At 46.8% G+C, this 69,345-nt stretch overlaps 7 protein-coding genes and 1 pseudogene across 10 annotated transcripts; 2 read left to right on the forward strand and 6 right to left on the reverse strand.

The window, feature by feature from the left end:
* Positions 1-3,904: 3,904 nt before the first annotated feature.
* Positions 3,905-6,147, forward strand: LOC112879736. The gene is made up of 2 exons (XM_025944113.1): positions 3,905-5,188; positions 5,740-6,147. The coding sequence occupies exon 1, from the start codon at positions 3,934-3,936 to the stop codon at positions 5,170-5,172; it is 1,239 nt and encodes a 412-aa protein (XP_025799898.1). The 5' UTR covers positions 3,905-3,933; the 3' UTR covers positions 5,173-5,188; positions 5,740-6,147.
* A 7,112-nt stretch (positions 6,148-13,259) lies between these two features.
* Positions 13,260-16,203, forward strand: LOC112883527 (WAT1-related protein At5g64700-like). Of its 2 annotated transcripts, XM_025948829.1 has the most exons (8): positions 13,261-13,420; positions 13,522-13,763; positions 14,030-14,095; positions 14,322-14,438; positions 14,576-14,807; positions 14,893-15,051; positions 15,266-15,417; positions 15,957-16,203. In XM_025948829.1, the coding sequence occupies exons 1-8, from the start codon at positions 13,364-13,366 to the stop codon at positions 16,033-16,035; spliced, it is 1,104 nt and encodes a 367-aa protein (XP_025804614.1). In that variant the 5' UTR covers positions 13,261-13,363; the 3' UTR covers positions 16,036-16,203. The 2 variants fall into 2 exon arrangements, with proteins under 2 accessions (XP_025804615.1, XP_025804614.1); XM_025948830.1 differs by lacking the exon at positions 15,266-15,417 and having other exon boundaries at positions 13,260-13,420.
* Positions 16,204-16,441: 238 nt separating this feature from the next.
* LOC112883529 lies at positions 16,442-19,399 on the reverse strand. 3 transcript variants are annotated; one of them, XM_025948832.1, is made up of 4 exons: positions 18,973-19,112; positions 17,845-18,900; positions 17,673-17,750; positions 16,442-17,034 (listed from the first exon to the last, which is right to left on the reverse strand). In XM_025948832.1, exons 2-4 carry the CDS (start codon positions 18,292-18,294, stop codon positions 16,957-16,959), a joined length of 606 nt encoding a protein of 201 aa, XP_025804617.1. In that variant the 5' UTR covers positions 18,295-18,900; positions 18,973-19,112; the 3' UTR covers positions 16,442-16,956. The 3 variants fall into 3 exon arrangements, with proteins under 3 accessions (XP_025804617.1, XP_025804619.1, XP_025804618.1); XM_025948834.1 differs by having other exon boundaries at positions 17,673-18,900; positions 18,973-19,399; XM_025948833.1 differs by lacking the exon at positions 18,973-19,112 and having other exon boundaries at positions 17,673-18,948.
* Positions 19,202-20,182, reverse strand: LOC112883528 (annotated as a pseudogene).
* A 6,740-nt stretch (positions 20,183-26,922) lies between these two features.
* Positions 26,923-27,689, reverse strand: LOC112880776 (toll/interleukin-1 receptor-like protein). The gene is made up of 2 exons (XM_025945531.1): positions 27,163-27,689; positions 26,923-27,001 (listed from the first exon to the last, which is right to left on the reverse strand). Exons 1-2 carry the CDS (start codon positions 27,687-27,689, stop codon positions 26,923-26,925), a joined length of 606 nt encoding a protein of 201 aa, XP_025801316.1.
* A 2,866-nt stretch (positions 27,690-30,555) lies between these two features.
* LOC112883006 lies at positions 30,556-32,125 on the reverse strand. The gene is made up of 2 exons (XM_025948218.1): positions 31,974-32,125; positions 30,556-31,855 (listed from the first exon to the last, which is right to left on the reverse strand). The coding sequence occupies exon 2, from the start codon at positions 31,829-31,831 to the stop codon at positions 30,866-30,868; it is 966 nt and encodes a 321-aa protein (XP_025804003.1). The 5' UTR covers positions 31,832-31,855; positions 31,974-32,125; the 3' UTR covers positions 30,556-30,865.
* Positions 32,126-47,756: 15,631 nt separating this feature from the next.
* On the reverse strand, positions 47,757-49,675 carry LOC112880777 (putative F-box protein At1g47765). Its single transcript, XM_025945532.1, has 4 exons — positions 49,602-49,675; positions 49,157-49,466; positions 48,518-48,637; positions 47,757-47,802 (listed from the first exon to the last, which is right to left on the reverse strand). The coding sequence occupies exons 2-4, from the start codon at positions 49,462-49,464 to the stop codon at positions 47,757-47,759; spliced, it is 474 nt and encodes a 157-aa protein (XP_025801317.1). The 5' UTR covers positions 49,465-49,466; positions 49,602-49,675.
* Positions 49,676-50,094: 419 nt separating this feature from the next.
* LOC112880778 lies at positions 50,095-52,486 on the reverse strand. Its single transcript, XM_025945533.1, has 3 exons — positions 51,279-52,486; positions 50,633-50,759; positions 50,095-50,391 (listed from the first exon to the last, which is right to left on the reverse strand). The coding sequence occupies exons 1-3, from the start codon at positions 52,484-52,486 to the stop codon at positions 50,095-50,097; spliced, it is 1,632 nt and encodes a 543-aa protein (XP_025801318.1).
* Positions 52,487-69,345: the final 16,859 nt, after the last annotated feature.

Here is a 69,345-nt window from a genome sequence, read left to right on the forward strand (position 1 = left end):
AATCCGACTCCCTGTATCGTCGTGATAATCCCTGGATCAAGCGCTATCACATACAGAACTCATTTCAGGCATAATATCACAGTCATACTCATTAAGAGGTCAATCACGGGTTTAATTATTACATAAATCCAGAGGATCTGTAGTACGGAATTTATTACAAGCCTCTCGGCTAAATCGAACAAGCAGAAGGCGCATAGCGGTAGCTAGGTCTTCGGCCGTCCTCCATCTTCGGGAACCACCTCCACAGGCGACTTGAGCGTAGCTCGGGCCTCAGTCGTACCAACCGTCGTCGTTGGGGTCAAATTCCGGATCGGATCCTGCATCGTACCAGGCTATCCCCAAGGAATGGGATAGGTTCACGTCACCATCTGTATGCAAGCTTTATTGTGGTCTACTCTACGGATATACAAGAGTTCAAGGAGTAAAGCTGGGGTTTCCCTATGCATGCATTATATATAAGAGTACACATCTCCTTTCATTTCCGACTCGGGCTCTTCCGGCATTCCGGACTCCCGGTCACACACACCTTCCAAAACCACCAAGTCGATGCGAGGACTCCCTCTCCTCGCATCTCAACTGCCCCCTGGCAGGACAATATTCTAGAGGGAGGTAGAAATCGTGAGTAACACTAACTAATAAGAGCAACAGAGGAGTAGGGATGTCCATAACCGAGGACGCGGCTATACGTATAGTTTTCACCCTGCAGGGGTTGTACACCTGGACCCACTCGAATCGACACTAGCCGGAGATCAGCCGACTAGTATACGAAACACCGGTCTACGAAACGGAAATAGGAGCCACGGCACCATCCGGCTTTCCCGGGTCTTGGGCGCATCCTCCCGCGAGAGGTCGCCTCGGGACTGTGAAGCCTCCCATGCGTCTTGGGGAACGTGAGGTTAGCACCTCCTTCCCCTGCACCGATACTCGATCCTCCTACCGGCTTGGTACCGCGCTTGCTAATTCCGGACCGGGCCCACCCTCATAATGGGTAAGTGGTGTGCACGCTTAACAAATTCCCACAAGTCATGGTTACTCTCACCCGGTCCTTATCTGCCGGAGCGGGCGTCTTCGTCAAAAGCGTATCCACCACGGTGGTCCGCAACCGCACCCTTAACGGGTGCCCCAAACACCTCAATCGCGTAACCAAACTGTACCCGCCACAGGTACTCCGTAGGGTGTGCCAAGATACACACCCCAAGCCCTCGATCCACGATCGAGTTAGGTTGCCCACTCCCGGCTAAACTCTAATCACCAACTCCTGAAGAGAACCACTTCACACACGCCAAGACTATCCATCCATATCCCACACATACACATTCAAGGATTTACAAGGCATTTCATATAGTAAACAATTTAAGATAGGTTGACAAGGAGTATGGTTCGTAAAAAGGCCATGCAGGTTTATCTCGATATACATATATACACATACAGCAATAGCATATCTACAAGCAAATGCCTATTAGGGATTCAAATCGTAGATGGGCGTGAACCTGGCGTCTCCTCGAAGTCCTCCTGAGCCTCCGGGTAGTCCTGGTCGTCGGTCAGCTCCTCGCGGACGGGTCCTATTCGTAAATACGAGTAAGAGTAGGGTCCAAAGTGCAAAAGTGCACAAAAGGTTGCAAATAAGATTCAAATCACCACGGTACCTATTCTAACAGGTGGTTCATGATTTTAGAAGAATTATGAAACTGGTTTCATAATTTTCGGAGGTCCGGATAATTTATTATGAATTTTCTAAGGAAAAACCTATTTCTGAAATTAATAAAAGAGTTTCAGAAAAGAAAGCCTGAAAATAGGGACACGTGGCAGCACCAGGGCGTGCCACGTGGCATGCTGACGTCAGCATGACGTCATCAGGGGGGGTCCTGGATGATGACGTCAGCAGTGGGCCCTGCTGACGTCAGCGTTGACTGGTCAACGGTCAACGGTCAAGGGTCAGGTCAACGGTCGTCGGGCCCCACTGGTCAGCCTTACCCCGAGGCTGACAGGTGGGTCCCTCGGGTCAGGCTGCAAACAAAAGAAAAGGTCACGGTTTGATGTTTGGGCTAAAAGGGGTTGGGCCGGCTCGAGGTCCAGTTAAGCTCGGCTAGGCTCGCGGTGCAGCTCGGGGTTCAGCTCGGCCTGCGGCTTAGCAGGCCGGCTCGGGTAGCGGCCGACTGGGCGCGTCATGGGCTGGCTCGGCTTGGCTCCTTCGCGAGCCGGCTCTTCTCCTCCGTGGGTTGGACCTTCTTTCTTCTCCTCCACGCTGGGCTGGGCCTTCTCCTCCTCGCGGCTGGCTGCGTCTGCTCCTCTCCCCCTCTCACTGTCAGCTTGGGCCCAGGCGTCAGCGTCCGCGGGATCCGGTGTGGCGGCCCGGATCTGGTGCAGCAGGTGCGAGTGCGTGTGTGCGTGTGTGTGGCGCCCGAAGGCGCGTGCGGTGTGAGCGCCCGGAGGGTGCTCGGGGAAATGCCCCAGCGGCATGGCCGCGACGCGAACGCGACGTCGCGGTCGCGTCGCGGGGGTGGGCGCGCACGGCGAGGCCGTGGCGCAGGCGTGGCGAGGGTGGATGCGGCTTGGCCTTGCGGCGTGGGTGCGCACGCACGCGCGCGGAGCCTGGCTGCCCAGGGCCGCGGCGTGGCCGTGCCGTGCGCGGGGCACCGGCATCCCGGGCCCGCGGCACGACGCGGCGGCGGTAGGGCGACGGCGGTTGCGGGGTGCAAAGCGGCGCGTCGGGCTCCTGCAAGAACAGACGGCACGGCGACCGGAGGGAAGGGTGGTCCTACGGGTTTCTACCGAGGGTTCATCGGCGGCCCAAGGCTCACGCCGGCAGCACAGGGGAAGGAAAGGGACGGCGGCGGCGATCCTCACCGGTGGGGCTGAAGGGAGAAGGGCTTGGCGCGGTGGCGGGTCGGAGCCGGTGCGTCGAGGCCGTGCAGGAAGATCCGCGGCGTTGGAGAAGACGATCAGGGCGCCGGCTCGGTGAAGCTCCGGGCGGCGGCGACCTGCTCCTCGTGCGGCTCCGGGTGGCGTCGTCCCCCTCCTCGCGCGGCTCCTCTCCTTCTTCCCCTCCTCCTACTCTCTCTCACTCTCAGGTGCGACGGCGGCGGAAGGAAACAAAGGCCCGCGTGGCTAGGGTTTTGGGGTGGCGACCGGCGGGTTCTTATGGGAGGCGGCCCTAGGGTTTGCGGCACGGGCCCGGGCGCTGAGGGCGGCGATGCCCGGCGTCCGTGCCACGGCCACGCGGCGGCCATCGGGCGGCTGCAGCGCGGGTGGGGCTTGGCAGCGCGGGTGGCCGAGGCGGGGGAAAAGAGGAGCGCGCGCGGGCGGTTACGGCGAGCTGTCGCGGAGCGGGGACAAGGCCGCGCGGCTGGCAGGTGACGCAAGGGAGCGGGGCCGCGGCGGGGGAAGGAAGGGAAAAAGAGAGGCAGGCGGTTGGGGACTCCTGTCGCGGAGCGGCGGCGAATGGTGACGCGGGCGAGGTGAGCCGGGAGAGGGCGCGGGCGAGAGGAAGGGGAAAGCTGACGGGTGGGTCCCGCCCGTCAGCTGCCCCGGGAGGAAAGAAGGGGGAGCGTCGCGAGGGTTCGCGAGGATGGGCTGGGCCAGGCGTTGGGCCGGTTCACGCGCGGGGAAAAGAAGGGAAAGAAGGGAGAACAGCTGGGCTCGGGGTTGTTTGGCCGGTGGGCTTGTGGCCCATTAGGGGTGTTAGGGTTTAGTAATTAGATTTGAATTTGAATGCCCCTTTCAAATTCAAATTTCATACAAATGAATCAAACAATTTCGAAAATCCAAATCAAATCAGATGCAACAACCCTTCAAACCAAGAGCATCCACAAAAATTTTTGAAATCCACAATTTTTGTTAAACAAATCCTATTAATACTAACATGGAATGTTACACAAATCTAGGCTGCTTCTCGGAATCTGATCCCAAATCGACTTCCTGTAGGCGCCGCCGATGTCGTCTGCGGTTCCGTCCGCCGTCCCGGCGCCGGAGAGGCGACCCGAAACCACCGCCGTCGACGGCGTCCTGCCCAGTGAACTGCTGATCGAGATCCTGCTGCTGCTCCCGGCCAAGGATGTCTGCCGCGTCCGCGCCGTCTGCCCCTCCTGGCGGTCCCTCACCTACGACCCGCTCTTCGTCGCGGCCTACGCCGCTCGCCACCCGGGCCCGCTCCTCGCCGTGAACAACGGCGGCGCCTGCATAGATCTTGTGGACCTCTCTGGAGATGTCGTCAAACGGCTTCGCACCACCATGGAGGGCTATTATGAACCCAGGGTTCTCTGCACGCGCTTCGAATATGTCTTACTCCAAGGTCAAGACCACATTATCAGCGTGATTGACCCTGTCTCTGGGTCTGTCTCCGCCTTACCTGTTGGCATTGCAGAGGGTCTTGCATGTCCTGGCTCGGGGTACCCTTTCTGGATTGCACTGGGGCAGGTAGCTTCCAAAGGAGAGTACAAGCTTGTTCGCATTGTTGGTGAGGACCTCATGGGTGGTGGATATGGCGATGGTCACTTGTGCGAGGTTTTCACATTTGGAGAAGGGATTGGACACTGGTGGAAGAATGATAATCCAGCAGCTTATCGAGGTGGAATTGGACAGTGGAGGAAGGTAGAGAGTCCACCAGCATATCTCGATCCAAGTTTCACCAATGGAGTGGTTGTTAAAGGAGCTGCCTACTACTTCTTTGATCGATGGCACTTTGAACAACCATACATCGACAGCTATAACATCAAGCCTGGCTGTATACCTTCCTTCAACCTGGAGACTGAGCAGTGGAGTGTCGCTGTCCAAGGGCCAATAAGCCAAATTATTGAGAAATCCAATGGCGTGCTTAATTACAGAGACCTTGGTGGTCGGATAATGTTAGGTGAACATAAAGATTTCTTGGTTACAGTACACTACAATAAGAAGACCTCCACCGTAGACTTGTGGTTTTTGATGGACGCTGAGAATTCTTTATGGTCCAGACAGCACATCATACAAATTGGTAATATTCCAGGTAGTATGCTAGTAGGTGTTCAGCCTGTGTTGGTGTTAGATGATGGACGGATAATCCTATTGGTCCGGACACAGTCAAAAGATTTGTTGCGGATTTACAGTCCAGGAACCAACAATGCCACAGTTCTACAAGTGATGGCAAGCTCTTCATATGTTGGAGTTGGAATATATACAGGAAGTCTGTTGTGTTGATAGTGTGGCTACAAAGGTAACATATTATTTCAAGTCACGGAACATATTGGGGCATTCATGTAGTTACGTGATCCATAAATGTTGATTTATTGCTTACCAGAACATTCACTTTTTTTCAATAATGGGAATAGGCGATGCAGTCATACATGTTCTGTTGAACAGACAAATTATTCCCTGTTATGGTTATGTGCCTTCTACTCTCCTGTTTGTAATAACCTCACCAGAATAACGTGCTTTAAGTTTCCATCCCTGAATATGATCTAATAAAGGCTGATAACATCTGGTAATTTGTTTTGGAAGAAAACAAAGAACTCAACTACTGATGATATGGTTAATCATTTATATTCATTAGTTGCATTAATCATGCAAACTATTGACTATTCAGTGCTGGAATTGTGAAGTTAGCATTTTGGAAAAGAGTTGTGTTTGATTGAAAACCCATGACTGGGAGGATTGTCCTTGTGGCTGTTATGTTTTTTGTGGAAATGGCTGTTAGGAAGAGGTATATTTACCATTTCTGATAGTGGAACTATACACTGCTGTAAGTTAATATTTTATCTGCTGCAGGGAGCAAAGAAACTGCGGAACTTTACAAAGTGCTGTACCGGGTATGGAACTCTATGTGAGGTGCTACCACTATGATCAAGGAAATTACCAGCCCTTATGTTCATCTGATAATTGAAAATTCTTGCTTGCATTATATATACTACTGGTTTAGAAAGATTGTTAGTTTCTCTCTTCAAAATTTGTCGTATGTAGAAAACATCTTATGGTAATGCGACAGTTACGTGAATTGTGAGCTTGACCTAATCCTAGCCTTATGGAGCATGGATGTCAGTAATGAATTGAATCAGGCTTGCTGGAAGTATTGCTATGTAGCTCTTGAACCTGGAATGTATGGCCCGGGTTGAGTTTGTGTAGGAAATATGCCGTGCATGAATATATTGAAATATTGGTTCAGCATTGTTTGCCTTTTCTTTTTATCTCAAGTAGGTGTGGCCTTTCCTTGGCACGAATTATGAGTTTATATGCACTGTATCGGGGGAAGGTGAGAAGGTCAATTGGTTCTGTTGGATTACGGGCAGCTCCAGCTAATTGCTTGTGTAATACACTTGTGTACCGGAAGAGTCCTGAAAGTGTATGACCCAAGAATAAGAACGTGAACTAATCTAGCAAGTATGGAACAGTATGGTTTCGGTGCTTATGCATATTTCTGTTCAGGTCTTCAGATTTAAGCCCTGAGCCTCGTTCTCCGACACGAAGCTCCACAGGCTCCACAGCATGTTAGATACTGAAACCAAGTACATACTTTTTTTTTGTGTTTTTTCATAAATTAGATCATGGAACGTCACACCTATCAGAGCAATTATAATATGCAGCTTCAATTGTTTTTTTTTCTTTTTCTTTCTTTTTTCCTCTTTGCCTCCTAAAGCCGATGTGCTGCAATATTTTAGCTTGTGATGGCATTCAATGTAGTGGTTGTGCATCTTCGAATTCTACATCTTCAACAGGTTAGCCTGGTTTCTTTTGGAGTTTCCATTGTTGCTTGGTTTCCTACTGGTTTCCTTTGGAGTTTAGAGTCCGGGTGCACGGCACCAACGAGATAGTACATTAGTTCTACGGGTCTACTTAAATCGATCAACTCCAGATGCCCCTGCGTCCACAGATCGGAGAGATGGAATCGGTGCTCCAACGGATCCGGAACAGAAGCCAGACGACAACCTCGACGCAGCTGCCGCCGCCATCATCAGCAACGACGGGCGGCTGCCCAGAGACATCCTGCACGAGGTCGTCCTCCGCCTCCCACCCGACGCGCTCTGCCGCGCCCGCCTCGTCTGCCAGTCACGGTGGTCGCTCACCTCCGACCCGTCAAGCGCCGAAGTTGACGTGCCCGAACCGATCATGCCAACGCCAGGCATCATCGCCACGACGTGCGGTGAGGCAGACAGGCCTCGCGACCTGCAGCCGCAGCACATACAGCCTTTTCCCACTTCGAGGAACTTTTGCCAACAGACGGCTCTCACGGTCACGGATCCGCAAGACACCATCCTTCTTGGACCCGATCTCGTCGAGATGCCCGACTGAAATGATGGAGTTGCGCAGCTTCGGGATGTAGTAGACCCCATCCGGAGAAGATGATGGTGCCACAACCCTGGATGGCCACGACCGACCCGTCGCTGAATTTGACCAAGCCGCGCACGGCCCGATCGAGGTGGGAGAAGACGTCGCACCGTCTTGTCATGTGGTTGGTGGCCCCTATGTACAGGTACCACCCTTCCATCAACTCATCGTCTCGGCCCTTGCCGAGGTAGACTTGAGCTCGAGGCTCCACCCTTCCATCAACTCATCGCCCCGGCCCTTGCCGAGGTAGACTTGAGCTCGAGGCTCCTAGATGCAGGTCGTCGTTGTAGCTGCCATCGCAGTCAGGGGAGCAGGCTCGCGGCCAACCCTGTGGTCGCCTGAGTGCTCATCAGCCGCCTTCTTGACCATCTCGACTACTTCTTCGAATTCCTGCATAGAAAACAACTCGGTTTGCGGTTCCTCCGAGTGGTTTTCCACGCAGATGACCGTCTCGATTACTTCTTTGAGTTCCTGCATAGAAAACAACTCGGTTTGCGGCTCCTCCGAGTGGTTTTCCATGCAGACCTGTGCCATGAACAAGCACAGCTCTTCTTCCGCCTGGGCCAGGTGCGCTTGCCCCTTCTTGGGCTGCTTGCATTCACGTGCCCAATGGCCAGCACGGCCACAGTTGGGGCAAGTGTCGTGGTGCGGTGGCCTCCTCACCTTACCGCCGTCGACTTCTTTCTTATTTGGAGCCGGGGGGCGCCGCCGCTGACTTCTTTTGCCTCCGGACCTGGACGGGCCCTCGCCCGACTCACGATCTCGCTGACCCGACGCATTAGCATACAACAGCTTGCCCGAGTCGCAATTTGAGTCGACGCGGTCCATGCGGTCCTCTTGCGCCTTCAGGCGCCTAGTCACCTCTTCCAGCGAGAGGGATGAGATGTCCAGCAGCATCTCGATGGACGTCACCAGATGGTCGAACCGAGGTGGAACCGACCCTAGGAGCTTCTCCACTACTCGCTGCTCCTCTATCTCCTCACCCAGCTCCTCTAGGTTGATGATGAGGTTGGACAGGCGCCGAGCAAAGTCGTCCACCTTTTCGCCGCTGCGACACGTCATGGCTTCGAACTCCCTCCGCAGATGCTGAACCCTGCCTTCTGAACTTTGTCGCTGCCGACGCACATCGTCTTGATGGCATCCCATGCTTCTGCAGCCAACTTCTTTTTGGCCACCAGTGGCACCATTTCTGGTGGCACTGAGAGGATAAGGACCTCTCTGGCCATGCAATCTTCCTGGAAGTCGCAGTCTACTCTATGGCGTCCATGAGGTTACAAGCTCGGTCGACGACGATCCGGGGTCCGGTGAGCATGTTGGAAATCCGTCTCCCACAGAGTGGTTTGTCAGGCACAATCGAGTAGTTTGCCTAAGCTGGGAGGGGATGAACACACACCTTTGAGATTATTTGCACCAGGGCTCCGACTGGATCCCGGTTGCTGCTATAAGATTTGATTTAAATAGATGTCCCATGAGGACAAGGTACAATGATATGGCGCCGGGTATAAGACCAGATGCAAGTTACAAGAGAGCGGACCTTGGTCCATGGACTGCATGTAGGCAGTAATCGTAGTGTGGCCGCAATTTACGACTAGTATGTTTCATCTTAGATGCTGCTTATACACAAGAGTTAATACCCCAGCAAAGCAGCCTCCTCACCGTGGCAGGCGATGACAGGCTTGGGTACACCGCGGACAGTAGAATGCGCTTCCAGTTGACGGAGCTGGGTGGCAGCCTGGCCATGGTCCATAGCAAGTTTGAAGAACGCGTGGTCGATATCTGGTCTATGGTCGACCTAGGCAAGGGTTCTTGGAGCAAACAATACTCCTTGCATTGCGCGACGGATCCGGTGCACTGTCGATTTCTTTACCCGATAGCGGTACTTGGGGATGGGAGGATCGTCGCGTGGATGGATTTTGATCGGGCGATGAGGATATATGATCCAAGAACAAGTTCATGGGCTAGTGCCATGGTCACAGGGGAAAAGTATGTAGCTGTTGGTACGTATGCAGGAAGAAGCCTTTTGTGTTCATGATGATTTGGTTGTGGTGAAGCATTTTGCGATAATACTGTATAACAAAAAAAAGGAGGTTTAAAGTACCATCTGCAAATATCCGATCACATCTTAGACTGTTACTATTTATGATGTATGACAAAAGATTTTTTTGAAGTAGCATCTGTAATGTTAGACTATCATACGGATTTTTATCCCATGGTATCTCGATCATTCTTGCTGTAGTCCCTCTAACATTCACATGAACTAGCCGCTAGCACCAACTGCAACTGGTTGGGCAGCGAGGCCAGACTATACAGTCTGGTTGAATTGCCGACTTATGGATTGACACTTAACTTTGCCGACCGACAGTCATCAGTAACAACAAATATTTACTGACCGACCGTACGACGGCGACTTTTAGTGGTGGGGTAGTGTATGCACAGTACTACTAAGTATTGTTGCCATTTTGAAAATATGCATTACCTGACGCTAATTTCTATTTTCCTGACGGTTTTGAACCAAGCGGGATATTTATTTTCCCAGTAGTGCCTGCACATGCAAAAGAAACAAAATATATCGCTTTCAGCAACGGGCCCAAGTTAATCAATTAATCCAATCATGCCAACACTAGAAGAAAAGGACGGGGAGGCAACACTCTCCTTGCGGCTCCAGTGGGTTAACTTTGCTGGTCAGCAGCAATTATAATGTCCACACATGACCCTACCACCTGCGCTGGCAGAGGCACCAGCAGCATCCTTTTTTTTCTAGTAAACGGCTTGCAACCCGATGAAAAAAATCTGACATGAAACAAACTGATAGAGAGATGTGGATTGGGATTTGGAGAAACAAACAAATTCACAAGTCTGACAGCAAGATGCGATATGAAATTTGGAGAGAAACAATCTTAGAAGAAAGCAGCAGTTTTTGTAGCCAATCCAATCCAATCCAGTCAAACAATCATTTCAAAATCCCAACCAGCCAATCAAAATAGCCCCAATCCCATGAATCTGAATGAGATGATAAACTTCTTATCAGAAACAAGAGTTGGAGAATCACCCTGAACAAAAAATTCCACTGGATGCATGGACCCAAGCTTATTAGTGGAACCGTAAGTGGCTAGGAAGTGATACAGAGTAGTAGCTGCAATAGTGGCAAATCATATAGCCATGACCTCCATTCTTCGCCTTCACAAGTCAAGATTCAAGGAAAGAGGACCTTGCTTTCCAGGAGGATGACGATGAGGAGGCATTGGTAGCTACAGCGGCAGGGCCTGCATTGGCGGCGCTGGCGCCGTCCTCTGCTGGCTCGCTGTCGAAGAAGCGCCCCAGGTCCTCCTCCTCAAACCCTATCGAGGCTGTGCCTGCTCCCTGCTGCGGCAGGCTCATGTTTGCAGGTTCGCTAGTGCCTTCAGAGGGAGAAGGGGGGAGGGGGATCACGGGAAAGATGAGAGAGGACAGTGAGACGGTGACAGGGTGCGATGAAAGTTATATATATTTTAAGTTATTGGATCAATTTAAAATGTTGATAAAATGAACTAGAATAATATTCTACGTAAATAATTTAGAAGGAAAAATAAACTAGAGTGGCATGCTATCGTAATAATTGCATCCTTAGTGACAGGTGTTCGTGTGACCGACTTGCTCTCAAACCAGCTGACTGTCAATCTCCGTTGGACTCCATTAGATTTCTTAGATGAATCTCCACCACTACTTTTCCATCGAACGCCGAGCACATGGGCGGGCACCAGCCCATGCGCGCACAGAATCCAATCTCATTCCCCATTATAAACATTTTTTCAACCTTCCTGTTGGACAAGCACTTGTCCAGGTTCAGAGGAAGTATATAATAAACTTTCAAGACACATTTTCAAAACCTTGTACTGGAATCTCAAGAACTTCTGAAACAGAAGTCTGAAACTTTCCACTATGATCTCCAACTTACTATAAAAGTCAAAATTTAATCTAATATTTTTTTCCTTTGATTGATGCACAAAAAATCCTAAATTTCACATTTACTTGCTCAGATCATCTCTCTCTCTCTATCTCTCTCTGCCATGTTCTGCCCATACAACATACTACAACTACTGTTGTTGCAATTCAGGATATGGATTCCTATTGCACTATTTAAACTAAATAAAAGATGTCACTTTAAGCAGCGGGCTCATGTTATTAATTACAGTAATGCTAAGAATCAGACGTACGATATATGTTCATCAGTTAGAAGCTCGACATATGGTGCAAGAGACAAACACCGATATTGCAATTATTGTTTCTTTACGTTTCGTAGTGGATGTTGTACGAAACATGGTGTCAATGTTGCGGTGGGAATTTTCATCCTCGAACCGGATGTCAAAATTATTTTGTATACATATTTTTTTTGATGTTGCAAGCATTGATTTCTGATGTTGCAACTATTATTTATCAATATTGTGATGGACTGTGCGATGAAAAAATCGGATGTCCGAACGCTAGCAGTGCTCTATTAATTAATCCAATCATGAGAATAGAAGAAACGGATGTTGGGGTGGGGTGGGGTGGGGTGGGGGAGGGGGGATATTAATAGAGAAAGTGGGAGGTTGCACTCTCCTTGGGACACGCTCTGCCAGATTTGAGGGTCGCAACATGTTCCTAATGATGATTGTGGGAGAGTGTTGGTGTAGTAATCGATCCACAATGGATGGACCACGTACAGCTAGAGACTCGTCTCGCGTTACTTTCTCCAGGCGTGGCTTGTCTCGGAGGTGTCTCGCATTACTTTCTCCAGGCGAGGCTTGTCTCGGAGGTGGGAACTAATGCGAGACACGCCACTCAAAGACACATCTCAGATCTCAACATGATCTGAGACGCGCCATCCAAAGGCGCGTCTCGCATTTGTCTCACCATGCGGGCGCGTCTCAGAATAGTAAAGTAAAGTGAGACGCGTTCCTATAGCGCGTCTTGCTTTAGTTAAGCGAGACGCGCTCTATAGGGGCGCGTCTCGCTTTACTCTCCCCCACCCCGTGCAGCGCCGCGCCCGTATTTTTAACGCGTCTCTCTTTCTGTAATCTGAGACGAGCTCCTAGAAGCTCATCTCAGATTGCTTGCTCCTATTTGCTGTTTTGGCGTAGTGCATTGATGTTGTCTTATAAAAAGTTTTATATGCAGTGCCATGTAATCTTAAGATGACTTATACATATAACCTCTACAACCTTTACAGTATCTCGTAGTAACTTTAAAATTCCTAATTTTTTTGCAAAGAACAAAGTAATATTACGAGTTGCATGTCAACAATAATGTACAATTCTGCACAAGTCATCATCTCATAGTTCTATTATATGGATGCTTTGTAAAATGACTCCCTCTTTCTCTCACCTCGATCGCTCCTCTCCACATCATAAAAAAAAAATCTTATATGGCCGCTGACGTGTACAGTGTACCAATATACTTGTCCTTGAACAGTACTTACTCGTAGTTTGAAGAATGACGATGTATGTGTGTACCGAAAATCTGCACGAGCTAGTTGGTGGTGCCTCATTGTCATTGTATAGCGGCCCCCAAAGGAGCCGCCTGGTGGTAGGTAATACGTGGTTTTCTATATGCAGCAATGACTAGTTGAGCTGAATTAGGCGCACATGAACCTAATAATCATTAGCTCTGAAATGGGATTAATTAATTTGCATCTGGAACAACGACGTTTTGATACATACCGAATTTTTCTCAGAGAGACTCGGGCAACATGAATTGCGCCTCACTGTACTTTGGTTCAGATTTTTTAGATAAGGGGAAACCGGTCCAGCTACCACAAATTGGTAAAATTGCAGCCATTACTTTGGTTGGTTCAGATGAGACCAGGTAAGAACATGGCGTAGAGTCAGCTGCATCTCGATATATCACTTAGTCAGGGACCATGTCAAATAAAAAACCGCCAGCAAAATTTTTTTACCGGCGGTCAAATAAGGTTTGTGCTAGCGGTTTTCAAAACTGCCAGCGACCATTTGTGGCGTTCAGCATTGTGCCTGACAGGGCAGGTGCCAGCACAAATCATTTATGGCCTAGTGTATAAAGAGTACTACTCCAGCTGAAGGCTACAGAAACCGTCATGGAATCAGCAGACGAGGAGCAGCCTCTGCTTCTTGACCCCCAGCATCTTCCTCCGGTCTCTCATCTTATCCTCCCACCTGTCTGTTTTATTTTCTTTTATTTGTTGTGTGTGTCTTTCATCGCCCTAAGTTGCCAAGAAATTTTTGGACACTGCAGGCAAGGCCAGCAGCGGCAACAGATGCCAACACACATGAATCTCCCAGCAGCAAGAACGTCGCTAGGCCAGCAGGGGGTTGGAAGGCGCCGATGGCAATGGTGCTGGTGCAGCTCTTCCAGACGGGGTTGGTCCTGCTCTCCAAGGTGGTGATCGGCCACGGCCTGTGCGTCTTCGCGCTCGTCACCTACCGCAGTGCCTTCGGCACCGCGTTCCTCCTCCCCTTCGCGCTCATCTGCGAGAGGTGCTCCTCCTCCCCTTCACCTGCTGCTCGGTTCATCTGCTCATCATCATACATCTGCGTTCCCTAATCCCTAGGGCACTTGTTTCTGTTTAATTGATTCTACTTCTAACTCGTACGTGTGTATGAGAGTTGACAGCAAACTCCTATGGGTAAAAAAAAAAGAAAAAAAAATTGACAAGAGAGAGAGGTGGCTAGCTGTGCATGAGCTTGAAGAAATGAGGAGGGCATATATAACTGCCCTTTGTTCACTAATTGGTTTCGTGTAGGGACAAGTGGAGGGAGATGATGAACTGGCGTGTCTCACGGTGGATTATCTTCAACGGGTTCATCGGGTATGGACCATGAAAAAGCATCTGAGCTGAAAATACTCCTGACAGCTGGTGCTAATAATTTAATTCCATGTAACGACAGCGCTATAAAGAATTCCACAAATTTTTTTGGCATGAATCTCATGAGTTATATGGCTAATATAATACAAATTTAGTAAAACTTTCCAATCACTATACTATTATTATTATTTCTATTCCATGGTCAAATATCAAATGTTGTGATATGCAGGTATGCGGTGCCAATAAACCTATACTACAACGGTCTCCGAGATACCACATCATCCTACGCCATCATATTTCTCAACATGATCCCTCTCATCACCTTCATTCTCTCGCTTGCGTTCAAGTAAGCTTTTTTTCCTTCTATTTTATGTTATTTTGGACAGCAGAGTGCTTCATATATATTCAACTAGCCGCAAAATTTTTCTATTTCCTAACTTCGAAAATATTTATATTAGCATGTGTTTTGTATCACCGAATTAGAATGGAGAGATTGAAATTCGCCACAGTGGCCGGATCACTGAAGATAGTCGGCGTCCTGGCCTCTGTTGGAGGCACAATGGTCATAAACCTTTACAAGGGCAACGAGCTGCATCTATGGAGTTCCCTTCAGTACCACAAGAATGAACAGACAGAGGTTGCAAGCCATCATGTAAGAGGAACAATCTTCTTGGTGGCCAGCAGCTTCGCATATGCTTGCTGGTACCTGATTCAGGTACTCGCACGTGCCCTCTCATGATCGCCTTGTGCAAGTCTGTTGTAGGAGTCTGAAAAAAGTTATGACATTGTTGTTAGCGCAGTCAGAGGTTCACAAAGTATACCCATACAAGTATTGGTCATCCATGGCGACATGCTTGGTAGGAGGGTTTATGACAGCATTCGCTGGAGTAGTAGTGAGAAGAGACTGGGACGCATGGAAGCTTGGATGGAATCTGAAACTACTTACAGTTGTGTACTCGGTAAGTCATCAGATTCTTTCTGCTGGTGGAACTGAAACTAAAAAGTTTTGCCAAATCAAGAAAAGATAAGGTTAGAAATAAGGCTAGGATTCACTACTCTAAATATCTAAATCATGTTATCTCTGCTTTTAATTAAACAATGATATAATGCGTTCATTTTTTTTTCATGACTACCTTATCGTGAAAATAGCAATAAACACCTGTTGTGGCACAGGGGGGTCTTGCAACGGCAGGGAAATATAGCCTGAATTCATGGGTCGTTGGCAAGCAAGGCCCAGCGTATCCTCCAATGTTCAGCCCATTATCAGTCGTCTTCACTGTTGTATTGGGCTCCATCCTTTTAGGAGACAGAATTACAGTAGGAAGGTCAGTTTCTTCTTTGGAAAAATTTCAGTGGAAACCCACTGCATGTCAGATAGTGCTTCACAGGTGTCCTTTATTGCAAAAGTTGAAATGCAAACTCGTTTTTGGAAAAAAGAAACTTATGAAGATGACAACTTTAAACTGCATGTTTCAACCTAGATGTTGGTTTCCACTGCACATTTTGTCGGCTTGCACTGTCTCTACGGTGCTATCTACTCCCTCGGGTCAAAAATCTAGGTTGTTTTGTAGTTTTTGATATGAGTCAAACCTCTCTAACTATAAGTAATAAGTTTATAGAAATTATATAAACATCGACAACACTAAATAAACTAATTTGATGGTGTAGATGTTAGTACATTCTTCGATAAGCTATTACACTTGATCAAAATTATATAAGTCTGACTTAGGATGAAAACTTAAACGACCTAAATTTTGGAAGTAAGAGGTACCTGTTAATCATTGCAAACAAGATATCTTATAATTACTCTTCCTTATATGGCTATTTGCAATTATTGATGGAATTATGTATCTCCAATGAGCAGCCTCCTTGGAACAACAATGGTGATTGCTGGACTATACGTATTTCTTTGGGCTAAATCACAAGATCTGCCTGGGAAATAATAAATCTATTAGGTGGTACGGAATTCTTGAACTACATTAAAAATTGTATTAGTATCATCCTAAATTGGCATGGCTAGATCAAAGGCTTTGCCTACTTTACTGTAAGCGCACTCCGCTGTAAATGGATTTGATGAGTAATATAGTACAAAATCTCTATTTTCCCTCTTAGGTGTTAATAGCCCTGCTGTTTGCTAGTGTACAAGTCCCTAATGTAAATTGGATCATGCTAGAACAACCATAATCTGCAATTTTATAATTTTTTACTCCATTTAGACTTTATGATTTAGACGATGTTATACTGTGATGGCAGCTTTATTCATCGTAATGAAAAAGGTGGAATTCCGAACCTTTTTCCTTTATCTAAAAAAAATATTGCAGCATCTGATAAAAAATCAAAGCCATTATAGTGGAGCAATATAATTATTTCTTGTATATGCGTATGTTGTTAGTTATATGCCAACTTCTTATAATCTGTAATTTTCATGTTCATGACTAGCTCTGGGAAGTAAGATGCCCTTCGTGGGCCGATCCACATCGATCGTCGACTTGCTTTTTTTTCGATCGTGGGCCGGATAGCCGCCGGCCCATGGCGCAGCTTCGATCTGAGCGTGCAGCTCGATCACATAGCTCAAACACCACCATTTCCTCCACCGTCAATGCCGATCTGCCGGCATTCCATACGGTAATCATCCACCCATAGTCTAACAGACAGGCTGTTTTGGGAAGGAGCCCCACCCAACCCTATCAAGGAGAAACTTGAACCTACATTGTCAGCCTACAATTTCGAAGACAGAAACTAATGCACAAACGAACATTTCAGCACTGAATATGTTCACCTCCAAAAGTAATCACAGAAAAAAAAAATCATATCAAGCAGATTCGCAGAAGCGCCTGAAAGGAACAGGTCTCGATGGCTCAACATCAATCCCATATCCAGTACTGTCTTAAAAGGTTGTCGTTCGGTGATAGACCAACTACCCACTCCCCATCCCATACATACTGCAAACAAAGGTTGTGAACCATATCATAGCTATAGAAAAACAAATTCTACATGTATCTTGTATTGTCAGAATAAAAGACAATATCATAGTGCATCATAAGTAACATGGCTGCAATGTGCAATAAATTTAACTTAGTGAGCAACCCATTCATAATGCAGAAAACCTTGAAACTAATGGATGCCTGATCAGTATCCTAAATTGAGCTACATTGTGGTCAAATTAGTTGGGATATATTGTGGTCAAATTAGTTGCCATATGTACATAATCTTTTTATAGTAAATAGCTCTGTAGTTGGTACATTCACTAATAATTATTCTTCTTTTTTAGGAAGAAGAGTAATTTTAATTATTTGAAATACCATTCCAAATGCATGCTTTTGAATAACCACTGCACCAAAGAGTACAGAGTAAATTACTACTAAAACTTGTTACGATTGAAAACACAAATTTATTATATATCAAAAATGGAATAAATAATATGGACCTGAAAAAAGATCCCAAGGATAACATAGCGAATATAATCTACATTTGGTGTTGAAGTAAATTTTCCTAGATGAAAGCATTAATTATGTCTCACTAGATAAATCCACATATGTATGGTTAAACAAACAACCAGCAAGCATCATACAATACTAACCTCATCAGTGCCAACTGACAACATCTCTATGGACTCAGCAGACTTCCTGTGTAAATGCCAATGAATCCCGAATCGAAACTCCCCATGTCCAAGTCCAATACATGAGTGTAAGCACCAGTTTTCAGGTCATATGTGTAAATAACTAAATACCAGTTTCCAGGCGAAAACGTACCAAAGAATCCGGTGTCTGTCCATGCATAAACAATATCCTTTCATCATCCAATACCAGCAATGGATACACACGAGGCCTAGCAACCTGGGAAGGCAAGCTGTACTTTTTGACCCACAGCCCCTTCTCAAAATCTGATAGAAACCATAGGTCCATGAAAGTGTAACGAATATTGTGAACTGTAACCAAGCAGCCACATAAATTAGACAACGATAAATCCGTAACGAAGGTACGCACGGGAGATGGCCCACGGAGAGTCGGCATCCACTCCTCAGTCTCCAGGTTGAAAGAAGCTATGCTGCCACGCTCAAAACTTGAGTGGAGATAGCTGAATTCAGGATATATCAAGAAATGCACCACTCCATCCACGACCACACATTTCATCTCCTCCACAATCGAGGACTTCCTGCACATAGCACCATCTATACAGATAAGGGAGGGAGGCCTAGGCATTTCCCTCCACACTCCATGGTCGCTGCCGTCGGCGCCAATGGTGATCACCTCGCAGACCTTATATTTGGGGCCAAAGGAGCAGCGGGTGATGCGGAGTGCCTTGTACTCTCCAGTGGTGGAGACCCGGCCGAATGCATTCCTCTCCACAAGGCCACAGGGAGAGAACGAACCGCTCGTCCGGCCCGTTCCCCATGTACTCCGAGTGGCAATCTGGCAACGCCAGAGCAGCACCGGTGGCCGGGTTCAGCACCCAGAAAGCCATGCGCCGGTACCTGCACGCGACGCGGACGAGGTCGAGGCGAGTGCCAAGCACGCCGACGCCGTCCTCGGGTCTCGGCATCCGCCTCACGAGCTCGCCGGACAGATCCACGATGTCGACGTTGTGGACATGGTTGTCGTCGCGGTGGGCGAAGGCGAGGAGCGGCTCCCGGTGGCGGGCCCTGTGGGCAGCGATGAAGGCCCGGTCGTAGGTGAGGGACCGCCAGGTGGGGCTGACGGCGCGGAGGCGGCAGAGCTCCTTGGCTGAGAGACGCAGCAGGATCTCGCTCAGCGCATCCAGGAGCAGGTCGCCGGAGTTGGAGGCGGCGGCGCGCAGCTTCGCCATCGCTGCCATCGAGGGTTTGGTGAGCAAGGGCACCAAACTGGAATCCAAAGGGGGGAAGGCGTAAGAGGTTTTACCGGGAGTGGCAGGTGGGGCGCAATTGTCGGAGCAAGCAGGCTCAGACGAAGGTGACTGTCGCCGGCGGATCAGCGGGGCAGGCGAGCTCGGCCGGAGGTGACGGTCGCCGCCGCTGGCGGCCGGAGATCGGCAGAGCGGAGGGTGACCTCGAGCACGACTAGGGCGGCTGTCTGATGGGGAACAAGCAGCGTGGAGAGCACCGAGCCCAGGACGGCCCAACAAAAGGAGTTGCTCAGCCCACGAACTGACGTGTTGCTTTTCTTTTTTATTTTTTATGTCCTATAATTAATTTCACCACCCCCACAGGCACAGTAATTAAGCTGCCAAACTACACACATAAAACATTGCCTTCTCCTCGATAGCAACTTTTTATGAATTACGATCGAGATAACAAACCCAAAACCACGATCAAGATAACAATAATCACTGGAACATTTGATTTTTTTTCATTCCGCTTCTCTTTTTTCACTTGCTGATGCCTTCCTCGGCGTGCCACCGTTCCCGCAGCATGTCCGCGTACGCCTCCACCCAGCCCACCTCCGGCGCCACCGGCCTCACCGCCTCGCTCCCGCCGAACCGCTCCGCCCACGCCGCCAGCCTCGGCGTCCGCGCCGCTTCGATCAGCGCCACGCCGGCCACGGCGCGCAGCGCCTCGAGCCAGCTGAGGAACGACCCGAGCACGATGTCGAGGTACCCGATAGCGTCGCCGCCGAAGAACCGGCGCCCCTCCCCGTCCCCGAGGACGTCGCGCTCCAGCCAGTCCAGAAGCTCGGCCACCGGCGCTGCCGCCGTGGCCCTCCCGTGGATCGTGGCGCCCAGAAGCGCTGCGCGGCGCGGGCGTAGGGGTCGGCGCGGAGCAGGCTGGGCGTGCCCCGGAACGTGTCGTCGAGGTAGTGGAGGATGACGGCGGACTCACAGACGGGCCTGCCGGCGTGGAGGAGGACGGGCACCGCCTTGTGGACCGGGTTGGACGCGAGGAGGAGGGCCCTCTTGGCGGAGAGGTCCTCATGCACGTAGGCGTAGCGCAGTCCCGTGAGGTTGAGCGCGACGCGGACGCGCATCACGAACGGGCTCACCTGGCGGCGCGCGGCGAGGAGGGTCAGCTCGCTGCCGCAGACTTCTTCATCTTCTCCTCCTCCGGCCATCGACGGAGCTTCCTCCCGGTCCCGGCACCGTTGACGACGAGGGGAGCTTTAGAATTGTAGCACACAGCTAGTGCGTCTCCGCATCACAACTCACAAAGCTAACTTTCGGAGTATGTATGTGTGTGTATATATAAAATTATTAGCAAAAGAGCATAGTAGGTGATGCATTATTATTGTTGTCCTTTCACCAAAGAGATAAAAAATGAAATAGAGATTAGTGTATGGGTCAGTGGAGTGCTTGGCCTTAGTGGCAGGGCGTCATTGTCAATGGCAAGTTTCATTTCGTTGTTTTCAATAGTGCTATATTATCTAGAAACAATTTCGTTTAGGTCCCGTTCAGATCTTTAGAATTAAATTCTATTCTAATAATTATAATTTAAATATAAATTAATTAAGCTAATATAGTTGTATGTGTAATATATTTTTATATTATTGTTGGCCAAGAGATACTTATACACCGCACTTCTGTTATAGAAAAGCGAATCGAAGAGTATAACATATAACGTATATTAGAAACATAACATGATAAACTATAGAATCAATTTTCATCTTCTACCCCTATAAATTTAAGCTAAGTTTATATATATACTTGTAAAGTTGTGGATTGCCGTAGTTTAAGACAAATAATCTTAAGTAGATTCTAATTTCTCAAGATGAAGGGATCCAAACGGGGTCTTAATGAACATTTTATTTTGATGTTTCATAGGTATTCGTGGTATTTAATTCATGCATGAAGTGGAACTGTTTAGTTGGACACGGGACTGGATGAAAAAAAACTCTAGCTCTCAATGGATATGTGGAAGAGTTTTAGTGTGTTAGACTGGATGAAAAGAAACTCTAGCTCTCAATGGATATGTGGAAGAGTTTTAGTGTGTTAGAAACTATGTGAACCAGATTTCATCTAGATGAAACTGATTTTATCTCGTAACTTATTTTATCTCTCTCCTCATGATTTATTTGTTACCAACCTCCGTTGTCGAATACTTATCACTTTTGAGCACTTTATTTATTTCAAAATATTTGGCACTTCACGCTTCCCGAAACATGATTTTCTATTTTGTCCTCACAAGAATATTATAGGAATATTCTAGAAATACTAAAAAATACCTTTACAAGGGTATTTTGATCATTTCATGCTTAAAAGGTGAATTGTCTTAGTATTTGTGTCTTGGTCAAAGTTGCCAAGTATTTGGAAACGGAGGGGGGTTTGTCATTAAATTTGCTGACGTGTCGGGCCACCACGCGCGTGCGGGCGAGGCGAGACCAGAAGCACGTGCGGTGCAGTGCGGCCCGACGTGCTCACGCGCCGTCCTGCGCAGAATGGTGAGGGACTGCTGATCTGAGTGCTGGACCGTTCTGGGTTTTGGCCCAGTTCGATCCGCTAGGGTGTATTAGGTGGGCTGATCTGAGTGATGGGTCTCGGCCCAAGTTACTTTAGAATTTAGCTTTAGGTTTTGCTATAATTCAAATCTATTCAGTTTAAATTTGAACCCAGTTAAAAATTCAAACTTCACCTAGAAATTCCAAATAAATTCGGATAAATCCAAATCACTAGTGCACTTATGCTTAAATCCTTTTGACGCATAATTGTTATTACTAGGAAGGAAGATAGGAAGACAAGCATTTAACTTATATTTTTGAAACAATTTCATGGCTTCACTCACAAATAAAAACTTCAAAATTAGGCATTTTGCACAATAAAGCTCCACCAAAATATGGAATGTTACATGAATAGTCACCAATATGAAAGAAGAAAAGACACATCAGCCATACAATCATGCTGAGATTTCAGGCCTGAAGGCAAAAAAAAAAACCTGAAAGAAGCAAAAGCGCATGAGCCAAACATTAAAGCTGAGATTTCAGGCCTGCAAATAAATCAGTCACCTGTATGTACTCCCTTAATTTAACTCCCAAGTTCCAACTGCAACAACCGCAGGAATATTCAGCTACAGAAATCCTGGAGATGCTACGATACTAAGGATGTGTTTGGCAGAGCTCCATCTGATTCTAATTTTCTATGGGAGCTGATTCTATATGAGAAGATATTCTGTAGCTAAAAATAATTCTCTTTGATTATTTAGCATAAATTTTTTAAAATCAGGATGGAGAATCACTTCAATCAGGAGAAGCTACTTTTCAGCTTCTAGTCTCTTAGGACCTGTTAGGTATGGCTCCAACTCTGTCTGAATCAGCTCCACTCCAAAACTCCAGCTGGACCTGGCTCTGGGTGGAGTTAGAGCTAGCTGGATGGGGTATTTGGCATGGAGGGTGCCTCAAGCTCGAGAAAAGAGAATTTTGAGGATGGATTATCCTTTTTGCCCCTAACTCATAGCCCCACATGTCATCCTCTCGATCCGTATCTCCTTCTTCCTCGGGACGCCGGCCGCCACATATGAAATCGAGCGCTCGTAGCCTCGTGCAGCCGAGAAATTTGCAATTTAGCCATTCTCAAAAGTAGACTTCACTATAATACCATCAAATTTTTAGATTTCGCCTAGATGCTATTATGAACAATGCCTTCCCCTACAATGCCTTCTCTCCCTTTTTCTAATTCATTTTATAATTTCACCTTTTTTTTACCACATGAATTGACCGTTATGCTCTCTTCGCACCCACTCTTATCCGCTCGGTCGCACGCACGTCATGACCGACAGCAAGCGCCGCCGCGCTCGCAACCCCACGGTCGGTGGGCCTCGCTGCAGCGCCGCCGCTAGGAGACAATCCCGTCCCCGAGCTCCCGTCCTTCTTCTCTCAAGTCTCCGTCGCTGCCAGCTTCTCCACCTCCGCCGCGGGCACGGGCTGGACGGAGATGGCCGGCACGGCGGCGACAGGACGGATGGCAGCTCCTACCTCGTCGTCCCGTTCAGCTGCTCCTCTCTCCAACCATGCTCTACCTGTTCCGAACCGGGGGCCCAGGTGCTCGAGGTGACCGTCGACCCGGCTGCTTGCGTCGATCCAGCTGCCTCTTTCCTGTTGTTCTCGTGCGGACCCGAGTTGGAGGAGACGAGCCGAGGAGGATGCGGATGAGGACAGGGACAAGAACATCACGAAAGCCTTGACTAGCTGATTTGATATTGGAATCACAAATATCAATATCATCAGTAGCAGTTTCTCTGCACGACTTTATCGTATCTTGCAGCATGTCGCCGCCGCCGCGTCTCCCGGAACTTGGTCCGCCCCGCGTGGCGCTTGGCCGCCGCCGCCGGGGATGGAGGCGCGACGGTGGAGGGAGCTGTGGCCGGCGACGGAGGCGTGACGGCGGAGGGAGCTGTGGCCGGGGAGGAGAGCCACGGGCGCCGGCGGCGCGGGAGGGGGGCTCGGGACGGGAGGCAGTCGTGGGGGGCTGCGGAAGGGAAAAACAAAAAATCGTTTTTTCCGTAATAAGTGCCAATTTACAACTCCTATATTCGAGCTCTTTGAGTTGCAAAAGAGGTGCTCCAAAATTTCAAGTTTATTTGAACTTGAACTCCAGAGTTTTGGAGTTAGGGTGTGTGGCTAAAAAATTATTTGGAGTTGGTAGAGTTCAACTCCAAAATTATACCAAACATACCCTTAGTTCATTTCACAGAATCACTAGAAAATTATTTCTCTCTAAAATAAGAGAAAAATTATTTGATAAAGCTCCCGTTGGATCCGAACTCTGCGAAACGCAGACTAATATAATTAAGCCCCGGCCCTCCGTCTTCCGTACACCCCTTATTAACGAGTGCAGTGACGCACCATGCACGCTGCGCTTGCATTGGAATTCCGTTTGGCTGACCTAGCTTCTTGATCCTGTTGATTGATCTGGGGGTCTCACCTCTGACCAGACACTCGATTGACCAACCCTGCCTTGTTCGGTGATGCATCCTCCCCAATGCACTCATCACTAGAGAGCATGCATTGCAGTAGGACAGTACCACCTGTTGATTGAGGCACTGGGATTGTATTGTATCCGACGAAAAGCGCCACCTGCGATTCCTGTTGCGGCATGGAAGGAAGAGTAGAAACAGCAGACAAAAAGTTAGGTTTGCCGGTTGCAGTTCAACACTTACCGAGAATGCAGGCAAGAATAGCACTATGTATGTTAAGAAAGAAAGGTCGATTTGATTTGATTTGTGCCATTTCACTCTGTCGTCGGACTATTCTTCGCACATCTAGGCTGGGATGTATACATGCGGTAAGAAAACCCGATCCAGGAAGAAAAAAAAGGATGGGGCAAGGATTATCTGACTGAAGCTTGTCTTTGTCAGCTGTAGTACTACTGTATACTAAGCGAAAACGGATGCTCCTGCCTTCGTTAGTTCGCTATGCGTCTTCCCCGGTCCTCATCTTTGCAAGTATTTTCTTTTCTGTGTTTTCGATGAGATCAGATTAGTGCGATCATGCCAGTACAGTTGAAATCTAGCATATATATGATAGTTGACATTAGTTACTCGCGTTAGTAATAGAAACGACTTTGTTTTGCATGCATCATTTGAGAGGGTGGTTGAGAGTATAACGGTACGGTCTTAGTATATAGTCGACGATGGCTAGCTTTTGCGCCTCACAAGTAATGCATTTTCTAGATAGTGAACCATGCATGGTTGCTCACCACAATCCATCACCACCGCCCAATAGAAACTTAAGGGTTCAGCAGTCTTTGGTTGCAATAAACAAATAAAAGAAGTCCTTAGGCTGACCGCAACTTTGAAGGCAAGAAGCAACTATCAATTTCACAACTAATAAGGTCAGAGGATTATATTCCATCAAGATTCCAACCGTGGGTTTTAGTTCCTTCAAGTCTAGAAAAAGTGTGGATGATCTATATATCATTTAGCATTTCTTCCTTTTGAGAGCATCGATCGATCAACAAAATTATACAGGTTGACAGGTATAGATGTTAAAAATTTGGGTAACTTTTAACACCAAGAAATGTTGAGTTTCATTTTGGTCTAGCTTGTGTAAAAAAAACCATGGTGATTCATATGAACCGGGCCTTCAACTGGTATCAAGTTTCTTTCTGCAAAATAATTGTATGGACTTACTAATATGCAAGTAAAAATGCAAAAGAAATATGATTTTGATTTACCGATTAACCAAGTTAACCAAGAAATCATTAAAAAGACTATGGATGCCCAAGATTCCTAGCTACTGATGGTAACATAGATATTGTTGGTCTTTTAGTGCCCCAAATTTCAAAACAAAGATTTGAGCCTCAAGAAGAAAAATTCTAAAAAAATTACCATAACAGACCAAGATCCTAAGATCACAATGTGTTCAATCAAATCTATATTGTGGCCATTCATTAAACGAATAAAATAAAGATTTACAATATCGATTAATTTCCTGAAGTTTGGGACATTGGATCCCATACATGTTGTGCTTTATATACCAGCCATGAAGAAGCATTAATTGCAGATGAAACAACATGATCATGAATACAATTCGGGGCAATCTATTAACTTTTTTGTTGTTTTTCATGGTATGTACACCGGCCCTGTCACCCTGGATCTCAATTATGAATCAATCATGACTGATTTTATTTTCCAACAAAAAAATATGGCACAGGGAGTGGTTTATTGTACAGGTAGAAGCAATATCAAATTAACAGTTTTATTGATGTGGAAAAATAGATCAATTGATCATAAATAGCCGATAAACAAATACATAAACTTTAAAATATCTTGGATCAATTTTAGTAGTGAAGGATTAATGCTGGTAACTAGTCACAACAGCACCACTTATCATATAAATTTAACATCACACACAGACATATGCCACTGATCAGTGCCGTAACAAAAAACAAAGGCATATGCCACTCGCAGCCTCAAAATATATTTAGCCAAAAAACATATTATTAATTAAATCTTCTGTCCAATATAATGAGAATTCGACACATATCAAATGGACTTTGTTGTTAAATTCCAAAAATATCACACACCGTGACTTGAGGGGGGGGGGGGGGGGGGGGAACTGGACTTTCTTAATACTGCTCTCCTGCAGTACGTACAATAATGTTGCATTTAACATGTACATAGATAAGGAGTACATATGTATGATCTTGGTAAGAACATAATTCATTTCATTCGTACACTTGGTATCATCAAATTGATTCATTCAACATCCATATCATGAGATATTGATATTTTGAAAATATATAAATAGCTAATTAACAAATTCAATCCCGCTTCAAAATGAAGACTTATCCACCATTCCGAAGCATATATAATGCATACATGTTTTCCTCTGAATTTGTTTGGGACAAACAAAATAGTGAAACATTCAGCAGTTCCTTTTCTAGTAATTAAACTGATGTCAATGTATTACTTCCTAGAGTTCTGTAAATTAACCTGAGTTGATATTCGAGCGATGTGAGACGGTTCAAATAAATTACACAGCAGTGTACTCTAGCATGAGAAAGATCAGCAATACAAGCAACTCTAAGAAAATAGCTAAGAGTGTACTCACACAACATGAGGTTTAATTTCTCTGAAAGCGGCAGTTGTGTATACAGGCGCACTGTCACGGTGAAGAAGCTAAAGCGTGATCAAATACCACTCTCTCAAACTACCCACATGCTAATTTTGCAGATAATGGGCGAGATAAAATATAGTATTTGAACTCAACACCGTCATGCAACGAGTCACATATTATTATAGACTCACATTGCAATGGCAGATGGTGAAAAATCCATGTCCTCACATACAATATTAGACAAGATCCCAGCTATGTTTTAGTAGCTAATAAATATTAGAGCTAATGGATCCAAACAAAACCTTATTAGCTAGATTTATTCCTATCATCCTTTAATAAAAAAGACGTCAATCCGGGAAACAAAGACGATCATTGCACGCTGGTCTCTGTTTCCTCAATCCTCTTCATCACCGCGTTCGCTGCCGCTGACACCAGCTCGGCCAAATCACTGCAGATCGACAGAAATCGCCATATATAGCACACAATTAGTTATTAGTTTGCTCCAAGCTAGTTGCATCGTTATATTGCATGTGTGCATAATAACAAGTGATGAGTGGATTATTATTAGCTAGGTCAGGCCAGGCCGCCGTCAGGCAGGAAGTAATGTACCCTGTGGCGGGGTCGTAGGTGAGGCCGACGGTGTAGCTGGCCTCGCGGAGCGCGGCCCTGAAGCGCTCGACGTCGCGGGGGGCGAGGGCGCTGGACTCGACGACGGCCGGCGACAGGACCAGCCCGGAGGGCTTGACGCCGTAGAAGATGGGGACGATGACCTTGCGCGCCTCCACCAGCGAGGCGAGCTCGTGGAGGCAGAAGGCCGAGTCGAGGTAGCCCTCGGAGAAGATGGCCACTGCCACCTTGCACTGGCTGATGCCCTCGTCGATGCGCGCCACGAGCCGGTCGCCCGGGCGCAGGGACACGTTGTCCAGGAACGGCCGGACCCGGCCGCCGCTGAGCTGCAGCAGCCGGTCGTACAGCTGCCGCGCCAGCGTGTGCCGGGTGTCCGCCCCGCGGTGGTTGATGAACACGTCGTACGCCCGCCCTGGAGGCTGCGGCGCGTTGAGGCGCACCGCCGCCATGGACATGGACGAGGACGACCTGCCGGCCGTCACGGCCCTGTACAGCAGCCAGGACGCCATTGACGCGGAAGATCGGAGCTCGCTCGTTCCCGGCGGTTTTAGTTTTCCTTTGAGATTTCCGGAATTATTCGGGGGAGCTCAGACGACTCATGAAACTGAACCGACCAACGATCAATCGTCTATTCTCTTATAGCGGCAGACGTGTGGAAGCGCGCGCTCATTCGCGCGAAAATCTCTGCCCATCTGCCCGTCATAGTAAGCTGCTCGACACAAGAAATTTGTTACGCAGCCTGCTGTCCCGGCGCACGTGCTGATAGAAGTCCGGTTGTTCACATTTTTTTCCCAGAAACTTCAAAGTACAGGTGCCTGAAAAAGAAAGGGAAAAGTCTAATTTAGACTCTTGAATTATTAAAAAAAATCTAATTTTCAACCTTCAACTAAAAACCGGACAACAGACACCATCCAACTATCGAAACTGAGCAAATTTGGTCCTTCGGATGGTTTTGATGGTGGCTTTCCATTTTATGAAAATTAAAAATATTCAAATTTAAATTAAAAAATTTATATGTAATTTATTTTAAATTAAAATACGAAATGGATATCAAAAGTTTTCTAAAAATATAATCTATCTATTGGCAATATACTTATCAGTTATTCGGATTCAATTTTTTTATATTCATAGCATTTGGTTGCTTATAGTTATGCCTATTATTTTTAATAAATAAGATTCAAATAGAAAAATAATAGATACATTTTTTTAGAAAATTTTTTGTACTAGTTTCATATTTTTCTGATTTAAAATGAATTAGTTTTGAGTTTTTAGATCTAATTAGATTTTTTTTAATTTTTTTAGAAAATACAAAACCACCTCAGAAACCACCCTAAGAGCCAAATTTACCTGGTTTTGACAGTTGAATGGCCTCTCCGGTTTTATAGTTGAAGGTTGAAAATCGGATTTTTGCGATTGTTGGAGGATGTAAACTAAACTTTTTCCAAAAGGAAATAAATGGTTCAGTAAAGAAGAAGACGTGATGAAGGTTTGTCGGTAGTTCTGTGATTACTGGATGTTGTAGGATGGAATGTAGTTTGTCTGTTCTGGATCAAAATAGAGCATCCTAGTATTTTTGTGATGGATTAAACAGATGAGGAAATAACACATGTACCCCTATTTAATGTCTTGTTTGGTTGTTATTTTGTTGATTTTATAGCCGGTTGGAAATAATTACTTTCCAAAATACCATAGGATGTCTTATATTCGGATACAAATTTTGAACTCTTTAATACCTTATATTTCAGGATGAAGGGAGTACTAATTAATTATTAACTATGCTAGAAATTGCAAGCAGGAGAGGAATATGGGGCTACATAGTAGTACGGGACATTTTCAATTTCAAGAACGGTTCCAGGAAAGCAAAGTTGATGTATATGTACCCTAGCAGCTATCTACGTCTGTTGTAGCAGCAAGAACAGAGCCCAAAAATTTAAACGATATTAAATCTGGCAGGAAGTTCAAAAGGTTGTTTAACGAATTCTCAGAGTCACGAACTTCACTAGGGAGTATCTCCTATAAAAGATGCAGTGGTATAACGATTAACGAGTCATGAACAGGAACAATCATTTTCAGAGAAAAGTGGAATGATTCTGAAGAGTGTACAGAATTGGAGGATACATACTAAGTTCCACTTTGAGAGAGTAAAGTAAAATCCGACCCCAACATGCATCACTACCAATACCAACAAATCCAAATGCATAATAGATCAGAACATTAACACCGACGCTGCTTCCAGTAGAAAAGAAAAAAAAAATACCATCATTGCCAGGCACAAATGGGGAAGCTGCAAATTGTCTTAATGAGAATTGTGTACCGTCTTCCTCCAAGGAAATATCCTAGATGAGAACTCTAATCACACTGCAGAACATGACACACAAATAACCCATAGTTTTTTCAACTTTTTTCTCCAGCAATTGCGAACATGCAGAAGCTAATTAAAGCACAGTGGTAATTTGGCCAGACCAACGTATTGGTAACCACAAATACTGGATTCACCCAGGGTCCTACAACTTCATACCCAGCATTGAATGACAGTTGGACACAACACATACAGCTATAGACATATAGCACTGGTGAAAAGATGCCCCTCACAATTCACAAAGATTCAGAAGCTTTAGAACAGAAAAATACTAAAAGAGACATTAAAGATGCCTAACAATTCACAAATAGAATGCTCGGTGACTTTTGAAGAGGTAAATCAAGCGATGTGATCGAGGACCCCAGCCATCTGAATCAAAGTTACTGCCGGACCAACACACAGTAGAATGTTCTGCCTGCAAGAACAAAGGGCACAAATATCAGATCCTGAACTCAACAAAACCGGAGACCTTATCATACATTTCAGGCTATGACGGAGGACAAACCATGCCAACTAAAATCTTCAATTAAGCAAGAATTATTACTCATTTCTGATCACACTCTTAACACTAATGTTCTGTCAGTGTCATGTCACACTCTTAACACTCATTTGTGGAATGAAGGTAACAGTGTAACAGAGTACCCATCAACTTAATTTTTAATTCAGTCATATAAAGCTCTCAGCTCCAACAGGATAAATGTAGCGGAAGTAAAAAAAAACATTACTCACCTCATTAACTGGGACCATTCGGTAATCTCAATGGATTTCCAGTATACAAATCCATTGCAACATAAGGCCTGGTCACTGCTAAATCTGTGTAAGCAGTGGTCCTTGGATTGTAAATCCTGAGTAATTCCCTAGTTCCAGTGTAAGTAACTATCCTCCCATCATTTAGCACCAACAAGGGATGTACACGAAATCCATCTTCTGGTGCTTTTTGCTCAATTTGTATGGTGTGTTGTCTGACCCATAAGCCTTCCTCAAAGTCCATCAGGAACCAAAATGTCTATATAAACCCAACGCGCGCAATGAACCACACTAAGGGGATGTTTGGTTTGGAGAGGCTTATTATAAGCCCCACCAATAAAGCTCTAATAAGTCTCTTTTTATCCAAACATGAAGGCTTATAGATGAGGCTTATACCCATAAGCCCCTTCAAGGGATGCTTCAAGGGATGCTTACAGGGTTATTTTCTGTAGGCCCCACCAAAACATTTTCTCTTTCCTCCCACTACCCTTGTCTCTCTCACCTTCAGAGGTATTAATGAGGGGTAGAAAGGTCATTACTAACTACAGGAATTTTTTTATAAGCCGTTACAACCAAACATCACTTTAGGCTCGTAATAAACCTCTCCATATGAGGGGCTTGTGGACTTATAATAAGCTCCTCCAATCCAAACCAAACATCCCATGAGCAGCCATTCAGGGAAGCCAGTGAGAGTTGGTTGAAATTGATATGGTTGCTTGGAAGATCAGGAAAGGAACCCTCGAATCTGAACAGGGGCCCTTGAAGAGTTTTCCTCCAGTCTTCTGTCTCGAGGTCAAATGAAGCTATAAACTTTACCTTAACACAGTCGTACCAGTAATCCTCATTGACGAAGAAATAGACAATTCCATTGACGACTGCTGTGCTATTGAGGCGAACATCAATAGGATGTGGAGGGCCTTTGTTTGCCCTCCATCGAGCATCGCTGCTGCCATCAAGGGTGAAGACTTCGAATAGCTGCTCAGAGGAAGAAGGCTTAACAAAGGTATTAACAGAGACATGAAGCACCTTGCCAGTCGAGGCAACCTTGCCGAACGCAACCCCAACCCTGTACTTGTACATGTCTAGCTGGAGCGCCGTGTCCTCATCTGCCAATTCTTCAGGCAAGGCGAATATAGCTCCAGTGGCCGGGTCAAGCAATCGGTAGCTGCTCATCTCTCTCACGATCTGCACGAAATCGAGCTGCGCGGACACCACCCAATCCTTCCTTATCCCGTCGCCCATCGCGCGGATCCGCTTCACCACTCGCCCGGAGAGGTCCATGATTTCGCAGAGGATGTCGCCCTCCGGGTAGCCTGACGACGGGCCGTAGCAGGCAACGACGAGCGGCCCGGGGTGGCATGCGGCGTGCGCGGAGACGAACTGCGGGTCGGAAAGGAGGGCACGCCACGGGCGGCTGACCGCGTGGAGGCGGCAGAGCTCCCTGGCGGCGAGGCGCAGCAGGACCTCGTACACCGCGTCGAGAGTCAAGGGCGGCAGGACGCCGCCCCCTCCGCCCGGCCTGGAGCGGCTGCTCGGCGGAGCCATGCCCGAGGCTCGCGAGTGGTCGATCTGCAGCATCAGAGAAGGATTCTGCACGGATTGGAGGGTGTGGGGAGCGGAATCAAGGAGCGCAACTGCAGCGGCAACGAGGGGTTTGCACGATCGGAGGTGGGTGATGAGAACGTACCAGTGGAGCGCGCGAGTTCCGAACTGGGATCGACCGCCGCCGAGCGATTCCCTCTTCCGCGACGCTTGCTAGGGTATGGCGGCGCCGGAGTCGGGGATCGGCGTGGTGCTGGGGTTTGGCCGTTTGGGGAATGGGGATGACGACGACGCCGCCGCGGGCGAAAGCGGAATTTGCATTGCCTTGAGGCAACGAACTACTGGTCTAGGAGGGGTTCAGATTCTCTAGCGTGCTGAAGCGAAGTCACGCGTGACTTGCGCATCGCCCGATGCCCTCCGTTTGCCATTCAACGTTGATGAAGGTACATCTTTCCTAGCGCGTAGAGCGTCAGTCCAGCTGCTAATTCTGGCTCAAATATGGCCCAGTTCGCGAGAAGGAGAAGGAAACAGAGCTGAACGGATATTTCAGTGCATTAAAACTCTGCTTTTGTACAGAATTGAACAAGGATTTCACTTTAACTAAAATAACCGTAATAAGCTTTACTAATGACTACTAATCCAACGACTCATATAGCTCAAAAAAAATTAATATGACAATGGGAGCTGTAGAATAAATAGACATTTCATTTACAGTTTCATCAGTTCCATGCTCTGAATATCTAATATAATCCCATCCGAAAGGCACTGCTACAATTAGTGAGATTGTACAGTTAGCCGTAGATTTTGCTTGGCTATAGGAGCTCCACCAAAAACCACCAATTAGCAAATTTGTGGCAATGGGAGCTCCACCAAAAATCACCAATTAGCACATTTGTACTAAACGCATCCTCCCAAAAGAACAAAATAACATTACAAAAGAACAAAGATCCTTGCAGATGCCAATAGCTACAGATTTAGGTCCCTAAAGAAGTTCATGAATAGGGATATCATCAATTTCACTAGGACCCCGCATGAGACATAAGAAAGGTTAAAACAGGGCAACAGTAAAACTAGTTTAGATAAGTTGAAATAGAGCAACGCTGAGTTAAAATTACCATAAGTAAATCTCTAAAGTTAGTAAAGGCATTACTGTCCTTGTGAGTATTGTCCATTGGTGTTTGAGTTCCTGCATCACAACCATCGTCTTGATGCTGCATAAAGCGTATAACCATGTTATTTAGAAGACAACAGCGAATAACTTAAATATAATACAAGGGTGTTGCAGCAGCATACATTAGATTTATTTGGCACTTTCTTTTTGAATTTTCTTGTCTTGTCGAGCTAGCTTCTAGGTCGCTTCGAACTTCTTGGTTGGACACATTTTTTCTTTAGGCGAGCAGCACTAAGTAAATCATCGCCTTGTTGAACATTAGGCTGGGCAGTACACGATTCACTCAAAATACTTCTAGATGCACTGATTTTATCCTCTAGTTGCTTACCAAGCCTATCAAGTGTACTATCTATCACTGAACAACATTCCAGAGAGCTTGCAGCTTGATATGCCAAGATCAAAAATTTGTGACACAAATACCTATAGCGAAGCATAGCATCCAATTTTGGATTTTCAATGATGCTCCTTCCTTCGTTGTCATGTAGAGTGCCATATCTTGCTTCCCTTGTCCAACGTTTCAGAATATAATGGTCTGGTAATAACTTAATATTCATCAAGTCAGAACTTTCAAAGCATGGGCACACAATACCCCAGTCCTTGTAAACTGCTCACAATTACATGATGCCCTTTGCTCCAAAGAATTACCATCAACTATGCGCTCTTGTTCAGAACTTAAATCACCATTAGCCCTCACAATTGCAACATCATATGTGTTATTTCCACCCAATGATCTAGCACAAGCAGCCATGCTTCTTTCATATTCGGTTTGGAATGATTCAAATATCGGGGGGGGGGGGTGTAAATTTTGCTTGCTTGCATTAACATAGGTGTGTTCATTCTTATTCTAGGTAGCTTTTTTCTAGCTTCGAATTCTTCATCAAGCTCTTTGTTTATTTTTGTTTGCACAGCCCTTTCAAAATGCTTTAAGAAACTAATGATGTCAAGATCCAACTTCAAATGTGTTTTTAAGTCACTATTAAAACTCTCACTTAGTTGTGTGCTTCTCATTCCCAATGTAAAAATATTCCTCATGTAACATTCAGCCCACTGTTCCTTGAACTTGTAGATGTTATCTAGCCATGATGCCTTTTTCTTGTCCACTTTACTCCTCATGATGTCAAATGCTTCCGCAAAGGCTCCTTTGTCCTCAATGTTATACATGCAAGCACTAAACTCCGAGAGAATGTGAGGCTCTTCTTTTTCTTTATCATCATCATCATTTTTACCATTGCTTAAGTGCTTGACAGCATTCTGCATTATGTGAAAGGTGCATAATCCATGCCAAGCTTCTACAAATACCTCCCGAACAGCCTTTCCCATTGCGGTATCTTGATCAGTAAATATAGTTCTAGGCTGTTTACCATTATGTGCTGACAGAAAAGTCTGAAACAGCCATATGAAAGAAGCACATGTTTCATCAAACAAAAGAGCAGCTCCAAAAATGACGGTTTCTCTAAATTGATTGAACCCAACAAAGACGCCGAAAGGCCTATATTCTTTGTTTGTACCAAAGGTAGTGTCAAAGGTGACAACATCCCCAAAGTGAGCATAATCAATTATCATCTTAGCATCAGCCCAAAATATATTGGTTATTTGTTCCTCACAGTCCAATTGCACAGCATAGTGAAAAGATGGGTTCTCAGATATCTTATCTTGAAAATACTTCAACATGCTTCCTGCTTGTCCATATGTCAACTCTCTTTGGCGCTTGCCCCGCAAATAATTTTTGTGATCACGACAAGTGTAACTAAGATTCATTGCCCCTCCAACTTGCCGACTAGCCAATTCATGTGCAGCTTTTGGTCTAATTCCTGAATCATCGGCGGCCTCAATTTCAAAGGCCTGCACTTCTGAAATCCTCCTTTGTGATAACATTAGATGGAAGGTTTGTGGTAAGAGAAGGACATGATTATGCACAAGAATTAGATCGAACAATTCATAATTTCCTTGTTCTCGATCTAACGTAAGACCCATCCGAACTGGACAACCTGTTCTTGTTTCAGCTCGAGGATTTTTGGTGGCATGGTCTCTCTTGTCTCGTGCTCTACAACCCTCTTTGGCACACATATATCTACATGAAGTTACTTTCCCATCGTATTTGCTCTTATTTGTGTACCTTTTTCTGACCTCAAAGCCTACATGACCTCCATATTCCATCCAAAATATCCAAGCATCATCCAAATTTCTAAATTTCTGGCCAATTTGAGGTACCCAAATAGGATTGACATTCTCCCTATATGGAATCAGATGCATACGTATCACTGCTACCAGACATCTGGATAGAAACAAAACAAAGGAAAACGATTGCAAGTCTAACTTACTTGTTGCCTTCTTCCACCGAATCGTGGTTGGTTGTTGGTTGCAGCACTGCCTCCGGCAAGCTTGAACGCGGTCCCCCTCCATCTCCTCCCGGCAGCGCAGCCATCCAGAGCACGTGAGGTCAGCCACTCTTCCGTAGCTCGCACAGGAGCGGAGGTCGCCCGCAGCAGGAGCAAGCTCCGTGCCGCGTCTACATATGCAGCAGGCACCGGTCGTCCGTGCTTGGCAACAGGGCGGTGCGCGTTTTCCCGTGCTAATTTCTGGAGCAATGGCACTTCCGCGCCAATCTCGTCCAGCGGCGGCAAGCCACAGCGGCTGCTGTCCTTCCCCTTCTCGCGAACTGGGCTATATTTGGGCCAGAATTGGCAGCTGGGCTGACGCTCTACGCACTGGGAAAGATGTACCTTCATCAACCGTTGGATGGCAAATGGTGGTCTGGGCCGCGGGGCCCGGTGGGCATGAATCTCCTCATTCACTCTATCTTTTTTTTCACTGGCCAACCCACACCACAGGTTTTAATTGAATCACTCATGAAAAAGGCACACTCAAATAAAATGAAAAGTAATTAAGGTCACTAATATCTAAAAATAAATAAATAGAAAACAAAAAAGAAAAAGGAAGCACTGTTGAACAAGTCTACTGCGTTATACTTGGTCAAAGAACACCTATTATTTTAGATAAGGGGAATTGGCATTCTTATCCCAACTCTGAACGATAATTATGATTTTACCCACTTTCCGCTACTTTGAGATTTGACCACTATTTTTTTTAAAACGAAGGCTCTGTTTGCCCCTCCTTTTAACTCTGTTAGTGGGATCTAAAATAAACAAATTAAAAAAAGAAAAACCCTTTTATATAATAGTGTGCAAAGATAACAATATCCCTTATCCCTCTCCCCCTCCAGACTACTCTCGTGACCTCCTCTCTCTCCCCGATTCCCCTCACTCCCGTCATCCCGATTCAAGCGACGGCATCAGGCAGCAGCGTCAGGCCCTCGACCAACTAGGTTAGGGGTGCCGACGCGTGCGCGCGACCCTGCTAGGGACCCTCGCAAGCGCGTGAGGGCCCGGCCAGGGAGCGGCGGTGCGCGGGCCTGCCTATGGAGCGGTGGAGGCCGCTGAGGCACGGCAGACGCACGGGGATGGCCTGCTCAGCTACCTTGTCATGGATTTCTCGAACTTTGAGAAAAACCCTAGGTAATTTTCCTTGTTCCTATGACACTGGATGCTAGATTTTCATTCAAATAGATTTGTAGGATGAATTAACTTCGATGTTTAGGGCAATTTAGCTAACTGTGTATTCGCCGCTGTGATTTGTAGGCCAAATCATAGAGAAATAAATCTTGTTGTTAGAGTACGGTCATTCTTCAGTTTGCCTGGTGGGGGGACCAAAGTCATGGATGCAGGGCAAAACATTGCCATCTCAAATTGTTGACATATATGGCTATGGTCTACTACAATTAATTGATTCCATTGCCAAACATTACGTGTGGGGCTTAAAGGAGTACATAACTTTGTGGCGTGAGTTGGACACCGATTCTATTTGAGATAAAATTAGATGAGGATATGCTTGAGTGGTTTGAATTCAATCTTAACAAGGGAATAGTCCAAATCAATACCTAGAGAAATAATTTTGCAGGATCATTACAATTTTCACCAACAAAACGTAGGTGTCACCCTTCTCTTAGGAATAGAGTACATGCCAAGGAGAGAGGTAATAGTGAGTCACAAACCAATGAGACAGCCACAAATGAGAGAGTGACATCCGCCACCATCAAGAAAAAAGAGCCACCAAAGCCAAATGCAAAGATACACATGATGACAAATGTGTAGGAGTTGATGAGGAGGGCATGTATTCTGATATTGATTCCCTTGTGGCACCGAGTGATAGTAGTTATGACAGTGATTTGGCTGCATCATCTGACTCTGATGATGATTGCTCTGATAGAGTTGTGAGAGGCAAGACGAGAGCAATGGACACCATTTATAGGAAGTGGGCTGACTTGCTACCTACCTATCAAGTAGAGCTTTTGAGAGTAGTACCTGGCAGCATTGTTGAGATTAACACCGAAAAAAATGACATTAGTTTTGTATGTTTTAGCAGGTTCTTTGTTGCTCATAAACCATGCATTGATGGATTTTTGCAAGGATGTAGGCCTTATATTGCCATGGATGCCACACACTTGACAGGAAGGTCAATGGGTCAGTAGCTGACACTTGACACTTGTGTTTCAGCAGCTGTTGAAGTAGATGGTCATAATTGGCTATTTACAATTGCTTATGGAGTGACTGAGATCGAGTTAAAGAAAATCTAGACTTGGCTTGTCAATAACTTGAAGAAGGCTATTGGTACTCCTACAGGCTTGGTTATTAGTACAGGTGCAGGAAAAGGAATAGGAAGAAAAGGAATAGAGGGGGCTGTAGATGATGTGTACCTTGGAGTTGCACATAGAAAGTGCATGAGGCACTTGTGGAAGAACATGAAGAAGGATGGGTTTACTAGTGAGCTTTATGGGAAAAATATTTAGGCAGCCGCCAAGAGCTTCACAATTGACAAGTTCAACTACTTTATGAGGAAGATAGAGGAGAAGGATCTAATGCACTTGCCCGGTTGGCTGACAATCATCCATATGTGTGGAGTAGAAGCAAATTCTTTGAAAATTGCAAGGTAGATTACATCATCTGGTGTTGTACTGTTGCTTTTGCTGCACCTATGATGGATCTTATGTAGCTATGCAATGTGTTTTGGACATTTATACATGCAAGTTATACCATGATGCTATCCGTATATTTGTCAAATTTTTTGTTATTCCTCAGTTTTAATCTTGTTGATTTTAGTTGATAAGATTATTCTCAGATATAGCATGATGTTGTTCATACGTTTAATTGCTAAAATGGGGTAAAATCATAAAGTATTTACAAAAGCAGGGGCAAATTCGCAAGGGTAAACTCGTCTTTACCAGCTCATTTCACACCGTTAAGTGTTGTTCACGGAGTAGGGGTAAACTCTTTCTTCGTTTTCAAAAAACAAGGGTAAAATCACAAAGGTTGGAAAAATAAGGGTAAAATCACAATTCATGATTAAAATATGGGTAAGAAGATAATTCCCCTTTAGGCAAAGGACTAGAAAACCAGACGCGTTGGAGCGACCAGCTGGATTGAATTATAAGGAGGCCTTTTGATGTCAGAGCTTGGCAATTGGTTCGGAATTTGAAATCATGTGCTCTAATTTTTTGACATATAGAGTAACTAAATATATGCCTCCGCATGTAGCCATGGATAATGTTGGCAGCTCAATGTGTACTTTTCATATAATCCAATGATAGGGGGGTATTTGGTTTGGAGGGGGTTATTATAAGCCTACAAGCCCCTCACATGGAGGGGCTTAGCCTAAAGTGGTGTTTGGTTGTAACGGTTTATAAAAAACTGCTATAGTAGGTGAGAGAGACAAGGGTAGTGGGAGGATAGAGGGGATGTTTTGGTGGGACCCATAGAAAATAAGCCCCATAAGCATCCCTTGGAGGGGTTTATGGGCTTATGGTGCTTATGAGCATAAGACTCATCTATAAGTCTTCATGTTTGGATTAAAAGAGACTTATTAGAGATTTATTGGTGGAGTTTATAATAAAACTTTCCAAATCAAATACCCCCTTAGTTGCTGCTTGATATACTTTTAGTAATTGGAAAAATCAGCTACTAACAAGTTGAAAAGTCATAGATGATCTAATTTACATAGATACTACCAGCATTGTTTTGATCGATTAACCATGCTCAGAAATAATGTTGGACTGTATCAATATAGTGATAAACAGAAATGCGTAGTTTCTCTCACCGAAATGAAAGAACCTTTGTATTATTGCGAGGCCATAGATACGTAGTTCCGATATGATGGTTCGTATATGACCGTTTGCAACAAGATTAGTATAACATGGTAAGTTACTGACTCGAAAGGCTATGGATTCTTGTTTGCAGAGACATACATGTCGTTGGCAGCAATTATAAGTAGCCTATATAAAAACTAGTACACTGAGTTGGTACATCTTACTTCTGATCAATCTTAAACAAGCATATACACAAGCAATCATCAACTGGGAATAGTGTAGCAACATGATACAGTGTTTGAGGATAAAAAATAATATCGCATAAGTACCGTGATATACCATACGACGCCGGTTAAATTCTGAAATAAATCTAGAAAAATATAAACACTCGTACTAAATTGAGAATTCACTCGTACTAAATTGAGAATTCATCTAGATAGACAGGTTCCACCGTAAGAAACCTGCATATACGGCTAGTTCCAGATGATAGGAGGATACACATAGGTGAGGAAACAGTCGAAGCACGGAGAGTGTATGATCCAACTCAGGGCAGAGCGGTGCATCATGCCAGTTCTTGCCGCCTCCAACATCGACGTTTACGGGCCGGGTCAAACGTGGGCTGGGCTGAGGATAAGCCTGAATCAAAACGGTTCTCAAGACAGTCCAATAACTCTATCGGGGCCGGCCAATTCGGGCTCAAGTCAGAACAGGCTCAGGCTTGAACTGACCCATTTTTCTGGACTTGCAAAACCAGCGCCATGTCCAGCTATAAATGAAAACGCTAAGCAGATATTCAGAGCTGCCAGCGAGAAGTGGCCTTGGAGCGTTCTCCTCCACTCCTCTGTCCCAAGATCAAACGAAGCAACGCGCTTCGACCCGGCGATGTGGTGAGGAGCAAGATCATCCACGAACAAGTACACGATCCAATCGATGACCGCACTGCTCGTCTCGCCGCGCGCCCTGACGGGGTCTGGGGAGGCTGCTTTCCTCTCCAGCGAGCACGGCCGCCGCCGCCGCCGTCGAGCGTCAGGACCTCACACAGCGGCTCCGGGATGTGGCCGGGGTAGTAACCTCGCATGCCCTCGAGCACGCGGAGCACCTTGTGCTCCCCCGTCGCGGCAACCTTCCCGCACACGACGGCGGCTCAGTACTGTCCGATGTCCGTCCCGTGCGCCGCCGCGTGCTCCTCCGCCAGTCCCGCAGGCAAGGTGGAGACGGCTCCGGTAGCCGGGTCGAGCAGCCGGCACCTACTGCCCAGGTCGCTCGAGATGCAGACGAGGCCGCCCTGGGAGGCCAACACTTGATGAGTTCCCTTTTGTTCCGCGTCGCCGGGGACATGGACTTGCTTGACGATGCGGCCGCGGAGGTCCATGATGTAGACTGTAGAGGGGGACGTCCTTGCGGCGACCTGCGGGTGTAGGGTGGCCGGCGACGACGAGCGGCCCGGGGTGGCGGGCTCCGTGGGCGGCGATGAACTGCGGATCGGAGAGGAGGGAGCGCCACGCCCGGCTGACGGCGCGGAGGCGGCAGAGGTCCTTGGCCGGGATGGGGAGCAGGATCTCGTACCGGGCGTCGACGGGGAGGACGCCGGTCACTGCGTCCGGCCTGGAGCACTTGCTCGGAGACGGCTCCATACCCCCGATGAGGACGGCGTCCAGAGCAGGGCTCCAGGCACGAAAGAGTTTTGCGAGATCGGGCGCGGTGGAGTCGTCGGAACGGGGAACGATAAACGCCGCCGCCGCCGCCGCCGCCGCCGCCGGGGGCGAGCGATTTCGTGTTGCTTGTGCGGTAGTGCCACCACTTCGTTTGGCGAGAGGAAATTTAACCTATATGGGCTTAATCCCACCCTATGCACAGAACGGCCAACCAATCATTTAGCCAGATCTTATCGAAGTGTCATTCGAGGTAGTAGCACATTTTGTTTTGATAATCCTAATGAAACTGTAAATGTACCGGGCTCGGCTAGTTACACTCCTGTAGTGGAACCTAACTACCTGAATTCGAGTCTCACACTTAGGGTTCCACACTACGCACAAAATGCCCCCAACCAATTAGGTCATATTGGATCCACTTGCTAAAGTTTAGTTGACTAAATTTAGCAACTTTGGATCCAAACAGATCCAGCTAAAATATTGCTAAATTTTAGTTGGACCCAAAAATAGCTTTAGTCATTAGCTAGCTAAGAGTTGCTAAAACTCGCTAAAAGTGAGCAAAGTCCAAAATATCCTCACATTTTGGGAGTTGGCAGTGATAAATGAAGGGTAGCATGGTTATTTAGAAAGGTTTAGCCCAAGGATCCAAACAATCCCTGCTAAAGTCTAGCAACCTAAGCTTAGCTAATTAAAAAAACTTCAAACCTTAGAAGCTAAATTTTAGTTTGAGGCACTACTACAAAAATAGTTTTTAGGGCGGGTAAAAACCTATTTGTAGGGGCGGGTGCGGTATCCGCTCTTGCTTCTCGCAGCTAAAAATGCTGTTTGTAAGGGCGGATAACGCGCCCGCCCGTGAAAACCAATTTTTAGAGGCTGGTCACCCCCTAAGCTTAGCTACAAATGGATTTCCAGGAACGAGTGAGATGGTGACCCGAACAAAAAATAATCGCCGGCAGCTGGCAGCCACCGCTCCCCCGTGTTGGCAGCCACCGCCGCTCCCCACGCCGGCAGCCGCCGCCGCTCCACTGCGCCGACTCGGGCGTGCCGCCGGTACGGAGAGCATTGTCGCCGCCGCTTGTGCTCTTGCCGCCGGAATCCGCCCATACGCTCGCTCGCCAATGAATCCACCAGTGCGCTCGCCGCCTGATCTACCTGCCCGCACGCTCACCGCCGCCTCCCGTCGCCGGATCGAGCCGCCGCTGCCACATCCGCCTCCCTCTCTCGTGCCGCGCCGCCACTTCTTCCCCGTGTCGCGTGGAGGCCGCTACTCCTCCCCGCACCGGCAGCTCCCCCACACCAACAGCTCCGTGAGCCGCGGAAGCCCCATGTCGGTCATCTCGCACGCTGCTGTCCCCCTTGCGCGCGCAGCCCTCCTAGCGTCGCCGCGGTCCCCCTCATGCCACCATGGCTCTAGGTGGCGGGAGAGGGAAGGGGAGGTGGCGGTGAGGGAGGAGCGGCTCGATTCGTGCCTTCGCAGCCCCACTCAAGCCGCCGTGACTCCATCAGGCGAGAGGGAAGGCCGGTGGGGGAGGGAGAGGAGGGGAAGGGTGATGGGGGAGGGAGAGGAGGAAGAGAAGGGAGGGCTGTGGGGGAGAGAAGGGAGGGGCAACGAGCGAGAGAGGAGGGGATCGAGAGAGGAAGGGAGGGGATCGGAGGGAGAGAAAAGGAAGAAGGCGAGTTATGTAGAGGCCGCGGCGGCACGCGATTGGCGGAGGGCGAGGGGGCGCAGATTGATGACATCGGATTGAGGAGCGAGCGGGGGATGGCTCAATTTTTAGAGGGCGGGTGATGCCACCACCTGACACTAAAAATATTTTTCTATTTTATTCTAAAAATTCATTTACATCGTTACATATAGCAAAACAAATCAAGAAAGTAAAACTTCTACGCTATGGTTATTATGAAAAATAGATACAAAGAAAATATGCTAAGTATATTTCAGCGTATATAAAGATTAAGATTGTGAAAATCTCAAAGTATAATTTGAGTTGTATGAGATATAGTCATAGCTATTAGACAACTTATAATGATTTTTTGGACTATAAGATGACCTTAAATGAAAAAATTATCAACTACAAAATTATAGGTCTCGTCAATCTCTCAATTTTGGTATAAAATTTGACTTCATCCATGTCACACCCTAAAATATTTAATTTTAGGATATGAATGTCTTTCAAAATATGTTCATTAAAATACGTTCATCCATCTTTAGGGTTTTTCGAGAATTTTCCAGTTTTTTCTAGCAATTATTCTCTTTTTCCGTAGAGCTAAATCTATTTATTGGAAAGTTCTCAAATCTTCTTTTTAAATTTCAAGTATTTTATTTGGACAAATTATCTGCAGAGTTTACCTTGGAATTTTTGGGATTCTTATGGATATATTTTTCGTAGTTTAAAAGATTTATCTGGACTTTCTAGATTTATTTTAAGTTTGAAAATATGTTTTGAAAAATAAATTCTTTTCTTTTCATCTTGAGCTAGACTCAATTCATTTTTGATCCAATTCGCCCAAAGATCTTAGAACCGTACCGAGTGCAAGCTTGAGCTTGACCATCATCACAGTCTCGTCATCTGTCACATTTTGTCGACAAAAAGTAAATCAAAAGTTTCTCCTTGAGGTACCTCAGCAAACCCCCTCGTCCCTTTGCATCCTTTCTAAAGTTTAAATGCTCGTCGTAGAGAGACCGAGCTGCTTTCATCGCTATTCGCTCTTCCCCCTATCCTCTCCAACACTCTAAGATGCCCATCGAGTTCCCATTCTCTAATATATCTTTAATTAAATCACGCTCGAAACGGAGCCGTAGCCTGACTTCAGTGTTTTTTGATCATGGTCCAATATCGTAAGTGTTAGCTCTGGCGACCTACGTTGCCACTGCATGATCTTGGCCTGACTTGCCCACACCTAAACCTGATCCGACCCAGTTCATCCACCACCATCCCCATCCTCTCTGTTTCTTCCTCGACACGGCAGCTATATCATGCCAAACTCAGCTTTCCTGTGCGTGCATGCTAGGACTTGTTGATCGAGTCCGATCTGGCCACGTATGCCCGACCTTATTGTATTCTTATATGTCACCTGCATGCCAAGCTGGCTGCTGTTTGCCACGTGCTATTTTGGTTTCATTCGAGACTGGATGGCCCACATTGCTGTCCTCTATGTGTGCATCACGCAAGCCTGGCAATCCAAACCGTATAAAAAGTTTTAGCGTGCCTGATCCATCTTTTGTTCGTGCTGTCGAACGACCCGTTCAATTTTGACCAGCTTGTTTCTCTTGTTGATCCTCGTGTGAATTTGTTTTGTTTCTCTTATCAATCCTCACCTGAACCTATTTCGTCCCATAATTATTGATCCTCACCTGAACCAATTTGTCTTTTTTTAACTTGCTCGGCGACTTAGTCCCGATGTGAAGCCGTTTCCTCCCTCTTTTCCCTCTCCCTTCCACACTTTTTCTGATTTAATTGTGGGACCCGCCGTTCAGCCCCATCTTGTTTCTCCCGTAGACAACGCAGAGTCAGCCGTGCGAGCGGCCGAGCCCCCTGCGACCTCCCCCTGACATCGTCGGTCCTAGCCCTCCCATCGACCCCCTTGCTGCTCGCGCTCGCTCCTCCTCCCAGCGTCAAAACCAGCGCTGTCGCCAGCCTCTGCACCTGCGCCCCCTTCTGCTCGCGAGGTAGCAGAAGCGCCGCCGCCTCTCGCCCCCTACGCGCCTGCCACCCCATGCCCGTGCCCTGCTCTACAGCCGCCAATCTTACGTGCTTGCTGCCGCACGCCTGCGCCTCTCCCTACGCCACCGCCATCATCGCCAGGTCTGCTCACCACGAACAGAACGCCGCCCTGATCGTTCTCCTCGGAACAGATCACCAGCGCCTCCGTCCCGATAAAATTCCGGCCACTACGGTGCTCCTCCGCCATGGGTAAGTAGTAAAACGGATTCCCCTCGACCTCCTCTCTCTATTCCCCGCTCCCCACGCTCTCTCGTACCCTAAATCGTCTCAATTTTGGCTCCCCACGCTCTCTCGTACCCTAAATCGTCCGAATTTTGGCCAGTAGCAAGCTCCGTTCTGCCAGCCATGGAGGTGCTCGTGGATTTGCAGATTAGTCTCTAAACAACATGCAATTTCTGCCCCACCTCTATTTTTTTAAGATCTAACCCCAACCTTTGCTGAATTTACGAGGTTAGTTTTCCGAGTCTTGTGAAAATCAGCAGCTAGCCCTCGCAATCTATAATTAATCACAACTAGGTCCCTGCAATCTTTTTTCTTCCATAGCTTCCGCGTTTCCGCTTTGACTCGTTCTTGTTGCGTTAATCTTATTTTAGCGTAAGCTATCATTTACTAATGTTGTTGTATCATAGTCCCTATTTCAAAATTAAATATAGATTTAATTTGATTAATATTCTCTCATCTAGTTTTTCTAAATAAAATCCAATTAAATCTTTATATCTTTTTTTAAATTAATGTTAACTTGATTAATACCAACTTAAATATATTTTCAGTTATAATTTGTTAATTCAACACAAATTATAAAGTTATGCATTTAGATGCTCTCACGTGTTCCTTTCGATGTTAATTGTTTAATTAGTATAATATATACATAGACAATTATAAATAAAATTTGACTAAGTTCCACTCCGCTTTTACAAATGCAAAATATAATATGATTTAATATAATTTTGGATATATTCTTCAGATATCTTTTATATTTGTTATACAAATAAAATAAATGAAGTTTATAGTTGTTTGTTTTTATAAGACAAATATTTCGATAGTCGTTTCTTTTCAACCGTAGCTCCGTCTTCCACGTTTCTTGCTCTCTCGTGACCGTAGCAACAACCTATATCCTTTAGTATGGTCTTTTAAAACTTTTCTTTAATTTGGTGTATCTATTCTTAGTTGTTCTTGTTTCTTTAATTGTTTGTTATTGTGCTTGGGCTTGATGCTTGTGTGATATTAGAAGGAGCGCAATCCAAGAGCTTTGAAGATAGAGTTTCAAGAATGAGAGTTGACGACAGTAAGCAACTATTCGTTGAAAGAAAGGCAAGCGTTCCTTGATCATGCTTTTGTTCTAATAATCGCAATAAATATAACTTTCTTTTATGCATGCATGTGACTTAACCTGATGGATCCTAATTAAGGAAATGCCTAGTCTTTATGATCATTCTTGGTTAACTTGGATTTTATCTTCTTGTTGGTTGCTGTACTAGTTGCTTGTCTTCATGTTCATACTCTATGTGTTGCTAATTACAAGATCATATGTTTTTACCGGTACATGGAGAATCACCCAAAAAACAGTGCATATATGGCTCTAATCTTAGCTAATTAATTAGAAACACTAGCTTATAATAATCTTATCGAAAGGGCAAGACGGGTTGCATCATTGGGGTATAGCTCGGTCCTTTTGAAGTTATGACATGGTCCTGGTTAAGACATCTTCCAAATTAGGGAGAATTATGACCGTTTTGACTTAAAATCTTAGCGGATTGTCATAAGTTAGAAATTTTTTGTAAAAGCCTCATAGTGAATCTCTTGCTACTCACCTTCGAAGTGTTTAAGAGGCTAGCTATTTCGGAGATATGAATTATAGGTAAAGTGTACAACCTCTTGTGGGTAAAGCGTACAACCTCTGTAGAGTGAAAACTGATACATCAGTCGTGCTCACAGTTACGAGCGGTTTGGATCCTCACATGATTAATGAACTTGAAGATGAAATAAATCGTGGATCATGTTTATGGTTATAGTTATGCTTCTGTTATACCTATTCCGTTTCTTTTAATGTGGGTTGGTATGAACTTACATCTTGATAATCAGGTGCAAATAAAAACTTGATCAACTAAAATTGCTTATTGCAATAAGCCAGTCAGCTTTTTATTGCTTTTGGCCTTTATGTCATATAATTCTTAATATTTGCTGAGTAACAACCATAAGTGTACTCACGCTTGTTATAATAGCTGCTCAGAAGAGAAAGTTGCCATGAAGTCTTTTGAAAATGATGCTGAGTTCTAAGTGTGCGCAACCCCAGGTCAATTGCCTGTGAAGTTCGAAAGCTTCGTTTTCAGGGTAAGCTGCTTGATTCTGATAATCTTTATAGTCTTTTACTTCTCTTTTCATGATACTGCTACTGATTATTCACTGATGAAGTCAAACTTAATTCTAGCATACATATAGTTATGCATTTGGTTTTATTCTTAAACGGATGTGACAATCCGGGCTTATATGAAAAAATTATGAATTCTTTTTTTGCATGCGACTATTTGTAGGGGCGGGTGACGCCATCATCCGCCTCTAAAAATACATTTCTAGAGGTAGATGACGCAATCACCCGCTTATGAAAATGGCTACCACCGTCAGCAGCAGCATCAGCGGCAGATCATGCATTTCTAGCTGGATCGATCCTGATGGCCATCAAGCATGTCAGCAGCAGCAGCATCAACAGTTAGGCTGCTGGGTCCGTGATGTTCGGCCTCCACTCAATCATAGCGCCTTGGCGGGGAGGTAGGTGTAGCAAGATATCGTACACGACATCCAGGAGCAGAACGTGCTTGTCCATCCCGGCACCCAGCTTCGACAACGCCATACCCACGGCAATTGAAAATTTGGAGGTGGAGGTGTGCGGCGGAGAGGAAAGTCGAGATTCCTAGGTTGCAAATTGGAAACAAAATTTTACAAGATATGTAAAATAAACTCCAATCACATAGCACTATGAACGAGAACCAAAGCCGTACGAGCACTGATTTGCACATTGGAATATCTGGAAAGATGAAGAAAAAACATCTCATACTCAAAGTCCGAGAACTTGAAGTTCGCACAAGGCAGCCTGACTAGCGTCGGATGACATCAATTTAGCATAGGCTTTACACGAGTTCAAGAAGAAAACTAGGAGAATAGTGTCCATAGTAGTTTTGCAAATCGTCAATATCTGTTTCTTAAAATTAACTTCACTCGTTTCAGGTCCTGACATGGCTTAGGTCTAGATAAAAGCATAAGATGCAGCAGCAGATGGTAAGACTTTCTGCCTGCAAGAACAAAGCTAAGGGCACATATATCAGATTCAAACGTCAACAATAATGTGCAAGTTACATGCATACACATAAATCTGGGACATGAAGAAGGATAATCAATGTGAACGAGAGAAGAGACATCCTCAACTAATCAAGCATTAGGCTCTATTTGGTAGGGTTTCTACCCAGCTCCGGCTCCTCCGGAGGAGCCCTACCAAACATTTTGTACGAGGAGCTGTTTCTTGTGAAAAACAGAGGAGCCAGAGCTATTTTGGAGGAGCCACAACAGTGAAGCCCCTCATGAGGAGCCCTGCCAAACACCCCCTTAGTATATTACTACTCACTTTCAAATCAAGACCTATTGTTGCATAAAAGTTGCACCAAACAACAAATGGATCACAAAAGGTAGCTATCTATAGAATAAGGTAACAATGCAAGAAAGCTTAAAGCTCATCAACTCTCATGAAGCCACACAGTGTGATCTCCCTATCAGCAGGGTGTCAGGATATACAGAATTACAGTAAAAATACAGTACCGACCTCATTAATTGGCACCATTTGCTAAGCTCGGTAGATTTCCTGTGTACAGACCAATTCCAACACGAGTACCCATTTCCGCCGCATCTGTATAAGTGCTGGTCCTTGGATTTTAAATCCTCAATAATCCCCTAGTTCCAATATAAGTAACTATCCTCCCATCATTTAGCATCAGCAAGGGACGTATATTGCACTCGGCATGCATGACACTCAAGTTAACGTTTATGCTATGCTGTTTGACCCATAATTGCTTCTCAAGGTCAATCAGAAACCATAAGTCCATGGATGATGGCAGTGAACCACAACTAAACTGCCTACAAGGTTGATCTGGGGTCCTTGGAGAGTCGCCCTCCACTCTACTGTTTCAAGGTCAAACGAAGCTATCCGTTTCGGCGCAGCATCTTGGTCCGGAAGATCATCATCTTGGTCCAGAGGAACCTCCACCGAGAATAAATACACGATCCCATTAATGGCCACTCCGCTCTGCATTTCAAGACGACCTGGAGGGGCCTCCTTTCCTCTCCACCGAGAATAGTTGCTACCATCAAGCGTGAAGACCTCGCACAACCGTTTCCGGTAGAAAATGCAGTCAAGCACACGAAGCACCTTGTACTCCCCGGTTGAGGCAACCAGTCCGAAGATGATCCCGGTCCTGTAATGACGGATGTCCATCTTTGCGTGCTCTTCTGCCAATCCTTCAGGCAAGGCATGTACAGCTCCATTGGCCGGGTTGAGCAACGTAACCTGAAGCTTCTGCACCACACTTTCACGGTGCCGATGAGGTCCTGCTGTGCGAACGTCACCCACTCGTTCTCGACGGACGTCCGGCGCACCCGCTTAACGACGCGCCCAGAGAGGTCCATGATGTCGCAAAGGATCCCACATGTTCCGGACTGGTCGTGTGGCAGCCGGCGACGATCAGTGGCCCAGGGTGATGGGCCGCGTGCGCGGCGATGAAGTGCGGGTCGGAGAGGAGGGACCGCCACGGCCGGCAGACGGCGCGGAAGCGGCAGAGGTCCTTGGCCGGGACGCGCAGCAGGATCTCGTAGACGGCGTCCGCGGGCAGGACGCCGGCGTTCGAGGCGGCCAGAGCGGGCATGGTGCGCCCTTCCGGCGCGGCGAGCGGCTTCGACAAGGCCATCACTGCGATTAAGAAAAAACGTGAACACCGTGAAGAAGGCATCGAGAGGAACGGAGGCGCGTGGCAGAGCCGCAGAGGGGCAGATCGAGGCGAGATTCCCCGCGATTAGACCGGGGAGGGTGTTATCAGCAGCTTACCTGGGAAATCGTGCTGGGTACCGGCGCCGGAGCTCGCCGCCGGCAGGACGTACGGATCGCGTTCTCTCCGGTGGGGGTTGATCTCGCCCGGTCGCCGGGTGCTGTTGCGTGCCGGCCGGGAGACCACGCCGCGCGAAGTGGAGTAGCCGCAACACCGGTTAGGGTGTGGGGCTATGCAGCACCGATACGGATACGCGTATCAGTATCGGACTGATACGGATACACCGATACGGCAATTTCTCAAAAAACCCGATACGCCGACACGCTTGAGCTTTTTAACAAATAATAATAATAGCAATAATAATGCAGAATAAAAAAATTTAGCTCTCAAGTCTCAATTCTCAAATAGAAAATATAAAATATTAAATAAGTTCACAACATTACAATAAACGATCATAGAGTAGGAAGTTCACAGCTTCATAAGTTCATAACATGAATGTTGATAGGAAAGGAAACTAGGAAAGTAGAAAATCAGCAAATAGCATTATAGCAACTAGGAAGTGGAGTCCCAATTACAATTAATTGAAGCTAGTTCATCTCCATCTTCTTCATTTGCTGCAGCAGCAGCAGTAGCTTCATGAATAGAGAGAGCACCAAGTCCAAAAGAAAGAGCATGCAATTCAGGCTCATCAAGGGACAAATCAGCCACTTCAAGAAGACCTACACCACCCATTGAGTCCCATAAATCTCCTGAAATATCCCACAGCCTTGTCTCCTCTTTCTTGTATGCATCGGTTTTTCTTGAGAGATGCCTTAGATTAGAATGCACAAAGACTAAATCCTCAGCACTCTACAGTTAAAGCATTTCTTTTGACACTATGGATAAAGCTGTAAGTACTCCAATTTCGTTCACAGCAAGAGGATGATGCCGGTTGGCTAATCAATTTTATGGCCAAAGTCATCAAAAGTGGAATGGATTGTCCATGATTTGTCCACCAAGTCATGGGAGAAACAGCAAACCTATCATGGATTGAATCAGAATCATTGAATTCTTCTGAGCAACTTGAGAACCTTGAGTATTCTTCTTTTACTTGAGCCAATTCTTCTGGGTTCCGAAAGAATTTCTTGAAGCATTGCATCCTCATTTGTGATACCTCTTTATCCTTGTGGGGAGGAACACGGCCAACACCTTCTTCAAGCCACTTTTTAGTATAATATCTGCAATGACCATCATGCTTGTGAATTAGTGAATACTGAATATTGAAGAGATTAATACAATTTGAATTGAGCAGGGAGCAGCGAGCACCGAGCAGATCTATATATATACCTTGGATTGAGTGAATGAGCCATACAATGAAGTGGACTATTGCCTTTTGTCCACCTTGCAATCAATATTTCATATATGACCGAGTATAAGATGGAGTCATCGTTTAGTTCCTTTCCTTCCCATAAATATATCTCTTTCTTCACTTTCTCAATCATTGAATCCCACATCTCATAAATCAAATGAAGGCATGGTGTGTCGGTGTCCGCAATACGTATCATTTCATAGATAGGAGTAGTAATCCTAAGAATAAAATCAACATTGCCCCACCAAACATCACTATCTTTTCTTTCACAACTTGGGCACTTGGAGCATCATCTTTGTATATGCTCCACTTGTCACTAATGACCATATGTTGGAGAGCTGCTTTAACCTCAACAAACCGTTTCAGCATACACACAACTGAGGCAAACCTTGTTTCAGCAATAAACAATAGCTTCAAATCACTAAACTCATTGAACATTGATAGTCTCATGCCATGATTCATTATAAAATTCTTTATCATCTGAGCTTCACTTTTAACATTGTGCATAAACTCAAGTTCAGACCAAATAAACAATTCATCATCAGAAGAATTATTCTTTGGTGGTTTAGGCTCACATATACTTTTCATAGCAAGATTAAGAGTATGCACAACACATGGTGTCCAAAATATGTTATCAAACTCAGCTTCCAAAATGAGACCCGCACCTTTGCAATTTGAAGCGTTGTCTGTGATGATTTGGACCATATTTTGTCGACCTACTTCCTCAATAATACCTCTCAACTTATCAGCAATGTATTCTTTTGTCTTGATTTCTCCTTGACAGTTATCAGCCCTCAAGAACATGGGGGATTTGTCACAAACAGCAAGAAAGTTGATGATTGGTCGCCTTTGTGGGTCTGACCAACCATCACAACAGATTGTCACACCCTTCTCTGGCCATACACTCTTTGAACTCTCCAATAATCTCTCTATGTGCCTCCTTTCCTGCACCAATAGTGACTCCCTGTATTTGTTGTACCCAGGACCTACATAACCATTCAAGTCATGGCTGCAAGCAAAGGAAATAGCCTCTCTAAAATATGGATTCCTTGCAAAATTGAAAGATATCCCTCCAGAGTAAAAAGCTCTTGCAAGTAAAGCATCCAAATGCCTGCGGTTGTCCAAGTCCCAAGCCTTCTCCAATGCAGAAGCAGGCCCTCTCTTCTTCTTCATGGCAGTTGTTGCATTTGAAGTTGAAGGAGCAGGACCAGTAGGCAAGGGAACATAGCGTGTTCTTTCTCTTTCAACAAGTTCTTTACACCTTTGAACTTCCCTCCGCATGTCAGAGAGCATTTCATATGACACTTTGGGACACAAAGCAACCCCCTTGTTCTTCATCTGCAGCAAGTGAGCTTCAACTCTAGTGTAGCTGGTGGCTTTGGAGATTTTGCAGTACTTGCATTGCCACAGAATTTTGCCTCCAGATGCACCTGGTTTAGCTTTCTCTAAAATGTTGACATGATCCCATAGAGGAGCCCTTGGATCTGTTACAGTCACAGATCCTACACTACCACTACCACTACCACTACCACTACCACTTGCACGAGTTTGACTTGCACTTGCACTAGCATTGCTTGATGGAGTTGATGTTGCCATTGACCGCCTAAGTGGCTAACACGCTAAGTGCCTAGTGCCTAGTGCCTACTGCCTACTGCTAGATTTCAGGAACAGCAAGTCAGGAACTCGAGATGTGCAGTACTGCAGTGGACTAGTGGAGGGGAAGAGTGGAAGACGCCGGACGCCCAAACCTTGCACCGATGGCCGGCGGTGGCCGCAGCGCTCCTGTCTCTGTTTGGCTGTCTGCCTCCTGCGCCGGCGCCGAGCGGCTTCTCTCCGGCAGGCGGCGGCTCCTCTCCGGCGAGCGGCGGCTCCTCTTCGGCGGGCGGCGGGGCTCCGGCTTTGAGCGGGCGAGAGAGCGGCGGCCGGGAGGGGTCGACGAGATGTGCTGGCTGCTGCGCGTGGTGCGCGTTAGGGGCTTAGGGCAGCCGTTCCATGGGCTGACCGGCCGATACGGCCCAATTTGCTGTGAAACGTTTCAGCCCACGTATCGCGTCTTTTTCTTTTTTTTAATTTTGCCGATACGGCGGCGAAACGTATCGGCCGCGTATCAGAGGCGTATCGGATACCGAAACGTTTCCGAAACGCCAAACGGCTGTACAGTGACGTTTCGGGGTTACATAGGTCTGGGGACGCCGCCGCCGCGGTGCCGGTTCGGTGGAGTGCTGGGCGACTTGTGCAGAAGCGAAAGGCATCAGCCGATGAGTGGGCCGTAGTGGGCTCTTTTCAGTAATGGGCCTTCTAAGCCGAGTAAGACCTTGTACACCAGCATATTCAATTTTCAAAACTTCCCATTGAGAGAGTTGTCACAAGAAAGATGACATCTCGAATGGATTCAATGGTCCTACTGCATATCGAAACCACAACTGATCGAGAATCCAAATACAACGTGGACACAGACTGCATCAACAAGATCAACCGCGAGGTATGCTAGAAGAGCTCAATTTGCACAGCAGGAGCCGCAGGTATTAAACAACGCCGGCAGCGGTAGCCATGAGGCCGTCGGCTTCACCCGGCCTACCTTCGATCCCGGCATGGAAGAGCAACGCCCAGAGGAGCGTGATCAGCTCGCCGCCGCGGGCGATGGCCTTCGAGTGCCCTCTCAGATTCTTCGACGGCGCGGCGTGCAGAACCATCTCCGCCCAGAACCTCGCCAGCATCGCCCATGGCGTCTCCTCACCCTCGACCAGCTCCGCCAATTGCGTCGCGAGCTTCACGCCATTCTTCAGCACCTCCTGCCTCGAGTCTTCACCCAGCAACTGCACTAGCTCCTGGTACTCGACCTCAGGTGTCAGCAACGGCCTGGTCGCAGCCCGGGCAGCGAGGACACGCACGGCATCCTCCTTGACAGCCTTGTACAAGCTCTTGCTCCATGCGTCCTCGTCGGGGAGGAGCTCCGGCGACCAGGCCATGAGGTACGCACAGTACCGTGACAGGTGAGTGGCAGCAATCTGGTGTGCTTGGTCAGAAATCAGTGGAGAACCTTGTCCCGTAGTATCAAGGCGATAGGGGTGCCTCACCTCAAGGATGCATGTGGCGATGTGCCACGTCAGCATGACTTCAGCTGTGCCTGATCCGCTGTTGCAGGCCCAGAGAAATCTTTCGCCAATTCGGCTCCGGCGCAGCGATGCCGCACCATTTCTTAGCTGGTGCCCGTTGCTGTGGATGCTTCTAAGCACATCGAAGATGCAAACCTTCACCGGCGCCGGCACCTTGACCTTCCTCTTCTGGTCCGGCAAACAGAGAAGACGCCGGAGAAGGGCGGGCAGGGTTGCTCTTGGCTCAAGCACCAGCACTGAGCACTGTCCCATCGTTTCATCCCAGTGCCTCGTTCTCTTGCTTCTGAGCTGCAGCAGAAACCTAACCCATTTATGCATTCTAAGTGGATGTTGCGAAGATCCCCGGTTTAGATGGTGGCATATGAGAGATACTTTGGTCCAGTTGGAGCAAATGTAGGAAGAGATTTCCCCCACCTCAGTGATCAGGACCAAAGCAAGAAGCAAAAATACAGGCACCAGATCATAGTATTACAAGCTTCCAAAGCGTCTCGAGTGCCATTTGCTGCTTACGGCCACCTCCGCTTTGTTGCACCAAAACCAACAGTGGATTTGAGTGCGGCTCTTATTGTGAGCTGCAATCATCGCAATGAAGCATGGAGCCACGATGCAGTAATTGAAGGACCGGATAGGCGACCAGAAGGGGAGGGTGAATGAGAGCCTTTAAAAAATTCTCAAAGAGAACAAGGTCTATGTCCCGAATTCAACCCGACGCACCTCTCTTCTAACCGTCATGGTGACACAAACCAACTCGTGACAAGTTCACCATAGGAACGGTTGAAAAAGCTCGACGCAAAGCGGAAGCACGCGAAGACCTATTTACTCGAGCTAGGTGCAATAGAAAGCGGAAGTACCGAATATCAGAGCGCTAAAAAGGCTTTTCCAATTAGTCTCGCAAAAGAGGCTTTCTCCAAAAATATTCGATGATTCAAGAACAAACAGCAAGGCTCAAAGCAAACACAAGCAAAGCTTGTTCAAATACCGACCAAACTCCTCACAAGAGAAACTAGAACTAAACACAACGAAAAGGACTAAGGCTCTCTCGAGAAAGGCATGTAAAGATCTAGAACCAATTAGCAAGATCAAAATGTAATTAACTCAAGCTACGCAGGCAGCAAGTAAATTATTTGAATTACCACTGTCACAAAGATCTAGATTAGCAATAGCAATGATTAGGCAATGATTAATGACTATAGCATGAAAATGATGTTTGCAAGTGACTAAACAAAACTGCAGCCGTGCTCACCTTTGCCTGCTCCATTCAGGCTTGCTGATGCTCCACGCACCATTCAGGCTTGCTGATGCTCCACGCACGCACGCGCTGCTGTCGGCCTGCAATACAACCACGAACACACGCAAGTGCAAATAAAAGAGCTAGTTGGAAATTTTTTCGAACACCTTGTGTGCGTTGCTTGTCTCCGGCTGGTGGCCAAGGATGTGCCTGCCCTGTCTTGCCCGCGCACGTGCATCTGGTCACATGCGCGATGGGGATGGCACCCTGGGGCCGCGCTGCCGCTGCCCGCTGGCCACACGCATGCTCCTTCGACTGCCTGGGCCAAGAAACAGAAAGGAAACGAAAATAACAGCAGCAAGACAACTCGAATCTCCTCAAATCAAAAACCCCAAGAGGGCATAGGAGAGTAGGGCCTCCATTCCCAGCGAATCCATGGTACAAGGTCTCAAATTTCCATCACAAAATCCTAACCCTAGGGGAGAAGAGGGAGGAAAAGAAAGAACAGAGAGAAGGTTACGGGAAGAGCAGAGCCCTTCTATTCTTGCGTCAGGGGAAAGAGAAACTGGCTGCCCAAGAGGAAGGGGTGGGGGGATTTTTTAACCCCAACAACTCTCACCCAAAAAGACTACATTACTCCTAGACTCAAATAAACACTAGAAAGCCCGTAGGGGCAAAACCGGAAAAAGATACATGATCTCATCCGACGGCCGAGGTTTTTTCTTCGAGTCGAAGTCTTCTCCGCGATGCCACCGTGTGGACGAAGATCCGGTCCGCGGTTTTGGAGGGTCCGCGAAACCCGGGTAGGTGGCCGGTTTTGAGAAAACCGCCAAAACTCCACGCGCGGGAAGATTCCCGCCTCCACACCGTGGCCCTAGACGCCGTTTTCGCCTCGGCCTTCTAACGACCCTAGACGCCGCCCGACGCCCGTCACCTCCTCGCCCGCAGCGAGGCCCTAGACGCCGTCGACACCCGTCGCCTCCGTCAGTCCCGAGACCGACGCCCGTGCCTCCACGACTTGGCATCTTCAACGCCGTCAGCTTCCTTGGTTTTGTGGCGCAAACCAAGAAACCCGCCTTCCATCGCCTCTTGCGTCCTCGATCCAGGAGTGGATGCCACAGCTGCCGCCCGGCCCGAGCTCCTCCACGGCAACTCTCCGTCGACACTCGACGCCCATGTACCTGCAATCCAAAGACCAAGCGCACGATCACACCGCACGGTTGACAATTCACTCATCACAGGCAGGATAGAGTACTCAACATTCCTCAATCTCCCCCTTGATGAGTGCATTGTCAACACACCACCTGAAACCAAAGAAGTGATAAAATAGAAGCAAGAAAGTGAAGAACTCAAGCAAGTGACAAAAAGCTCAGAAAGTCAAGAATAGTCACTTACTCAAGCACAGATCGATTCCCTAAGATAAGGGCAACGGCTCGACGCAATCGATCAAAAGCCAAAACATGACTCCTCAAAGAAAGAGGTTACGCTCAACGCAGTCATGCTGGAAGTGGAGGGAAAAATGAGGAAAACCAGGAGCCAGAAACAAAGCAGACACTCCCCGAGCAAAGCTTTTCCCTCTCACAAGTGCAACTCTCAACACATCAAAGCCTTTTGCGCAACAAGTTTCAAAAATCAACCAAATCTCCCCCTTGGTCGATCACTTCTCCAAGACTTCTCCCCCTTGTTGGCACATGCACACATCAAGCCTAAAAGATGCCTAAAACTCCCCCTAAAATCATGCTATGCAATGAATGTCGTGCAGAGGGTGTACGTGAAACACTCAGGCATACTCAGATATGATCAACTAGTGACAGGCATGTGTGCTTCATAAACAAGAACTGAATCTAGCTCAACAGGATATATCAATCAATTCTAGAGCTAGCTAGTGCAGTTTAGCAAAAATAAAAGTATCACCCATGATCTAGCAACAGCAAGTAGGAGAAAGAAAGCAGTGCTGGTCAAACTCATACAAGGTGATCCAAAGCAGCCAATATATTTTATCATGATTCAATTCTGCATCTTAAACTTATCAAGCAAGTGATTTTGCCAGGGTTGAAAGCTTGTCATGCTTTACTAAGCAACGAGGCCAAGCCTATGCCAAAGGCAGTCAGAAGCTTAAGGCACTCGCTTCAGTCATGCACAGCCTTGCCCGGGTTCTCACTAGTGCTAGGTGAGCCGTCCCGAAAGCTCGATCAGTGTGACAAGCAATCCCACCTGGATCTTTTCATTCCATTTCAGACATATTTTAAACAAATTTAACAATTTTAGCTCATGTCAAAGATGACAAGCCACACTAGCATGAATAAGATAGCAAAGCACATCAATACATCCTATCATGCTAGTAGCCAAGACAGGGTGACAATGTTTTCTGATTTTTAAATCAAAATAGCTTAACTCAGATGATATGATACATACTGAGAAGCAAGCTATACATGATCGAGTCTAGGAAACTACACTAGCAAGCACTAGAAGATCATAACAGTGTATACAAGAATGCCAGTGTAGCAATGCAAAATGCAAACATGTACAATGTATATGCACAATGCAACTACCAAACCTAGAAAACGAAGAGATGCAAATAAAACCTACAAAGCTAACCAAAGAAAAGTCAGCGATCAAAAGGGGTAACAAACCCCAAGCTCCCCTCGCAAGTGAGCAAAGGTGTCTTGCTCAAGCGGTTTGGTGAGAATATCTGCAGTTTGCCTCTCTGAAGGAACATGGATCAGGTCTATGTGTCCTCTCTCATGGTTATCTCGCAGGAAATGGAATCGGATATCTATGTGATTGGTTCTGGAGTGTAGGATAGGGTTCTTTGCAATGCTAATGGCTGACATGTTGTCTACAAAGATGGGAACCCTACCAAAACTCAATCCATAATCCTGCAAGGTTTGTTTCATCCAAAGTATCTGGGAGCAGCAATTAGCAGCGGCAACATACTCAGCTTCTGTGGAAGAAAGCGCTACGCTAACCTGCTTACGAGAGGACCAAGACACTAAAGATGTACCAAGAAATTGACAAGTGCCGGATGTCGACTTGCGATCCAACCGACACCCACCGAAATCGGCATCAGAAAAGCCCACCAAAACCAGAGAAGAATCCGCAGAATACCAAAGACCAAATTCAGGGGTGAATTTCAAATACCTGAAGATGCGTTTCACCACCTGCCGGTGGGAGGTGCGCGGCGAAGCCTGATACCGCGCGCAGAGGCAGACGCCGAACTGGATGTCCGGTCGCGTCGCCGTCAGGTACAGGAGAGAGCCGATCATGCTCCTGTACTCCTTCTGGTCCACCGCCTCGCCGTCCAAGTCCTCATCAAGCGCCGTCGAAGTGCTGATCGGAGTCGGCTGAGGAGACAAGTCGCTCATGTCGAACTTCCGCAGCAAGTCTCTAGTGTACTTGGCTTGATGGACAAAGGTGCCCTGAGAAGTTTGCTTGATCTGCAGCCCAAGGAAGAACTGCAACTCACCCATCATGCTCATCTCGAACTCCCTGGACATCTGCTCAGAAAACTTGGAGACAAGAGCGTGAGAAGAGCCACCAAAGATAATATCATCCATGTATATCTGAACTAAAAGAAAATCAATGCCAGATCGCATGAGGAACAAAGTTTTATCAACACATTCCATTTTAAAGCCCTGAGCTAGCAAAAAGGTTTTCAATCTATCATACCAAGCTCTAGGTGCCTGTTTCAAACCGTAAAGAGCTTTCTGAAGTTTATAAACACGGTTCGGAAACTTGGGATTTTCGAAACCAGGGGGTTGCTTCACATAAACCTCTTCTTCAATAAAGCCATTCAAGAAGGCAGATTTAACATCCATTTGGAAAACTTTAAAACCCTTGGAAGCAGCAAATGCAAGAAAGATTCGAATAGCTTCCAAACGAGCAACAGGGGCAAAAGTTTCCTCAAAATCAATACCCTCTTTTTGGCAAAACCCCTGGGCAACAAGACAAGCCTTGTTTCGAACAACCAACCCATCCTCACCCTGCTTGTTTTTGAAAACCCACTTCGTCCCGATGGGATTACAAGCAGGTGGAGGCTCGACTAAAACCCAAACTTGGTTTCTTTCAAAATTTTCAAGTTCCTCATGCATGGCATTGACCCAATTAGAATCAGAGAGAGCGTGTCCAATATCCTTGGGCTCAAAAGAGGCAACAAATGCTGAATGAGCAAAGCCAGCGATACTTGTTACCTTGGACCTAGTGACTCGCTCATTGAGATCACCTAGCATCTGTTGAGGTGGATGGCGGCGCTGAATGTGTCGTGGTGCTTCCCTTGTTGAAGTTGCCTCCTCCTCAACCAACGCTGGTGTCTCCTCAGATGCATCTGGTGAAGCCTGAGTCACCTGCTCGACCGGCCCCCGGAAAGTAGATGTAGTCGGGTCGGGGCCGTTGTCATCGTCTGAGCTCGTGGCGGAAGCAACTGGGTCCACAGCACGTGTGGTAGCCACAGGGTCGCCCTCCGCAGCTTCTTCCTCCTCATCTTCAAAGATGGAGGTGCCGAGCTCATCATCTCCTGCAACTTCAAAGACAGAAGAATTGCACGGTGCAGTCTCATCGAAAGTGACTTCACAAGTCTCTCTAACGATGTTAGTATCAATAATTAGCACACGGTACGCTCTAGAGTGAGAAGCATAACCGAGAAAGATGCCGTCAGATGAGCGAGACTCAAACTTATCAAGATTTCCATCTTTCAGCACAAAGCACCGGCAACCGAAAACTCTGAGATGGTCAACGCGGGGCTGGCGTCCAAATCGCAACTCATAAGAAGTCCTGTGCATGAAAGCACGCAAGAAAATGGGGTTGGACACGTAACAAGCGGTGTTAACCGCCTCAGCCCAATATTTGCAAGGAGTCCTATGCTCATCGAGCATCATCCTCGCCATCTCCACCAGCGTTCGATTCTTCCGTTCTACAACTCCATTTTGTTGTGGAGTGTAAGGAGAAGAATACTGGTGTTCAAGCCCTTGATCACTGCAAAAGGCGTCAAAATGAGCATTTTTTAATTCTGTGCCATTATCACTGCGAATCGCTCTCATGGCCTGGGGTAGCTCATTTTTCAACCTCAAGATCAAGTCTCGAACAAACTCGAAAGCCTCATCCTTGGTTCTCATGAAAAAGACCCAAGAATAGCGAGAAAAATCATCCACGATCACAAGAACATACCACTTCCCACCAACTGACATCACCCGAGAAGGACCAACTGTGTCCATGTGTAGCAACTCTCCAGGGTGAGCGGTCATCACCTGATTAACAGGCGGATGAGAAGCGGCAATCATCTTCCCGTGGCAACACGGATGGCACACAAGGTCCTTCTCACACTTCAATTTGGGCAATCCTCGAATTAGGCCAAGTGAGCTAAGTCTCGACAACAAATCGAAGCTCAAATGTCCAAGTCTCCTATGCCACTTCCACAAATCGGAAGAAGGACCAGCCAACAAGCAACGAGAAGGGCCAAGAGGAGTTCCAGAAAAGTCAACCAAGAAAACCCGATCGCGAGGTGTAATCCGGCAAACCAAATCTCCTCTGGAAACCAAAACACGCGAACAGCCCTCCTTGAAGCGAACCTCAAACCCCTCATCAAGAAGTTGCGAAACAGAGAGCAAATTAAAACCAAGATTCGAAACCAAAGCAACTTCTCTCAGGGTAAAGCGATCAGAAACTCGAACAACGCCAAGTCCACGTACCTTTCCTCTTCCATTATCCCCGAACATAATGTACTCCTTTGAGCGCATCGGGGTGAGGCTGGAGAACCATTTGTCATTTCCGGTCATGTGGCGCGAACAACCGGAGTCCATGATCCACCTGTTCTCCAAGCCTCCAACCTCTGAATCGCTCTCGGATCCAGGAGAAGAGTCGGCGTGCGTCGGTGTAGCATGTCCACCTGAAGACGCACGAGCACCATCGAGTTTGCATGCCATGGTGCAGAAACCCTTGCGCCGACCGGCCGCCAAGCACAGCCCGATGAAGCCGGTGGCTTCCTTGTCCCGCTTCTTCTTGTCGTCATCGTCGGAGGTTGATGAAGAAGAGCGGTCGGTGTCAGAGCTCTTGTTGAGGTCGCTGAGCTGCGCCAGGAAGGCCTTCTCCCGCTTCTTGGCCTTGTACTGGAAGCGCTTCTTGAGCGACTCCTTGTCGAAGCGTCCTCCCCGATCACGACTGCGGTGCTTGTGGCGCCGACGCTCCTTGTTGGAGCCTCCCTCGTCGCGGTCGCGGTGGCGGTTGTTGTCGAAGTGGTTGTTCTGGCCACCGTCGGACTTCTTGGGGCAATCGGCGATGAAGTGGTTCAAATCGCCGCAGTTGTAGCACCCGGGGTTCTTCTTCCTCTGCCTGTTGTGGTAGACGCGCTGGAACTTGCTGATGAGGAGGCACAAGTCGTCGTCGCCTAGCATCTCCAGCTGCTCATCTGTAACAGAAGGCAAAGAGGAAAGAGAAAAGCCAAGAGCAGAGTTAGCGTTAGAGCTCGTTCCACCTGGGCCAGTCACAAGAGCGATGCTCTTGGAAGGAGGGGCACCATTGAGCTTGGCTCGTGTCTGGTTATCCACCTCCGTGGCCTTGAGCTTGCTGAAAAGCTCATTCACGGTCAGAGTCTCATAGCCTGCAGACTCAATGATCGTGTTCACCTTGAGATCCCACACAGAGCGGTCAAGTGCGTAGAGCAACTTGAGGGCCTTCTCGTGCTCCGTGTACTCAAGGGCATCAGCAGATCTGTTCGCATTAACTTTGTTCACAATCGATTGAAACCGACTGAACATATCGCCAATGCTCTCACCCGGCCCCTGTGTGAAGTTCTCGTATTCACGCCGGTGTGTCTCGAACAGTCTAGCCTTCACCTGAGGTGTGCCCTCGTGGTAGTTCTCAAGGCACGTCCAAACTTTGTGGGCTTCCTGAAAACCCTGGACGCGTGAGAACTCCGCACGAGAAATGCCAGCGAACAAGGCATTGACAGCCTTGGCATTAGCCTTGTGCTCGGACACCTGAAGAGGTGTCGTCCGAACGGCAAGCACCTTGTAAGCCTGGTTCTTGGTAATCTCCCAAACCTCAGCTCCCATGCTTTGCAAGAAGGCCCGCATACGCACCTTCCAATAAGCATAGTTCTCGCCGGCAAACACGGGGATCTTATCAAGACTTGCCATGGTTGCCAAGTGGTTTTCGAACCAGTTAAGATACTGAAAACCTCAACCAAGCTCTGATACCAATTGAAGGACCGAATAGGCGATCAGAGGGGGGGGGGGTGAATGGGAGCCTTTAAAAAATTCTTAAAGAGAACAAGGCCTATGTCCCGAATTCAACCCGACGCACCTCTCTTCTAATCGTCATGGTGACACAAGCCAACTCGTGACAAGTTCACCATAGGAACGGTTGAAAAAGCTCGACGCAAAGCGGAAGCACGCGAAGACCTATTTACTCGAGCTAGGTGCAATAGAAAGCGAAAGTACCGAATATCAGAGCGCTAAAAAGGCTTTTCCAATTAGTCTCGCAAAAGAGGCTTTCTCCAAAAATATTCGATGATTCAAGAACAAACAGTAAGGCTCAAAGCAAACACAAGCAAAGCTTGTTCAAATACCGACCAAACTCCTCACAAGAGAAACTAGAACTAAACACAACGAAAAGGACTAAGGCTCTCTCGAGAAAGGCATGTAAAGATCTAGAACCAATTAGCAAGATCAAAAAGTAATTAACTCAAGCTAAGCAGGCAGCAAGTAAATTATTTGAATTACCACTGTCACAAAGATCTAGATTAGCAATAGCAATGATTAGGCAATGATTAATGACTATAGCATGAAAATGATGTTTGCAAGTGACTAAACAAAACTGCAGCCGTGCTCACCTTTGCCTGCTCCATTCAGGCTTGCTGATGCTCCACGCACCATTCAGGCTTGCTGATGCTCCACGCACGCACGCGCTGTCGTCGGCCTGCAATACAACCACGAACACACGCAAGTGCAAATAAAAGAGCTAGTTGGAAATTTTCTCGAACACCTTGTGTGCGTTGCTTGTCTCCGGCTGGTGGCCAAGGATGTGCCTACCCTGTCTTGCCCGCGCGCGTGCATCTGGTCACATGCGCGATGGGGATGGCGCCCTGGGGCCGCGCTGCCGCTGCCCGCTGGCCACACGCATGCTCCTTCGACTGCCTGGGCCAAGAAACAGAAAGGAAACGAAAATAACAGCAGCAAGACAACTCGAATCTCCTCAAATCAAAAACCCCAAGAGGGCATAGGAGAGTAGGGCCTCCATTCCCAGCGAATCCATGGTACAAGGTCTCAAATTTCCATCACAAAATCCTAACCCTAGGGGAGAAGAGGGAGGAAAAGAAAGAACAGAGAGAAGGTTACGGGAAGAGCAGAGCCCTTCTATTCTTGCGTCAGGGGAAAGAGAAACTGGCTGCCCAAGAGGAAGGGGTGAGGGGATTTTTTAACCCCAACAACTCTCACCCAAAAAGACTACATTACTCCTAGACTCAAATAAACACTAGAAAGCCCGTAGGGGCAAAACCGGAAAAAGATACATGATCTCATCCGACGGTCGAGGTTTTTTCTTCGAGTCGAAGTCTTCTCCGCGATGCCGCCGTGTGGACGAAGATCCGGTCCGCAGTTTTGGAGGGTCTGCGAAACCCGGGTAGGTGGCCGGTTTTGAGAAAACCGCCAACACTCCACGCGCGGGAAGATTCCCGCCTCCACACCGTGGCCCTAGACGCCGTTCCCGCCTCGGCCTTCTGACGACCCTAGACGCCGCCCGACGCCCGTCACCTCCTCGCCCGCAGCGAGGCCCTAGACGCCGTCGACGCCCGTCGCCTCCGTCAGTCCCGAGACCGACGCCCGTGCCTCCACGACTTGGCGTCTTCAACCGCCGCCAGCTTCCTTGGTTTTGTGGCGCAAACCAAGAAACCCGTCTTCCGTCGCCGCTTGCGTCCTCGATCCAGGAGTGGATGCCACAGCTGCCGCCCGGCCCGAGCTCCTCCACGGCAACTCTCCGTCGACACTCGACGCCCATGTACCTGCAATCCAAAGACCAAGCGCACGATCACACCGCACGGTTGACAATTCACTCATCACAGGCAGGATAGAGTACTCAACATTCCTCAGTAATATATGCTCAAGAGGGAGATGAAGATACCCAAGATGGGCAGCCAAAACTTCACATATGATATGGGGTGGGAGGAATAGTAATAGTCATGGAAGGAAGGAAAGCTCATCTGCAATCGCCCTGAATACTCTGTCATGCTCACCATTCTGCAGCAACAAGCTCCAGAAAAAATTCAGCATCTTCGGAGAGCCAGCATTAGTGATCTTGTACTTCGCAAATCGGCACCTCAGCAACTTGAATAATGCAAAGGACAAGCATAAGTCTTTGAGTCTTGGCGTTGAAGTGGGAAGCACATTGTCCATCTGCCAAACTCTATCAAGGGTTACCAAGCCAATGTTTTCTATCCCTGCTGCCCCTGATTCATTGCTGAACACATACCCCTCACGTTGCTTCTCCACTTGTGCACTATCTTCTCCCATAACAAGGAGAGGAGGAGGAAGAGGGGCCTCCTCACCTACTGATGGTTCACCATGCTGGCCTGCTTGCTGTTGTAGTTGTAGCTGCTGCATGTACCCAAAAATAAGACTAGGGTTGCGTGCTAGTGCAAAGGATAGACGTGCCTTTTCAAATGCATAGCATTTGAACCAAATTTTCGCACACAAGATAGCAAAAGGCGCAAACATAATTTTGGTACAGGTGATGAGAGTAAATGACTTTTGGTGATCGCTCTGCCAAAATCCTAAGAGCCCATGTAAAAAACGTTGTTTGGTGACGCTAGCACCCAGGTAAAAGGTCCAGATCCCCTTAACAAGCAGATCTAGAGGGGGCCCTACCTTTCTACCTTCTCTACGGTTAATGGCGACAACTGAAGTAGTATTGAGTGCGGCAATTTGAACAAGGAATGCCCATGTTATGACCATGCACGGGTGGAAGTTTGAGTGGCATAAGGCTGCAAAAATTATGCAACCCTTGTGTAAGTTAACGTAATCATTGGAGCTGTCGCCGAGTGTGGAGACAACATAGGATATGATGGGTAAGAACAGTGTGTTGGCTCCGAGGAAGATGAAGCGGGTAAAGGGGTGGTGGCGGTAGCGCCGGCCATAGCCGCCTATCCCGACTAAGACTCCCATGATCCCAGGGCTGGCGAGCAGCAACGCATTCCCCAACCATATCTGCTTTCCCATGGTGTTTTGGAAGGTTTTCATGGCGGCTTCACTGAGGCAGTGCATCTGTTCCTGCAGTGTAGCATTCGCGGTACACCTCCGTCCATCCATAGGCCAGCTGATTGCCAAATTTCAATGTTAGAACAAGGAACTTAGTCATGTTCTAAACTCCTAATAACGTGAATCAAAGGACAAGAAGTTCTTGCTACTCCCTCTATTTCACAATGTTTGTCATGCTCACTAGCCAAGGAAACACTAGTTCCAAAGTTGTCAAATGACCATCTTGTAGGTATAAATCTTACTTTTCAAAGAATTATAAAATTTTTATAGTCTAAAAGAAATATTGCAATAGTTATACTCAAAAGTTCTTCAATTAACAAACATTGTGAACTCCGGAGGACATAAGGAGAAACATAATTAACAAAAAAGGAAGGATTAGCTAGAGGCGCAAACTGGTACTAATAAGATGCTGGAAATGCAACTGTATAGCAAACTAGCAAGCATATCCGTATGAGCTGGTTATTAATTCTATCGAGAGAGAGAGATAAGAGTTAACAATCAAAGGAGTTACCTTAAGGTGGGAAGACTCGGTGCTGATCGACGGCTGCCTGCGTTATAATGCACACATGTGTGGCGGTGGAGTGTCCTTAATAGCTCGTATGTATAATGTATGTAGCTCAAGTCATATGCAATAGGAGGACATATATATAAGTAGGAGTAATCGTCATAACCTGCATTATTGCGATGGCCGGCCCCATCCAAAGCTCAGGTGTTATGGTGCAATTAACTATTAGCTACTCACTATGTTCCAAAACTTAGGCCTCGCTGTTTTGTTCTAAGTCAAACTTCTCTAACTTTAATGAAGTTGGTAGAAAATTGCGGCAACATCTACAATATGAAATCAGTTTTCTTTAAGCCTGCTAGAAATATATCTTTTTAGTCTATTGATTTGGTATTTCAGATGTCAATATTTTTCTATAAACTTAGTCGAAGTTAGAGGATAAAACTAAAACCTATATTTTATAATGGAGGGTGTAACTAATTAATAACCGTCTGAACTCTAAACTCGAGAGACAGCAGTTTAGGCAGCTAACTGATTGAAATCTCTGATCGTATCTCTTTTACGAGGGATCTACACACACTAGTTCGAGAGACAGCAGTTTAGCCAGCTATCTGACCGATCTCTTTTACGAGGGATCCACACACTAGTTCGAGAGACGGCAGTTTAGACAGCTAACTGATTGAAATCTCCGATCGTATCTCTTTTACGAGGGATCCACACACTAGTGGAGGTTATTCTGACCGATCCCTCGTTTACACTAGTGGTGCATGCGTCATGAGGTGTGATCCCAGCAATAGCAAATCTTGATGAGTTGTTAATCACAATCATAGAGGCCATATATATGAGGAAGGTAATCAAAAAGAAAGGAGATGGATTTGTTTTTTTATCTCTTAGGAGCCTTGCTAGAAAAGTTTGCATGAGACCACAAGATATACAATCTTTTCCGACATTAGTTTATGAGTGACTAAAATGTTTACTGTTTTTTTTCTCAAGTGGCCGGCAGCTTTCTAGTATATATGATTTGTATCTTTTCTAACAGCTTTATCAAATCACCAACAATGTAATTTCCGACACACTTATTTTCCACAGTAGTCGTAGAAAATGTACTAGCTAGATACCATTGGATATAAAGAAACTGGTTGGGAAAGCTGGCATTCTTGTAGACAGAAGCAGCGAGGAACCCTCTTCCAATTCTGACACCCCCCCACCCCACACACACACACGAAGCACACCAGACACCACAGAAGAGATTTGTCTGTGGGACACTAGAAAACCTAGTTTTGTATAGAGGACACCGCAATCGATCTGTATTCGTGCGGCATACTACAAAATTGCGGCACCTTATCTGCAACACACCGCAACCCATTTCTGGCAAGGATGGTGAGAGAAGTTTTCGTAAATGACGGTCATGGCCCTGGTCGACCCGCTTGGTCCATTGCAGCGAACGGAGTCCGGTACGTGGCAGCCCTAGCCTTATCCGCTCACTCCAGCGCCACCCATCATCAGCTCGCGTCTGCCGCCCCCCTTCTCCATCTATTCCGCCTCCCCTTCTCCATCGCCGCACCCAGCGACTCCACCCATCCCACCCCCATCTTTCCTTGCACTGTGGGCAATGGCGGAGGAAGGGGGCAACTCCGGTGCTCGCTTGTCAAGCTTCGGGTCCCCGTCGAAGCTGCGGGTAGGGGGCAACTCCGGTGCTCGCTTGTCAAGCTTCGGGTCCTTCATGAGTACTCAAGCATTGTACCCTCGCATCCTTGGAGCACCGGTAGAACCTTCGGCCTGGGTTGTTGACTGTGTTTGAGGTGCGCGCAACTACCCTCAGATCAGGATGGTGTGGGCACTGAATCAACGGCAAGTGGGGGATCTGAACGCTCGTAGCCGACCTGCTCTGGCGAGACGAGGTAGCCCGACAATTGGCCTCCATCATTTACACCGTCGATGAAGACGAGGGAGCCCGCAGTGGGGTACTTCCTGACAGAGAGGTGGTTCTCGACGTGGAAGAGACGAGGCCGTGCACCATCGATGGAGACGAGGGAGCCCGCAGTGGGGTACTTCGTGACGGAGAGGAGACGATTCAGGCCGCCAGCCAGGTGGTTCTCGACGTGGAAGAGACGAGGCCGCCGGCGAGATCTGTTGTCGACGTGAAGGAGACGAGGTAGCGGACGAGATCTTGGGTCCGTGGAGAGGAGAAGAGGCGGCCGGCGAGATCCGTTCTAAGCCAAACGGAGCGGTCGGACCACGGTGAAAAGGCAATGAAGGAAGGGCAAAATTGTCTTTCGACTCACCATCCTTGCCAAAAATGGGTTGCGGTGTGTTGCACACAAGGTGCTGCAGTTTTGTAGTGTGCCGCACGAATACAGATCGATTGCGGTGTCCTCCACACAAAATCACGGTTTTCTAGTGTCCTATGGACAAATCTCTCCCACAGAATTAGGCTGCTTGACTCCACCGAAAGAAAAGAAGAACAAATAAAGCAGTTGGACACATTGCTTAATTAAAAAAAAAAACGAAAAAGAAAGCGTGTGATGATTGATCCCTTTTCCATTACCGTAGGAATATGGCAACCATTAAAAGTACACACAATATATATGATATCCGAAAGACTAGTTAATTAAGTCAGTGATGTTGGAAGCCATTAGTGCTTTGTTTCTTTCTCGGTTTGTCTTTATGCATGGACTGCGCCTACTTTATTATACTCCTACTCCCTCTATTTCAAATTATAGATCATTTTGTCTAACAATCTAAAAACTATGAATATAGAAAAGGTAAAATAACCTATAATTTGGAACGGATGGAGCGGGTATCTTTATTTGACAAGTGGCTAGCTAATTAATGCCCAATAGATTAGATCTCACCTGGCCTGGTGGCTTTATATTCCTTAAGATGTGTCTACATTATGGATTTGACATATTAAAGGAAATGTTCCCGGTCTCTACGGTCATAAACGGGCTAGTTTTTTCATCATCCTCAGCGTATATGCTAATCTCAAATATAAAGGAAACAAGTCCACGTGAAAACAAGGAATGATCAAAATTATATTCTATTATTACTTCTTCATCCATATTTGGTGAAAATACCCAAAGCGACAACCCCAGTACCTTGCTTGCCGACGGACGGTCTCTCTTGTGTCATAATTATCAGCCAATACATGCGCGGGTCTATGGAAGCCATGATTATATATACCACAAACAAGTCGCAAGTTTGTTGGTCAAAGTAAGTGATACCAGCTGCCAAATAAAAATAACACTTAGATAAGAATACACAAATATAGATACATAAGTGATTGCCTCTGAAGCATATCACCGACAGTAACAAGTACCGTTTCTGTTTGTCTCAGGTGGTGAAGGAAGTGGTAATCACAAACC

Source organism: Panicum hallii, chromosome 2 (genome assembly GCF_002211085.1).
Source record: "Panicum hallii strain FIL2 chromosome 2, PHallii_v3.1, whole genome shotgun sequence".
NCBI classification, from domain to species: domain Eukaryota; kingdom Viridiplantae; phylum Streptophyta; class Magnoliopsida; order Poales; family Poaceae; genus Panicum; species Panicum hallii.

Excerpts from the sequence above, each read along its gene's own strand:
- LOC112880777 (XM_025945532.1), bottom strand. The coding sequence starts at position 49,464 with ATGGCCTTGTCGAAGCCGCTCGCCGCGCCGGAAGGGCGCACCATGCCC. Across the intron at positions 48,638-49,156 it reads CTGGGCGCGTCGTTAAGCGG|GCAGTTTAGTTGTGGTTCAC; the intron begins GTGCGCCGGACG and ends TCAACCTTGTAG. Across the intron at positions 47,803-48,517 it reads TTGAGTGTCATGCATGCCGA|GCAGAAAGTCTTACCATCTG; the intron begins GTGCAATATACG and ends TTGTTCTTGCAG.
- LOC112883006 (XM_025948218.1), bottom strand. The coding sequence starts at position 31,831 with ATGGCTCCGCCGAGCAGCCGCTCCAGGCCGGGCGGAGGGGGCGGCGTC.
- LOC112883529 (XM_025948832.1), bottom strand. The coding sequence starts at position 18,294 with ATGCCTAGGCCTCCCTCCCTTATCTGTATAGATGGTGCTATGTGCAGG. Across the intron at positions 17,751-17,844 it reads GACAGACACCGGATTCTTTG|TTTCGATTCGGGATTCATTG; the intron begins GTACGTTTTCGC and ends GGACATGGGGAG. Across the intron at positions 17,035-17,672 it reads TGTCAGTTGGCACTGATGAG|TATGTATGGGATGGGGAGTG; the intron begins GTTAGTATTGTA and ends CTTTGTTTGCAG.
- LOC112880776 (XM_025945531.1), bottom strand. The coding sequence starts at position 27,689 with ATGGCGTCCTGGCTGCTGTACAGGGCCGTGACGGCCGGCAGGTCGTCC. Across the intron at positions 27,002-27,162 it reads ACCTACGACCCCGCCACAGG|TGATTTGGCCGAGCTGGTGT; the intron begins GTACATTACTTC and ends GTCGATCTGCAG.
- LOC112879736 (XM_025944113.1), top strand. The coding sequence starts at position 3,934 with ATGTCGTCTGCGGTTCCGTCCGCCGTCCCGGCGCCGGAGAGGCGACCC.
- LOC112883527 (XM_025948829.1), top strand. The coding sequence starts at position 13,364 with ATGGAATCAGCAGACGAGGAGCAGCCTCTGCTTCTTGACCCCCAGCAT. Across the intron at positions 14,808-14,892 it reads CTTGCTGGTACCTGATTCAG|TCAGAGGTTCACAAAGTATA; the intron begins GTACTCGCACGT and ends TTGTTAGCGCAG. Across the intron at positions 15,052-15,265 it reads TACTTACAGTTGTGTACTCG|GGGGGTCTTGCAACGGCAGG; the intron begins GTAAGTCATCAG and ends GTTGTGGCACAG.
- LOC112880778 (XM_025945533.1), bottom strand. The coding sequence starts at position 52,486 with ATGGCAACATCAACTCCATCAAGCAATGCTAGTGCAAGTGCAAGTCAA. Across the intron at positions 50,760-51,278 it reads TTGTTTATTGCTGAAACAAG|ATATTATACTAAAAAGTGGC; the intron begins GTTTGCCTCAGT and ends TGGTCATTGCAG. Across the intron at positions 50,392-50,632 it reads ACCCAGAAGAATTGGCTCAA|AGTGCTGAGGATTTAGTCTT; the intron begins GTAAAAGAAGAA and ends CTTTAACTGTAG.